The sequence below is a fragment of the Artemia franciscana genome, chromosome 6 (assembly GCF_032884065.1).
Source record: "Artemia franciscana chromosome 6, ASM3288406v1, whole genome shotgun sequence".
Classification (NCBI taxonomy): Eukaryota; Metazoa; Arthropoda; class Branchiopoda; order Anostraca; family Artemiidae; genus Artemia; species Artemia franciscana.
Window position 1 is genome coordinate 34,649,247 of NC_088868.1, and position 72,089 is coordinate 34,721,335.

The 72,089-nt window shown below is 34.8% G+C and overlaps 1 protein-coding gene across 1 annotated transcript; it reads right to left on the reverse strand.

The window, feature by feature from the left end:
- Positions 1-36,502: 36,502 nt before the first annotated feature.
- Positions 36,503-51,243, reverse strand: LOC136028349 (T-box protein H15-like). The gene is made up of 6 exons (XM_065706135.1): positions 51,068-51,243; positions 48,292-48,556; positions 46,155-46,434; positions 43,238-43,399; positions 39,723-39,799; positions 36,503-36,907 (listed from the first exon to the last, which is right to left on the reverse strand). The coding sequence occupies exons 1-6, from the start codon at positions 51,192-51,194 to the stop codon at positions 36,577-36,579; spliced, it is 1,242 nt and encodes a 413-aa protein (XP_065562207.1). The 5' UTR covers positions 51,195-51,243; the 3' UTR covers positions 36,503-36,576.
- Positions 51,244-72,089: the final 20,846 nt, after the last annotated feature.

A 72,089-nucleotide genomic window follows, 5' to 3' on the forward strand; every position in this document is an offset into this window, starting at 1 on the left:
TTTTAATTTAACTTCTGACCTATTTGGCAAATCATACAAGGAAATTCCCACCCTCCGTGTAAAGTCTCTCATAGAAAATTCACCTGGAAAACCTTCTTCTCTGCAGAAAATTTTCCCTAGAGAATCTCTTCTGCAGAAAATTCCGTATAAATCCCCTCAAAAAAATAAAAAAATCTGCATATTTCTCAATAGCAAATACTTGGCTATATGTGAATAATAGAGGAATTGCATTACGCACAGTCCTTTATCCAAGGACAATGGGGAGGGGGTAGTAGTTCATGTCATCCCCAAAGGCGTAATTATTTGACCTTTCCACTATGCTGAATCCAATAGCTATCTCAAACTCTGCATCAGGTATCTTTGAAGAAAATAGATGCTTGAGGAGGGGAACGAGTTGCCTCCCAATCCTTTTGGTCACTTAAAAAGGGCAATAAAACCTTTAACTTCCGTTCAAAGGAGCCTACCAACAAATAAACACGAATCTGTGATCTTTCTTTTGGCAAAAAATGCATAATTCCACATTTTTATAGATAGGAGCTAGAAATCTCCAAGTAATGTTCCCAAATATGCTGAACTTGACGGTATAATTTTCATTAAGATTCCTGACTATTTAGGGGACTTCCCCCATTTGTAAGAAAATAAAGCAAATTTGTTTCAGTCTTGTAGCTATTGATTGCCTGGGTATCCACTTTTAAGGAATTATCCCTATTATAGGTGAAAATCACTTCTTTTAGGGAAAATATTTTTAATCAAGGGATTCAGGAGAATGTAAGACAAAGTAAATGTTTTTAGGGATATTTAGATAAAGTTTAATGTTTTCTTAACGAAGATAAAACAATTCACCTAAATTTCCTATTGTTAGTTTTCTCCAACAAACTTATGTCTCAACACTGGTTTGTGTTGTTAAGATCAGCGCAGAATTTTCAAAAAAAAGAAGCTAAAGTATTGACTATTAATCAACCATCATCATTGACTAGTGATTTACTAATTAATATCGGATCCGGTGGTTAACCCGGTATTTAACTAAAGACCCGGTGGCCCGAGTCTTTAGGCCCGGGTCTTGACCCGGCCACGCGGTGGCCGGGTTAACTATTGAACCCCGGTGGTTAACCCAGTATTTAACTAAAGACCCGGTGGCTCGGGTCTTTAGTTTATTTTTAAGCAGTGCCTTTGATTGGTGTAGACTGCCGACACAACTGAAAATTGGTGAGGCTGTGCAGTAACTGCAAAAAAAGCGCATATGACCAACATATGTGCACTTGGGACTTTTCAATGTGCTGGTGACTTCTTTTTAAAGTGGTCATCTTCAAATCTGTAGGAGACGATCCAAACAGAGCTGCCCCTGTAAAAAAAACATCTTATTTGACATGTTCACTTGTGACCTGAATAGAGTCATCAGTGAAAACGTGTTAAGCTAGTACATCAGATTGTTTTTTTTTTTGTTGTTGTTTTTTTTTTGCAGATACAACTAATATTATGTTTGGATCTAACAGATCTACGTCAATGCTTATGAAGGCCTTGGAACCCACATTTTGAATGTGAAATGCTCTTACTATTGTAAACTTTTGAATGTAAGTCTTGGAACAGGAAACATGAAACCTATATTAATGCAATGTGGGTCAACTTCAACTTTGAAATTTATATTGGATTCTAGAAACCCTAAACAGAACATGAATTTACAGAATTTATGATGCTCTTGTCTTGTAGAAAAAGGAATCAGAAAAACTAGGTTTACAATACCAGAAAATAGAACTTGACAATTTTAATACAGTGGAACGTGTTTTTAAGAACTTTGGAAATCATTTTACATACGGATTTCTGAAGTGTTATCAGTAGTTACTCTCGTACAGTACATCTATAAAGTTCTCCTCTTGTGTTTGTTCACAAACTATGTATACAGACTTTGTGGAGTAAAAGAATAGTTTATAGCAAACACACTCTGCTTCTTTCTCCTCCCACGTGAATTTTTAGCTCAGATAAATTCAGCTACGCGGTTACCAGTACACGCATACCAATATTAGATGATTATACATATAAACCCAGACAAAACCAGAAGGGAGTAGTAAATGGTTTTTACCATCTTATTCACTTATGCTCACACTACGCATGTTTGTCCCTTCTCAAGACACTAGAAGACTTGAGTGAATTATTTTGCCCATTTTCCCAGAAGTGTTTCCAGAAAAGATAAATATGCCGACATTCAGAAGTTGTTTTGATGCAAAGTTCACTGAATTCTTGCGCCAAAACAGACCCGTTGTGTAAGCCCGCGTAAAGAGGCTTATCGAGCCATAGGTAGCTCTTATTCAGTATTTCATAGAAACCATGCTTGACGAACCAACTGTGAAAAATGACCTGATCTTATTGACATTAACAAGTTGAACAAGTCATACAATGAATCAATGGACCTCTTTACCTATAACGAAGCCAATACAGTTTTCGAATCCGAGCTCCCACTCCTTCACTTCCTAAATGGCAAGTTTCAGCAAACTTGTGAATGGTATTGCGTCTAATTTCATAAAACTGGGCTATTCTCGCAGTGTAACCGAACTGGACGTAACCGAAGTGTAACCGAACAGCACTAACCGAATTGGATCCTTACTTTCCAAATGAGTACCTGCCTTTAAACCAGACATATATGGGAACATCTGCAATCTAAGTCCATGCAAGAACAAGAAAAAGCTCAAGAGCCACGCGATAACCTTGATGTCTTCTCGAAAATGCTCTATTTGTCCCAATCAAGCTGGTCAAAGACCAGCCCAAGTTTTAAGACAAATTTATGACATTTTGGCTTTAATTAAATCAGGGAATGCAAGAAATTTGAAGCGAAAATCTCTAAGACACCTAATTTTGCGACCTCCTCCTCTGGCAGAAATGCGTTCCCGGCAGAAAATAGGTATAAAATGAAGGCTACATGCAATTACTGATGTAAGTGACTTTTATTTATGATATTTCTAAATTGAGGAAAGGTCGTTAGAGCAGTACTGGAAGAAGATTCTTGACCTGAAGACTCACAGTGGTGAAATCAAATACTCAGAAGCGTGGAAATGCATATCACTAATCTTCCAGTGATCTTTTAGCAATTTTCCAGCAGAGCGTTAGTTCAGCCTCCTGAAATTGACTGAAATAGACATCCGAAATAAAATGGAAACTATCACCCTCGTCTCCCTTATTCGTGTCAATTAATGGTTGGAAAACGGAGACAAAACTTCACCAACTCTCTGGATACAGACAGCTGGCGCTTGCTTCGAGACGCAACATGAGATGAAGTCCTGGAGATGGCATTTATTCGATATTTTTTGTTCAATAAATATTTTCGTTAGTGTAAAAGATATTATATTTTATTATTTGTAAAAAGTAACAATTAGATGTTGATCTGTGATTTTCATGTAAATTATATGGAAATCTGGGGGAAAATATCCTTTTATTTCTAGGGTAAAAATAAAGAGAAATCAGACCTTAACCAAAGACATCTTATACAAAATTAATATGGAAGTAAGGAGAATCGAAATAAAAGAGTAGAAGCCCTATTGATGTAATAGGAATTTTAGATAAGGGGAAACCTAAATTATATTTTTTTTTGAGGCATTTTTTTTTTTAATCTATCTGCCAGTTCTCTTTTTATTTCAATACTACCCAGCTTTCAGGTAGAGCGAGAGTAAAGGTTTGAATTAGAAGGTATATGCATATATAAACAAGTAAACACTTGATTTAAGAGGAAGAATTACTCTGGAGGTGCTACTTACGTAAGTGTGAATAACTTAACCCACAATTTTAGCTGATAATTACTTCGTAGGGGTGGAATAATGTAGGTAATCACTGTAAATTTTGCATACACCACAGAATTCACGCGGGAAAAAGACATATACAAGTTCTATCCCACTCATCCCTATAGTAGGGCCTACGCTATATACAAATGTTAGCTGTTTTTTTTCCAACTTGGTTAACTTGGCATTGTGAGCTTTCCTTCTTTATAATTTTTATACAGTTACTTAATATACTGGCTGGTTATAGATACCCGTATTTTGCCAATAGGTTTAACCATTTGGAACATGGAATGCTCTGAGTAAACGAGTGTTCGTTACTCAGTGACTGCTTGTACGCAGCCCTTCTATAAGTACCTCTCAAAGTCCCTTCGTCATGATACTGCTTAATCACTTGCACCTGAATCAGGATACAAGCTGGGCAGCAGTACTCCATGGTGAAAGGATGGTGTAGATAGTTGAAATCCATTTTACTCACTCGCGGGTTTGTCGGCTGATTATTCCTAGCCTGTGTAGGTACCAACAGCAGAAATGACGATAGAAATCTGTGATTGGCTCAATTTCAATCTTGACTGTTCATTCATCTCTTTATTCATCATGTCTTGATTCTCGTCATGTGGCGTTGAAAAGAAGTATTGTGGCCACCATAGTGCTACATTAGTGCCACCATAGTGCCACTATAGTGCTACAGCACTATGGTGGCCACCATAGTGCTACATTCAATCCTACTTAATTCCCACGTTTATACCTACTACCTCCCCCAGTCCAGAGTTAGTAATATAATTCCTGGTTAATAAACACCGCTTGCTTACCTTGCTCACCGTATGTGTAGGGTATGGGATACCAGGAAGCAACGATTCATCTTAGGCTGATCTTTCCTCAGGGCAGTTAGGCTCCTTTTCTAAAATGTCTGAAAATGCATTTCTTTTTACAGTAAGATTGCACTCCCCCGGAAAAGTTAAGCCACACATACGTCTATTAACTCGTAAATAAAAGATGTATATGAAAAAGCTTGACGTCATGCATTAATGCTTTAGGATATGCCTTAATTCAAATCGTAACTTTGTTTACGGGTGGTATTTCTTCCTTGTAATTTAAGTATTAAAAATATAGTATACAAGGCAGATAATTCACTTTTTTTGAAACTTGAGAATTTTAGTCTTGCAATTGAAAGTTACATTCAAAAGGGTTTTTACGAGTCAATTTCGCTTCCCGAAAATCAAAAACTCAAAAATATGATTTACAACCCCGTTGCTAGTATGAGCTGCACAACCGCTATTACATGTCAATCTTTCGTTAAGGCTAATTAGGTGTGGATGAAGTTTCCGACTTCATAAAGTTTTTGTCGTTTTTAATGACTGCTTTTAAATATACTACCGACAAAGAACTCAAGCTAAAAAGAAACGCAGTAAACACGATTGCGATTTAATAGTGATTCAAAATTGCTCTTTGAAAATTTTAATTCTTCCGCTGGTTTCGCCAAAGACTATTTCGCACGGTCAGCTGCTATTCGAAAGAACACTAATATATTTCAGAAGTGCAATGATAAGCACATGCACATTGATAAAATACTTTCTTTTTCTTTACTATATAAAAAAAGTTCTTTTTAACTGAAAGTAAGGAGCAGCATTAAAACTCAAAACGGACAGAGATTATTCCGTATATGAAAGGGACTGTCCTCTCCTTAACGCTCCGCTCTTTACGCTAAAGTTTGACTCTTTTTCACAGCTCTACCTTTTAAAACATTTAAAATGATCACCGCTGAGAAAAAACAGCAAACAATTAAACAGATAAACAAATATACACGCATCCGTGATCTTTCTTCTAGAAAAAAAACAAACAAAATTCCAAAATTTTGCAGAGAGGAGCTTGAAACCTCTACAGTAGGGTTCTCTGATACGCTGAATCTGGTTCTGTGATTTTCATTAAGATTTGATGACTTTTTTTTGGGGTGGGGACTTTGTACCTTTTTTTGAAAATAAAGCAAATTTTCTCAAGATCGTAACTTTTGACGGGCGAGGCTAAACTTGATGAAACTTGTATATTTAAAGTCAGCATAAGCATATAATTCTTTTGACGCATATATTGGTATCAAAATTTAGTTTTTTATAGTTTCGATTACTATTGAGCCGGGTCGCTTCTTACTACAGTTCGTTACCACGAACTGTAAAATTGGAAAATGATCATAAGAAATGATTATTATTCCTCCCACGCTTTTGACTTTATTCTTAAGGTGGATATCACCCAATTTTTTTTTCAGTAAGGCAAAAGAAAGACAGAAAACAGGACTACTAATTTACCAATCTTTAAAATTGCTTCTTGAAAATGATAACTGAATCTTTATTCTCTCCAAAGGGCTGGCTGATATTCAAAAGATCAATAACACATTCAATGAGTGTATTGACTATTTTAGACACATTGATAAAAAAAACAAGAGCTCTTATGGCACTTGTGACAAGGCCGGACGAGCCAAGAGCTCATATGGTATGAGCTCTAGCAAAATTCTAAGAATCAATAGATTGATTTAAAAGGAAAATCGGAGGCTTAATGCCGGTCGGGATTTAAAGTAAGAGCTCTGAGTCGCGAGGTCCTTCTAAATATCAAAATTCATTAAGATCCGAGCACCCACTCGAAAGTTTTAAACACCTCATTTTTTCTACATTTTCCTCTCCCTTCAGCCCCCCAGAAGGTCTAATCGGGGAAAACGACTTTATCAAGTCAATTTGTGCAGCTCCCGGACACGCCTACCAATTTCCATCGTCCTAGCACGTGCAGAAGCACCAAACTCGCCAAAGCACTGAACCCCACCCCCTGACTCCCCCAAAGAGAGTGGATACAGTACGGTTACGTCAATCATGTATTTACGACATTTGCTTATTCTACCCACCAAGTTTCATCCCGATTTCTCTACTCTAAGCGTTTTCCAAGATTTCCTGTCTCCCCCTCCAACTCCCCCCAATGTCAACAGATCTGGTCGGAATTTGAAGTAAGAGCTCTAAGATACGAGTTCCTTCTAAATATCGAATTTCATTAAGATCCGGTACCCGTTCTTAAGTTAAAAATTCCTCATTTTTTTTATTTTTCCAAATCAACACCCCCCGAGCTCCTCCAAAGTGAACAAATCGGTTTCAATTATGTCAATCCCTTACCTATAGCTTGTTCTTATTCTTCTCATCAAGTTTCACCCTGATCTCTCCACTCTATGCGTTTCCCAAGATTTCTTTTCCCCCCTCCAACCCCTTCTGTCCCCGGATCCAATTGAAATCGAAAATGGAGTATATGAAACATAAGATCCTTCTATATATCAAATTTCATTAAGATCCGATCACCCATTCGTAAGATAAAAATACCTCAATCGAAACATTTTCCAAGAATTCTGGTTTCTCCCTCCAACTCCCTCCAATGTTACCGGACCTGGTCAGGATTTAATATAAGAGCTCTAAAGCACAAGATCCTTCTAAATTTCAAATTTCATTAAGATCTGATCACCCGCTCATAAGTTACAAATAACTCATTTTTTCTAATTTTTCCGAAGTACTCCCTCCCCCCTCAACACCACCAAAGAGGGCGGATCCAGCCTGGTTATGTCAGTCATGTATCTTGGACATGTTTTTATTCCTCCCACCAAGTTTCATCCTAATCGCTCCACTTTAAGTGTTTTCCAAGATTTTCGGTCCCCCCCCCCTAATGACGCTGGATCCGGTGGGGATTTAAAATGATTAGATCTGAGTTACGAGGTCCTTCTAAATATGAAATTTCATTAAGATACGACCACTCCTTCGTAAGTTAAAATACCTATTTTTCTAATTTTTCAAAATTAACCCTCCCCCCCTCAACTCCCCCAAATAGAGCAGTTCCGTTCCGGTTATGTCAATCACGTATCTAGAGCTTCTGCTTATTTTTCGCACCAAGTTTCATCCCAATCCCTTTACTCTAAGTGTTTTCCAAGATTTTAGGCCCCCCCGACTCCCCCATATGTCACCGGATCCAGGGCGGATCCGTTCCGGTTATGTCAGTCACGTATCCTGGACTTGTTATTATTCTTCCCACCATGTTTCATCCTGATCTTTCCGCTTTAAGTGTTTTCCAAGATTTCCGGTTCCCCCCAACTCCTTCCCCCTTAATGACACCGGATTCGGTCGGGATTTAAAGTAAAATATCTGAGTGACGAGGTCCTTCTAAATATGAAATTCCTTTAAGATCCGACCACTCTTTTGTAAGTTAAAAATACCTCATTTTTCTAATTTTTCAGAATTAACCCTCCCCCTCCAACTCCTCCAAACGGAGCAGGTCCGTTCGGGTTATGTCAATCACGTATCTAGGACTTCTGCTTATTTTTCCCACCAGGTTTCATCCCGATCCCTCTACTCTAAGCGTTTTCCAAGATTTCATGTTCCCCCCTCCAACTCCCCCAATGTCACCGGATCTTGTCGGGATTTAACATAATAGCTCTGAGACACGATATCCTTCCAAACATCAAATTTCATTACGATCCCATCACCCTTTCGTAAGTTAAAAATACTTCTTTTTATCTTTTTTTTTCGAATTAACCAGCCCCCCACTCCCCACCCCAGAATGTCAAATCGGGAAAAAGACTATTTTAATTTATTTTTGTCCGGTCCCTGATACGCCTGCTAAATTTCATCGTCCTAGCTTACCTGGAAGTGCCTAAAGAAAGAAAACCGGGATAGACCGACAGACAGACAGACCGACAGAATTTGCGATCGCCATGTCACTTGGTTAATACCAAGTGCCACAAAAACGGTGTTAAAACAAATTCTTTTCCTTTAAAAGGGTCATATAAAACGATGTTACGCTCACATTTGTAAGGCTATCAAGGCAAACTGGGATGGTTCAAAATTGGGGAAAATTAAAATTTTCCCAAGGGCCCTAGTCTACTTAAAAATTCAAAATGATGGTTTCAAAGTCCACCGTTTGGGGTTATCAAAAACAACATCTTCTTCAACCCCATCCCACTGTCTGTCCAAGCTAGGTGTGAGTCAAGGGAATATGAAATTATAGTAGTAAACAATTATAAGTTCATTATGTTAACATTTCTCAACAAAGTTCTTTCTGATAAAGCCAGAAATTATACTAAAACGAAGAGAGAGAAAAAATTTCAAGATAATGATAAAAAAATGAGACTAGGGCCAGTAGAAGGAAAATACAAACTAAAACGACGCGGGTATTTCGCCTGTACTAGACGGGACGTCTTTAGCGCTAAGATCAAAGATAAAATATAAGATAATCTGTAAAATAAAGTCTAAAACTAACAAGTAAAAAAACAATATATATATATATATATATATATATATATATATATATATATATATATACAATTGAGCACCACAAAAGTTAGTTAGATTTACATCAATGGGTACAATGAAACGAATTGATGAAATAAAATAAAATGAAAGTAAATTATTTATTTGTTAGCAGTAATCCTTTCGTTAGATTACGCTAATATAATTCTCGTAGGTCTTACTCCCGTTTTTTTTTCTTTATTTTGAGATTTTTTCTCACTTTGTTTTTGTAGTGTCCATTTCGACTTTAGATTTTTAATTAGAAATTATGCTTTTAGTGATTATTTTCCTCATTTTAAAAGCCAAAAAGAGCATTAATACCTTAAAAGAGCGGAAACTTGGACTAGTGTCGATAAAAAAAAGATAAAAAAAATCCATCTATTGTATTGTATTTTCAGTGTAATACTGAGAAAAAATTTGTATAAATGGCAAAATTTTTGTATGAAGCTTGAAAAAAAAAATCAAACTTGAAAAAAAAATGTTAGGAACGTCAAACACTACATTATTTTTCCTTGTAATTTAACCATTCTCTGTTCGTCAAAGAGGCTCACTTGATATTTACATTTGAGTAAGCAAGGTTTGAGAAAACGGTTGATACTGAGTAAGGCTTAAGTTTAACATATTTTCAGCCATTAATGTTGACAGTAAGATGTTTGGGTTTTTATTGCTCTTTTTTGCCTAATACGCCCGGTGACAAATTATCTTTTGCTTGACCACACACAACATTTTACCATTTATTTTAAAACCAGACAATCCAATTGACGTGGCTAATATCTGACGATTTGATCCGATAAACCCTTTCTGTCTAAGCATCTTTGGAAAGATAAATAGTTCGCAGGCTAGGTCAATACCGGCAATAAAATGCGACTACGCGTTTATTGCTTTGGCTGGAATTTACAACTGAAATTCCTTATGTAGATATAGATGCTATTTGTGCATTACTTCTGCAATTCATATTTTTGTGGCCTTTCAATAAGCTTAGAAGGCGACATACAACTTGGTTTCAGACTGTAGCCTGTTTAAGTCACAATAGGTGTGCACCTGGCACGTAAGCAGGGGGGCTTTGGCCCCCCCCCCGACATTTTGTGAAATGTTTAATTTCCCCATGGCTCTTGGGATTTCTGGCAAAAAAGGACATTTATTAAGAATCTCGATACATATGTGAAGCCTTTTTTGGGGGATTTTAAAGCATGCAATTATCCGGTCAAGTCACTGCCTAATGTTTCTATTTTCAAAAGTATAGTAGGCATTGATGACGTATATATATATATGTACTAGCTGTTGGGGTGGCGCTTCGCGCCACCCCAACACCTAGTTGGTGGGGCGCTTCGCGCCCCCCAAGCCCCCCCGCGCGCGTAAGTCGTTACGCGCCATATTAGTTACGCGCCATTGTAGTTGTGTCCCACAACTACATATATGTGTTTCAAACTACGCAAAAATTGCGAATATACAACATTCTTGGCTTTCCCACTTCTGGGAGCTTTCCGTTTCCAATTGCCAGCAATTGATCTTAAAATGTTTGACCAGAGTCATCGTTACACAGACAGACAACTTATTTTTATATATATAGAAGATATATATATATATATATATATATATATATATATATATATATATATATAATATATATATATATATATATATATATATATATATATATATATATATATATATATATATATATATATAAATATATATATATATATATATATTCTTTTTAGTTTTTTTGTAGTTTTTACCTTTTTTAGTTTTTTTCTTCTTTTGTATTAATGCTAAAGCCAAGGTTCAAACCTGGAGCCTCTCGGACCTAGAACCTGAAACATAACGCTTTACCAACTCAGCTACTTCGGCTTGAATATATTCGTTTTGAGCAGCTTCCTTGGGTGTTGCCATTGTAGGTTCTTCAGTCATTTTACAATTAGAAATTTCTCTTTCAACGGTCTTCTTACAATTAAAAATTTTGTCTTTGAACGATATTCTTAAATACCTGTGTCCTGGTCGTCATTTATATTCCCTGTGTCCCGGTCGTCATTTGTGTCCCGGTATCCCAGTCTGTAATTTCTCTTTGAGTGTCCCGGTCGTTATTTATATTCCCTCTGTCCCGGTCGTCATTTGTGTCCCGGTCTGTAATTTCTCTTTGAGTGTTTTTTCTTTTTAGTATTTTTTAGTTTTTTACATTTTTTTCTTTTTTCAATTTTCTTTTTCTTCTTTATTTTTCAGCGTGTCCTGGTCGTCATTTATATTCCCTGTGTCCCGGTCGTCATGTTTTTTACATTTTTTCTTTTTTCAGTTTTCTTTTTCTTCTTTATTTTTCAGCTTCACTATGAAATACATATCGCCGAACCTTTGTTTTTTTACCTAAAATCTGGTAGGCATTGATGACCTTATCCAAGTCAAAATCCCAAACCCAATCATCATCGCTATCATTTTCAGTTTTGATATGTTTTGACTCTCGCTGTCCAGGTGGATCTTCATCTAACTGCGCGGTTTTGCGTTCTTTAGCCTCAAGCCTGTTTCCTTGCTGTTCTTTTGATTCCTCGGCACGCTTTCTTTTCTGACTTTCTCTATCAGCAGCAAGTTTTTTGGCATAGACTCTTTGAGCATCTTCATCGGCTTTTGCCATTGTAAGTTCCTCAGTCATTTTAAACTTAAACATTAATAGATTTCTACGTGAACATATATGTCTTAAATATCTTTAATGACGTCACCGTCATAGCAAAAATGACGACAACTAACTTCATGACGTCAGTCGACACAGAAACATGACGTCACCTGATCCACAGACAGACAACTTATTTTTATATATATTCTAGCTGTTGGGGTGGCGCTTCGCGCCACCCCAACACCTGGTTGGTGGGGCGCTTCGCGCCCCCCAAGCCCCCCCGCGCGCGTAAGTTGTTACGCGCCATATTAGTTACGCGCCATTTGTAGCTGTGTCTGTAATTTCTATTCAAACAATCCCTGTGTCTCAGTCGTCAATTATATATCCCGCCTGTGCCCCCGGCGTCCCCGTTGTAGTTGTGTCCCTGTGTCCCGGTCGTCATTTATATTCCCGGTCGTGATTTGTGTCCGGGTGTCCCAGTCTGTAATTTTTCTTTGAGGTTCCCGGTCGTCATTTATATTCCCTCTGTGTCGGTCGTCATTTGTGTCCCGGTCTGTAATTTATCTTTGAGTGTTTTTTCTTTTTAGTTTTTTTTAGTTTTTTACATTTTTTCAGTTTTTTTTCTTCTTTATTTTTCAGCGTCACTATGAAGTACATATCGACGAACCTTTGTTTTTTAACTTAAATCTGGTAGGCATTGATGACCTTATCCAAGTCAAAATCCCAAACCCAATCATCATCGCTATCATTTTCAGTTTTGATATGTTTTGACTCTCGCTTTCCAGATGGATTTTCATCTAGCTGCGCGGTTTTGCGTTCTTTAGCCGCAAACCTGTTTTCTTGCTGTTCATGTGATTCCTCGGCACGCTTTCTTTTCTTACTTTCTCTATCAGCTGCAAGCCTGTTTTCTTGCTGTTCTTGTGATTCCTCGGCACACTTTCTTTTCTTACTTTCTCTATCAGCAGCAAGTTTTTTGGCATAGACTCTTTGAGCAGCTTCCTCGGCTGTTGCCATTGTAGGTTCTTCAGTCATTTTACAATTAAACATTTTTCCGTGAACACATGTCTTAAATATCTTTAATGACGTCACCGTCATAGCAAAAATGACGACAACTAACTTCATGACGTCAGTCGACACAGAAACATGACGTCACCTGACAGACAGACAGACACACAGACAGACAACTTATTTTTATATATATATATATACATACATATATATATATATATATATATATATATATATATATATATATATATATATATATATATATATATATATATATATATATATATGTATATATACCGCCCAACCTTTGTTTCTATTAATTGTTCAAGTGGTGGGGACAATAACATCTTCTTTTGCCTCGGTTTGTCTTTTGTCATTATGAGAGACATATCGTCAAACCTTTGTTTCTTTTAATTGTTCAGGTGGTAGGACAAAAACTTCTTTTTATCTAGTCTATGTTTGTATTTTCAAAAGTGTAGTAGGCATTGATGACGCTATGCATGTCAAAATCAAAAATCCAATCATCATCGGTATAATTTTCAACTTGTTCGGTTCGTTTTTACCTCGAATTGTCTTAAGTCATTATGAAATACGTATCACTGAACCTTTTTTTTTTTTTTTTTTTTTTTTTTTTTTTTTTTTTTTTTTTTTTTTTTTTTTTAACAGGTATGGTAGGTATTGATGACCCTAGCAATGTCAAAATCCCAGACCGATTCATCATCGTTATCATTTTCAATTTCGACATGTTTCGATTCTCGCCGTTCAGGTTAGTTTTCATTGACTCCCTCACATGTTCGGTGTCACATGTCTTCTAACCACGCATGTCTTTTCTCTTCGTTTTCGTTTTTCACATGCCACCGCTTTTCTTCTAACCGTGTGTGTTTTGGCTCTTCATTTTCATTTTTGAAACGCTCAAATGCTCGGTGTCGCATGTCTTCTAACCGCGTGTCTGTGCTCTTCATTTTAATTTTTGACACGCTCTAATTGTCGGTTTTGCATATCATATTATAATGATTTTTTATAGATATAGAACCCTATATCAAAAATTTTTAGCTCCTATCTACAAAAATGTGGAATTTCGTATTTTTTGTCAGAAGACAGATCACGGGTGCGTGTTTATTTGTTTTTTTGTTTTTTTTTCTTTTTCCCAGCGGTCATCGTATCGACCAAGTGGTCCTAGAATGTCGCAAGAGGGCTCATTCTAATGGAAATGAAAAGTTCTAGTGCCCTTTTTAAGTGACCAACAAAATTGGAGGGCACCTAGGCCCCTTCCCACGCTCATTTTTTCCCAAAGTCAACAGATCAAAGATTTTGAGATAGCCATTTTGTTCCTCATAGTCGAAAACCATAGTAACGATGTCTTTGGGGATGACTTACTCCCCCACAGTCCCTGGGGGAGGGACTGTAAGTTATAAACTTTGACCAGTGTTTACATACAGTAATGGCTATTGGGAAGTGTACAGACGTTTTCAGGGGGATTCTTTTGGTTTGGGGGGTTGTGTTGAGGGGAGTGGGCTATGTGGGAGTATCTTTCCTTGGAGGAATATGTAATGGGGGAAGAGAAACTCAAGGAAAATAGCGGAGGATTTTCTAGCATCAATATAAAAATAAACAATGAAAAAATAAACATGAAAAAGTTTTTTCAATTGAAAATAAGGAGTAGCATTAAAACTTAAAACGAACAGAGATTATAAACCATATGAGGGGTTCTAAAAATACTTTAGCATAAAGAGCGAGGTATTTAGGAGGAGATAAATACATCGCTCTTTATGCTAAAGTATTTTTAGTAATTTCAACTACTTATTCTACGGCATTTCTGATTCAGGGGTCATTCTTAAAGAATTGGGACAAAACATAAGATTTAGTATAAAGAGCGAGGTATTAAAAAGGGGACAAACCCCCTCATATACATAATAAAAATATAAGAATATAAAAGTTTTTTACGTAAGTTAATTCTTAAGTTACGTATATTTATTACTAATAAAAACGTTCGTTAGAAATTAAAAGTTCTAGTTGCCTTTTTAAGTAACCGAAAAATTAGAGGGCAACTACACCTCCTTCCCAACTCCTTATTTCTCAAAATCGTCTGATTAAAATTAAGAGAAAGCTATTTAGCCAAAAAGAGAATTAGTATGCAAACTTCATTTTAATAATTTATGTGTGGAGAGCAAAAATCAAACATGCATTACTTCAAAAACGTTCAGAAATTAAATAAAAAAACCTAGTTTTTTTAACTGAAAGTAAGGAGCGACATTAAAACTTAAAACGAACAGAAATTACTCTGTATATGAAATGGGTTTTCCCCTCCGCAATCCCTCGCTCTTTACGCTAAAGTTTGACTCTTTGCCACAATTCTAATTTTTAAAACAGTTAAAAACTTTAGCGTAAAGAGTGAGGGATTGCGGAGGGGAAAACCCATTTCATATACAGAGTAATTTATGTTCGTTTTAAGTTTTAATGTCGCTCCTTACTTTCAGTTAAAAAAACTAGGTTTTCTTATTTAATTTGCAAAATGAAGCTTCTTTGTGTCGGTTTATTTGTTCTTTTATCAGACTGTTGTCTTAACACATCAAGCATCTTTTTATACCTTTGGTTTTTTTTTATGACTTTCCGTTTCGATATTTTTTTAAAGGATAAATATAAGTGACTCCCAAATGGAAATAAAAAAATATCGTAATGGATTTTTCTTTCTAAAACAATAAAATCCATTTATAATAGAGAAAATTGTCCTTTCTGTATTTCAAGGGTAACAGAGAACAGGACAACAGAGAAATATACTAAACTTCTCATCCCCCTCTTGGGCGCCCTTTTAAATTAAATGCAGTCATACACCTGGTCTTAGAACGCATAACCCCCCCCCCTCCATTATATTTTTCAGTTATTTTAGTAATGTGAAAGCAGGACACTATTTAAAACCATGCTAGAAACAGATCATTCTTTCGGTCAAACTACCTGCACATCCGGTTTAGTGCCAGGGTGTTCTCATTGGAATTTCTAATTTTCCTTAGAAAAACTTATTTTGAGAGCTTTGGTATTTTAAGATTCACGGAAGTCCATAAAACATTTTATGGTAGCACCTACTTTATGGTTGACATATCCTCCGGGTATAACCCCATAAAATAAATAGTCCTACCTACCGCACGTTTCATGACTTGGTTTCATCAAGCATTTAAGTGAAGGCTGTTAAGTGGCCTATTCAGATGCACCCTCTTGTATGGTCGACAGTAGGGACTATTTGCGACTAATGATACTATGGGGTGTAAATATTTGTGGGGGACAATGCGAATATTTTGCCAAGTGTCACTGTATTTGTAGGTAAACATATTCACCTGATTTTAGGTTTTATTGTTCCGTTCTTTAGGAGTGCCTTGCCGAAGCTTCAGCATTTTGACGGTGTCAGTAATGGTTAATTAAAATTTGGAATCTTTGCGTATTCTTATGTTTGTCACATTTGCTTTTCGCTCTTTCAGTTGAGCTTGATGTTAAATGGTTCTATTCAAAGGTGACAAAGCGGCTACATTAGTTAAAGGATTTAAGGTGAAACCTAGGCTTTCCTTCATAATGAGGAAAACACATTCATTTTGAACTTGCTTGCTAAAATAAAACAGTAGTTTTTTTTCAACTGAAAGAAGAAACTGGAGACCAATAGAAATTAATCTGCATATAAGGGGAGCTGCCCCTTCCTCAAGCCTTGCTCGTCCCTTTAAACTGTGTTAAAAGATTTTATTATTCCAAGTAAACGGCCCTTATGTTTCAGGAGTTACTCTTAAGGAGTTGGGCCAAAAAATAAAACTTTAGCCTAAAGGTTGAGGAAGGGGAAGCCTCCACTTTATATATGGAATAGTTTCTGTTCATTTAAAGCTTTGACCTTGCTCCTTACTTTCAGTTGAAAATGCTTTTTTCAATTCGTGATTGTTTTCCATATCTGCCTCTTTTCACCATGAAAAATGTTCTCTGAAAAATCCCTCCCCCATGGAAAATTCCTTCTGAAATTTTGCCCAATGAACAACTTACTCCTGTTTAATTTTTTTTCGAATTTTCTCCCTGGATCATTCCATCTTTGCTTAAATTTCTCCTGGACAATTCCCCCAGAAAATCCTCCTTGGTTTCATTATTTTTTTTATTTCTGAACATATTTCAAATTACGCTGGGAAGTCCACCCCAGCCCCTGGAGAGTTTTTCCCGGAAAATTCCCTTTCCCCATCCAATGAGAATTTAACCCTCGAAAAGTCGCCGTGAATTGCCAAATAACAAATAGTATATGCAAACAATGCAGAAATTGCATAACTTGTAATTCCTTCTCCCCCTTGGAAAACTTACCCGGGAAAATTCTACCTGGAAACTTCCCTTTCCACAATCCCCCCACAGAAAATTCTTCACCAATTTTTTGTGTATCTCCCAATAAGAAATAAGAAATGCAGTATTTGACCTTTCAATTATGCAGGATCAATTGGGTATCTCAAATTCTCCACCAAAATTTTTCTTGTGTTTCTCAATAAGAAATAATAAAGATAAATAATGGATAATTTGCAAAACTTACATCTCTTTGCCTAAGGGGTTCTGAGGGTCATGTCAAGCCCAGAGCTGAGATATTGGACTTTTGAACTATGCTGAATCAAATGGCTATCTAAAAATTTTGATCAGATGTCATTGGAGGAAAAGGGGGCGTGGGAGTGGGGCTAGCTGCTTTCCAATAGTTTTGGTACAAAAGGGCACTATGACTCTTAAGTTTTGTTCAAATGAGCCCTCTCCATATCCTCTAAGACCATTGGCTTGATGTGATCACCCCTGGGAAATAAAAAAAAAATAATATTATGCATCCATGATCTTTATTCTGGCAAAAAAAAAAAATGCAAATTCCACATTTGTGTAAAGAGAGATTTGACAACTTTACAATGGGGTTCTCTTACCTGTTGAATCTGACCTTGTGATTTTCATTAAGATCGCTTGACCTTTTGGAGATGCTTCCTCCCTTTTTTGAAATCCGGTACATTTTCTCGGACTCGTTGCCTTTGATGGGTAATGTTACACTTAATGAATTCTATGGATTTGGAGTCAAAAGCATGAAAAATCCAATTTTTATTCGGTTTTAGTTATTTCTAAATTCCATTTTTTATAGTTACAGTTACTATTGGGCAAAGTCTTTCCTTACATACAGTTTGTTACCATGAACTGTTTGTTTTTACAAAGAAAAAAAAATGTTAGGATTTGGCAGAGAATGTTAAAAACCATTTTTGGCATAAAAAATGCAAGGAATTGAAGAATAGGCAATATATTAGAAAATTTGTGGGAAGAACCTTTTTACCGCTTCTTGTTAAATTTCATTTTAGCAAGGTGCTGAAATGTAAATACTTTTTATGGGAAAATCTTAGACGAGGATCTAAGGAATAGAGGAATAAAGGATATCAGCACCCCTCAAATCAAATTAGGCATTGTTTTTGAAGGAATAAAACCATTCAAAAACTGACCATGACACGGATAATATTTTATGTTTTTGGTTGCGGATAAGCTTGTCAAATGTAAAATTTAGTAATACAAAAGAGGATTGAAAATGTTAGTTACATTCCTGATCCTGAATCTCCAAGCTTCTGGATTCATCTCCCTGCACCCCAAAAAACTTCACTCTGGGTATATATATATATATATATATATATATATATATATATATATATATATATATATATATATATATATATATATATATATATATATATATATATATATATATATATATATATATATATATATATAGGGGAGATACAGCCAAGACAGACCTACTTTATTTCTTTTGTAATCTGGCAAATGCAAAGTAGTTGTTTTTCATGGGGAGGGGGCATTTCGGGCGTGGGGGACTTTAAAAAAGGGGAATGATGCGAAAACTCTACGCAACAATTAGACGACTGTATAAATTGTGACATTTTGGATAAATTGCGATACTTATCATCTTCGGAAGAAACTTGAAGAGAACAACACATTTGGCATTTCTGTGATCTGTTGACTGACATATACTCCCCAAGTGAACTATAAAAGATGAACCGACCCTTCAAAATTGTCGGCACATCTATTGTTTCAAGTCGTTGCCGATTTTGCGCTGTCTTAGTAAACTAATTAACACCAAATCCAATGTTGAAAGCTACCAGAAACCCGACTGGTCAAATTAATTCTCTGGACAACAGAGGTTTTTCATTTATTCTCTTGGGGTTGTTCCAGATGTTATTACTAAAGGTTTTGGATTTCAAAGTGGGGTAGAAAAAAGAACCTCTGAACATTCTTTTATGATTTTATGAGCTTTGAAGTGGCAACTCTTAGGACCTTTGAGTGAATAATTATTATTATTATTTCACTAATTTGTTGAAGTAAAAAGAGAAGTTGCTTAAAAAGGAACTTTGGAATTGAGAAAATCTGAAGGCACTTATTTTTCTTATTCGGTCTTTGTATACCCTATAAAATGCTTCAGTAATATTTAGTTATAAACAGAAAGCATTTGCTGATGATATTTCAGTCAACGTTGCCGTATGCTGTAGGACAAAGTGAGTTTTCATTCATGTCTTGGCTATAAGATATACGCTATTATATTGTTTATATTATAGGCTTATAAATGATATATCATAATTCTAAGCATCAGTGAAGCTTAATCGACAGATTCTTTTTAGTCCAATTCACTCTCTATTCTGGTCAAAGTATATCTAAATTTAATAAAAAAAATAAGTTTTTTAACTGAAAGTAAGGAGCAACATTAAAACTTAAAACGAACAGGAATTACTCTGCATATGAAAGGGGCTGTTCCCTCCTCAACGCACCGCTTTTTACGCTAATATTATTTTTATCAATATTTCAATATTTATTAATTCAAATTAAAAATATACAAAAACAATATTATACCCCAACAGAGAGCAGAACTCGTAAGGCTGGGGCCTCACAAATGCATAAAAAAAACACGACGTCTCGTCATACTAATAATTCCAAAAGGAGAGAGAAAAAACTAAGACAGAAAAAAAAACATACGAGAGAAAAAAAAAACATACAAGGTAGGAGATCATAGAGGAGGCCACCCCAGCGCAAGAACACCAAAGCAAAATACATACTAAAATCTATTATTAATCAATGCCGACATCCAGGCAAAGAATTATTTTTGAAATATGTTTTTTCAAAGAAAATCGACTTGTGGAACTTCGGGACATTTCTTCTAAGTTAAGTTTATTTGCAATAAATTGCTAAAGTTTGACTCTTTTTCTCAACTCTAATTTTTAAAACAGAAAAAAACTTTAGCGTAAAGAGCGGGGTGTTGAGGAGGAAACAGTCCCATTCATATACGTTCTGTTCGTTTTGAGTTTTAATGTCGCTCCTTACTTTCAGTTAAAAAAAAACTTGTTTTTTTTTATTTAATTTCTGAACGTTTTTGAATTAATGCATGTTTTGATTTTGGCTCTCCGCGCTTGAATAATCAAAACGAAATTTGCATATTAATTTATTTTATTGGCTAAATGGCTTTCTCATAGTTTTTATCGGACGATTTTGAGAAAAAAGGAGCGAGGGAGTAGGCCTAGTTACCTGCCATTTTTTTAGTTACTTAAAAAGGCAACCAGAACTTTTAATTTTACGAAAGTTCTTATTAGTAAAAATACATTTAACTTACGAACTAGCTTACGTAACGAACTTCGAAATCCGTATCTTTTTATTACATATATGAGGAGGTTCGCCCCTTCGTCAATACCTCGCTCTTTACACTAAAGCTTAAATTTTGTCCCTATTTTTTAAGAATGACCCCTGAATCACAAAGGTCATAGAATAAATAGTAAATTACTTTAGCGTAAAGAGCAAGGTATTAGGAGGAGGTGAACCCTAATATGCGCAATAATTTCTGTTCGTTTTAAGTTTTAATGCTGCTCCTTACTTTCAGTTCAAGAAACTTTTTATAGTTTATTTTTTCATTGCTCTTTAAAAAAATGCTAGAAAAATCCTGCGCCTCCTTTACGGAAATTCTCTTCCCCCATGAAAAATTCCTCAATGGAAAGTTCCTCCCGCATATCCCCTCCCCTCAATCCCTCCTCAACCAGAAAATCCCCCTGAAAGTGTCTGTAAACTTCCCAATAACCATTACTATGTGTAAACACTGGTCAAAGTTTGTAACTTCAAGCCCCTCCCACGAGGACTGTGGGGGAGTAAGTCGTCCCCAAAGACATATTTTTTGTTTTTTTTTACTATGCTGAATAAAGTGGCTATCTCAGAATTTTAATCCTGTGACTTTGAGAAAAAACTGAGCGTGGGAGGGGGCCTATGTGCCCTCCAATTTCTTCGATCACTTAAAATGGGCATTAGAACTTTTAATTTCCGTTAGAATGAGCCCTCTTGTGACATTCTAGGACCACTGGGTCGATACGATCACCCCTGGGAAAAAAACAAACAAAACAACAAATAAACACGCATCTGTGATCTGTCTTGTGGCAAGAAATACAAAATTACACATTTTTGTAGATAGGAGCTTGAAACTTCTACTTTAGGGTTTTCTGAAACGCTGAATTTGATAGTGTGATTATCATAAGATTGTATGACTTTTGTTTGGAGCTTCCCCCTATTTTCTAAAATAAGGCAAATTTTCTCAGGCTCTTAACTTTTGATGGGTAAGACTAAACCTGATGAAACTTATATATTAAAAATTGGCATTAAAATGCAATTCTTTTGATGTAACTATTAGTATAGAAATTCCGTTTGTTAGAGTTTCGGTTACTATTCAGCCGGGTCGCTCCTTACTACAATTCGTTACCACGAACTGTTTGATATTTAAGCATAAACAAGATAGTTTGAGCAAGCTAATATTTTAAATAAGATATGGAATAAAAATAGCTACCTCAGATGTCGATTTGACATAAGGTTAAAGAAATTATGTATAGAAATTTACCTTATAATGACCCCAGATACTTTGAAGTTTACCCAGGGCGTCAGCTCACAAAAGTAGAGGGAGCAGGATCGTATCCACAATCTTTTTCGGGGAGGCGGGGGGTTTACAAAATGATTCCTTTCTGGGGTAGGGCACACAAAAACTTTAAAAAACGCATCAAAAATTTATTTATATTCATTTTGTTACGTCTTTACGAGTCGAAACAATATTTCGCGAGGGGGTTCAAACCCCTACACCCCCTGATTTGGCCTTGATAAAGGGGGAGGCAAAATGAATTTTTATTATATAGGGGGGAATTTTGTTCTTTTTCGATTTTTTTTCAATGGAAAATACCAAGAAAAGTTATTCTTCAATGAAAATACAAAAGAAGGTGTCTTAAACTCGGTGGTGGGGGTCGGTGGTGGTGGGGGTCAATTTCCCTCTTTTGCTTAAAAATCGCTCATTTACAAGAAAAATAACCTTGAAAGAGTGATTTGTATATTAAAAAAGTTTAAGAATATAAAAGGCATAGATTTCTAATGTTAAACCTTCGTATAAATTTCATTTAGTAATTTAAACTGACGGTAGCCTCTGAGAAGAAACAGAAAATAACGGATTTTATTCCGAAATTTAGCATGAAAGGACGAAAATTATGTGAAAAAGTGCATTTAGATTTCATAAAACCTACTTTATTAATTATCTCAACATTTGTTGTTGAAGTTTTTTAGGTACATTTTTATATGAAAGAAATTGGAATTGTCTTCGAGGTAAAATAAACAAGGTTTTTGGCTGAAAAATTGTGGTTTCCTTTTTGGTATACATTTCGTGCCATTTCAGGTAGCTTTTGAGAAAGGGAAAAGTAACTCCTTAGTTAGGAAAAAGACTATTCGGAAAAGACTCGGAAAAAGGAAAAGACTATTCGGGGCTGTTTCATCCCTTTTTCGAAAATCAGGCAAATCTTCTCAGGCTCGTAGCTTTTGATGGGTAACATTAAACTTAATGGATTTATATATTTGGAATCAAAATAAATTTCATTCTTTTGAAGTATCTATCGTTATCAAAATTCAGTTTTTTATAGTTTTGGTGACTATTGGGCCGAGTTCCTTATTGGTTACTGTTCAATACCCTGAACTGTTTAATAACAAAATGTGGAACCTTATCCTTGAAACAAATCTTTCTGCTACTGAGCCATTGCTTCTTTTGAAATTGCTTTACAATCTCTCAAGCACGTCTTTCGCTGCCATTCAACTACAGGACGTTTTCTTTGGGCACTCAGAACTAGTTTGTCTTGTCTCTGATCAATCTTGATATCATTTTCGTAATTTAGGCAACATTTCAACCCCATTGAGCCCTCCAGTCAGATTGGACTAAAGTTCCCTGACGAGAGTTCCAACTCAAAAAAGCTCCAGAATATTACCATGATTCTAAAGACAAAAACCTCAACACTCCGAGACAATACGCCTCTGCAAATGGCCAGAATGGAAAAAGGCTCCTTAGAATACTTTCAAAAGAGAACTACGTTTACTTTAACGTTTATAACGTTAAAACGTTAACGTTTAACGTTTACTTTCTACGTTTACTTTAAGAACAAAGTGTCAGTGCAGATACGCCCCTTCGGTTTTAGGCTAGATTATATGATCCAAAAGCCGAAATTTGGGGGATTAAACACAAAATTCGACCAAAGTTTGGCCATGACTCTGAATACAAAATCTGTAGTACTTCCATTGGGTGTTTCTTCACCATGAAGCAAGTATAACAAAAATAAGTAGCTAATTAAGCTATCTTGATGTAATACACCATAATTTTTGGATGTCTACCCATAGATGGATAGTCTATCTAGATTTTAACCGTGAAATAACAAGATTTGATGTAGTGTTAATGGTTGTGCTATAATACTTGTTAATTTACCGTTATTGTTTACACCTGGGTGGTAGAATTAAGCACAGATATAGTGATGATGATTTGAGAACTTCAGGATCAGGGTGGCAGGACAAAGAATTGTAACACATCTAGCTAGGAACTTTGAGTCCTTTACCATGAACTGTTTGATCAGGGGCCTCCAGACACTTTGACTGCAGCTGAATTGGGGTAAAAAAAAATTGGATCGTCAGTGATGCTGGCTCATGAAAATTTGGGGGAGCCGGGGGGATAAAATACATACTTCAAAATGTAGGAGGAGGGAATTTAGTTTTCTTCAGTTCTTCTTCGTTGAAAATACCAAAAAAAGGCAATTTTTGGAATTCAGAGGGGAGTTGAAAAATCTTGGGTATGGGGCCAAACGTCCCTACTGCTACCATCGACCTACTGCCACCATCAAGAGACCAGTAATAATAATAATACTATTTGTTATTATTAGAATAATAATAATAATAAGAAAAATAATAATAGCAATAATAATAATACTAATAATAACAGTAATAGTAATAACAATAATGATAATAAGGGCCGAGAATTTAGGGGAAGGGAACAAAGTTTTTCTTTTGGAAATTCGATCATTTTTCTATCGGACAAAATTATAGATAAATTTTCAACAAGGTCTTAACGAAGAATGTCATGGACTGCAAATTCTACCACCAGAGGAGGACTTTGGGTATCAAAGGGTTACAAGATATAGGAAAGAATCAATCGAACAGTCCGTAGTAACAAACTGTAAGTAAGAAGCGACTCAGCTCAATAGTAAACAAAACTCTAAGAAACAGAATTTTGATAGACATAGAAACATAAAAAAATGAATTCTATGCTGATTCAACATATGTAAGCTTCATTAAATTCAGTGTTATCCCTTAAAAGCAACGAGCCTGAGAAAAATGTACGGATTTTCGAAAAAGGGGAGAAAACCCCCAATAAAGTCAAGGAATTTTAATGAAAATTGCACCGTCAGATTTAGCCTATCAAAGAACACTACTGTAAATGTTTCAAGCTTACAAAATACTTACAAGCTTTTAAAATACTTGGGAATCTGATGTTTTTGCCAGAAAAGAATTATGGATGTTTTTTTATTTGTTGTTGTTTTTCTTTTAATTTTCCATATGCGTGATTGTATCAAATCAATAGCCCTGGAAGATGAAAAGAGGATACATTAAAAGGGAAATTAAAAGTTGTAATGCCCTTTTTAAGTGACCAAAACGATTAAAGAGCAACAAGCCTTCCTTTAATGCCCCCTTTTTACCCAAAACCATCCGATCATAATCTTAAGACGGCCATTTTATTCAGCATAATTGAAAGGTTCAATAAATATGCTTTTGGAGTAACAAGACCCCCCACAGCCTCTGGGGAAAGGGCTGTAAGTTATGAAGTTTTTCTGGTGGATATTTTCTGATGGGGGATATTCTGATGGGTAAGAAGGTTCCACGGGGAAAATTTTCCATGGGAAGGGAAATTTATGGGGGTAGAATTTCCAAGGGAAATTTTGCGCTGGGGGTATTGACAGAATTATTAAACGAAATTCTTTTCATTTGTTTTTCTCTTTGCCGACTCAATTTTGCATGAGCAAATGTTCTGGGGGAACTGTCCAGCAGAAATTTTAAGTGGGATTGGAATTGTCTGGAAAATTTTCCGAGTTAGGGGGGGGGGGTTTCCACAGGGAAAATTCGCCATCAGGGAAATTTTCAACGAGGCAAATTCTCCATGGGAGAATTTTCCATAGGAGCAACTTCCTACTTGGGGGAGGGGGTTATTTCCGGGAAAAATTATCCACAGAAGAAGAAATTTATCGACTGATTTGGAAAACGATTAAAAATTGAAAGTTTTTTTTTTCAAATGAAAGTATGCTAAGGGGAATTTTTCAGGTGGAACCATCCCAAAAATTCTCCATAGAGGTGATTATCTGAGGAGGGTGTCTTCCCGTGCATAGCCTTCTATCAGTAAAGTATACATAAGTTTACGTAAACTTTATTTGTAAGTTTAAGTAAATTTTACCTTAAGTAGTTTAAGTAAACTTAACAGTAAAGCTTGATTAGTGCACCATTGAAAGTATTTAATAACGAAGAAATTATTGTTAATTGGTGATTGCAAGTGTTTTATTTACTGATTATCTTTCAAAACATTCGAGCTATATACTTTATTCTTACAGGCAAGTACGACTAAATAAGGCTCCTAGGTTCTCGAGGAATAATTGTTGCAGTATCAAACAGTTCGTGGTAACGAACTGTAGTAAGGAGCAGCCCAGCATAATAGTAACCAAAACTCTAAAAAACAGACTTTTGATATCAATAGTTAAATCAAAAGAATTGTATTTTAATGGATTATAAATATATAAGTTTTATCAAGTTCAGTCTCATCCGTCAAAAGTTACGAGCCTGAGAAAATTTGCCTTATTTTAGAAAATAGAGGGGAAACACCCCCTAAAAGTCATAGAATCTTGATGAAAATATCACCATCAGATTCAGCGTATCAGAGATACCTACTGTAGAAGTTTCTTCTATCTAAAAAAAACGTGAAATTTTGTATTTTTTGCCAGAAGACAGATAACGGATGCGTGTTTATTTGTTTGTTTGTTTTTTTCCCCAGGGATGATCGTATCGACCCAGTGATCCTAGAATGTCGTGATAGGGCTCATTCTAACGGAAACTAAAAGCTCTAATGTCCTTTTTAAGTGACTAAAAATATTGTAGGGCCCCTAGGCCCCCTCCCACGCACATGTTTCCCCAAAGTTATAGGATTAAAATTTTGAAAAAGCCATTCTGTTCGGCTTAGTCGAAAACCTAATAACTATGTCTTTGAGGACGACTAAAGCCTCCACAGTACCCAGGGGAGGGGCTGCAAGTTACAAACTTTAATCATTGTTTACATGTAGTAATGGTTATTATAAAGTATACAGACGTTTCATGGGTACTTTACCACGCTGGGGCGGGGGTGGGTCAGATGGTGGGGGGCTACGTGGGAGGATCTTTCCATGGAGGAATTCATCATGAGGGAAAAAAATTTTCCTGAAGGGGGTGCAGGATTTCTAGCATTATATAAAAAAACAATGAGAAAATAAATACATTCTTTTTTTCAACTAGAAGTAATGAGCAGCATTAAAACTTAAAACGAACATAAAATATTACGTATATAAGGGGGATCATCTCCTCCACAATACCATGCTCTTTACGCTAAAGTACTTTTAGTAATTGCAACTTTTTAATCTACAGCCTTTGTGATTCGGGGGTCATTTTAAAGATTTGGGACAAAATTCAAGCTTTCAAACTGTAGTAAGGAGCGACCCGGCTCAATAGTAACCAAAACTCTAAAAAATGAAATTTTGATACCAATAGTTACATTAAAAGAATCGCATTTTAATCCAGTTTTTAATCGCATTTTAATACATAAGTTTCATCAAGTTTAGTCTTACCCATCAAAAATTACGAGCCTGAGAAAATTTATCCTGTTTTAGAAAATAGGGGGAAACACCCCCTAAAAGTCATAGAATCTTAACGAAAATCACACCATCAGATTCAGAGTATCAGAGAACTCTACTGTACAAGTTCCAAGCTCCTATCTACAAAAATGTAGAATTTTATATCTTTTGCCGGAAGGCAAATCACGGATGTGTCTTTATTTGTTTGTTTGTTGTTTTTTTTCCCAGAGGTGATGGGGAAGAAGATTTCCATGAAGGGGGCACAGTATTTTCTAACATTATTTAAAAAACCAATGAAAAAATAAACATGAATTTTTTTTTTCAACTGAAAGTAAGGAGTAGCATTAAAACTTAAAACGAACAGAAAATATTACGCATATAAGGGGTTCACCTCCTCCTAATACCTCACTCTTTACGCTAAAATATTTTTAGTAATTTCAACTATTTATTCTACGGCCTTTGTTATTCAGGGGGCAAAATTTAAGCTTTAGTGTAAAGAGCGAGGTATTGACGAGCGGGCAAACCCTCTCATATACGTAATAAAAACATACGAAAATAGAAGTTTGTTATATAAGCCAATACGTAAGTTACGTATATCTTTTACTAATGAAAACGTTCGTAAAAACTAAAAGTTCTAGTTGCCTTTTTAAGTACCCAGAAAATTGGAGGGCAACTGGGCCTCCTCCCCCTCTTGTTTCTCATAATAATTCGATCAAAACTATGGGAAAGCCATTTAGCCAAATAAATAAATATACAGATTTCGCTTTAATTATTCATCTGCGGAGAGCCGGAATCAAAACATGGATTAACTAAAAAACATTCAGAAATTAAATAAAAAAAACAAGTTTTTTTAACTGAAAGTAAGGAGCGACATTAAAACTTAAAACGAACAGAAATTACCCCGTATATGAAAGGGCTGTTCCCTCTTCAACGCCCTGCTCTTGACGCTAAAGTTTATACTGTTTTAAAAAGTAGAGCTGAGAGAAAGAGTCTAACTTTAGCGTAAAGAGCAGGGCGTTGAAGAGTAAATAATAGAGTAAAGGCCAAGGTACTGACGAAATTTAAATTTCGTTTTATTTATTCATGTGCGGTGCGCCAAAATCAAAACATGGATTAATTCAAAAACGTTCAGAAAATAATAAAAAAACAAGTTTTTTTTTAGCTACAAGTAAGGAGCAACATTAAAACTTAAAACAAACAGAAATTTCGCATATGAAATTCGCAGAAATTTCGCAAATCCGCATATGAAAGGGATTTTCCCTTCCTCAACGCCTCGCTCTTTACGCTAAAGTGTTGTTAATTGTTTTATAAAAGTAGAGTTGTGACAAAGAGTCAAACTTTAGCGTAAAGAGGGGGGCGGTGAGGAGGGGACAATCCTTTTCATATATGGAATAATTTCTGTTGGTTTCAAGTTTTAATGTTGCTACTTACTTGCAGTTAAAACTTGTATTTTTGTTTAATCAGAGTAAAGAACACACTCTAGCTCATAGGAATCGAAAATTTAAAAATTCTTATGTGGTAATTCTTAATACAACAATGTTGCACAAAAAAAAGAACGTAAGAAATTTGTTGCAAATATTGTCAGCAAAATTCTGTTTTATAGAGTTTTGGTTACTATTGGTACTGGTAACTCTTTAAGAATCGAAGCAGTTACCAAATCGTTGCGGGTAAAACATGAAAACGATTATTTAAGGTATTAAAATTAAAGCGAATAATAAACTGCTACAAATAAAAAAAATATTCCTAAAACGAACATAGATGTATTGGAAAATTATGTCAAACTTCAAATGAAGAGAAATTGTCATAGATAAGCTGGGTTTCGCCTCCTCCTCCTAACATCCAAAGGCAAAAATGTCCTTTGTATTTTAAAAACTATAGTAACAACTAAATAGATTGCCTAGTTTAATGGGTTTTTTTTATTGAATTTCTTTTCAGAAAAAAATAGGCTGCAATAATCTCTTGAATCTGAAATGAGATTTCATTAACATTTAATAACCCTGACTTCAAAAAATCCAGTTCAAAATTTTGCAACTTGAAATATCCATTTAATAATTTTTAAGACTCTCTGGCCGGTTGAAAATTCCGTAAGGAATGCCTATCAAATAGTACCCCTAGTCTTAAGACCTGTTATGAGCATGTTAAAATTCAATTTTATATAGCTGATTTACGTTTTGTATACAAAAAAGTGTACTCGGTTTATTAGGACTAACTTATTAAAAATATTTTATACCATCCCTTTGTTAACCCGATAGACCTCAAATTCCTTCATGGGTGGCAATTTCTCGCTTATACAAAAAAAAAAAAAATCTACAGATATTATTAATACCAGGTATTGCAACGTATATTAATGCAATTACTATAAAAGGATTAAAAAATCGAAATAGTTAAGAATATTAATAATATTGTTATTATCATCCCCACTGTGATTGTTGTCATCATCGTTAGCTGAGACTCACAGAAAATAATTTCAGGGGGTCTCAAAACTAATTCAGGGACCGAAATCCGATTGATTAGCGAAAATTAAGGATTTTCAATAAAAATTACAGGGAACTATAGGGGAAGCCGTATTTTGGGAACAAAAGAGTTGTATCCAGCCTCCAAAGTTCTCCCCTACTTCTTTGCCTGATTATCATGGTCATCATCACAATAATCATCGCTAGTACCTTCTTCGTCATCATCAAGAACAGCAACACTCAACTCCCAAGCCTCTAAGCATGGCCACCCCGACAGACCTCAAAGTTGCTCCAATTTCTGCATGGGTGGTCATTTCTCACCTATGTAAAATAACGTAATATGTTATTAGGAAAAAGTGCCGCAGCGTCTATTAAGGCGATTGTTTCGAGATGATTAAATGGCGCCTCAAATTAGCCAAAGCCCTTTGGGTACCCGTTGGTGAATGTTAGCACTATATAGAATTTAGTCAAAAGTGACGTAATTACAAAGATTACGATTGTTAAATTAGAAGCGGAAACGTAAAACAAAAATAAAAATTACTATTAGTTGAACTGCTCAAATGGCTTAGCAGATTTATTAGTTTTGCCGCAGAAATAGCGCTTGAAAACTTAAAACCCTGAATAAGTTGTTATTTAGCGGCTTTTCACAAGCTGTCTATGGACAACTAATTCTATGTGGTTAAATTTTTTCTCTTGGATTCTTTTTTATAAAAGGCGCATATAGAGCATCACCATTTTGCATAAGGTTTTTTAATTTTCTCTTAGGGTGATTTAAAAAATAAAAAAGAAAAAAAAACTGAAGAGAAACAACCTCCCACAGTAATCGCAGCTCACCTACTTAAAAAACTTATATTAGTAGATTTTGTAAGCACAATGGGAAATTTTCAATTATAATGTGAATTGTGCAAGTATGTTTATATCTACTTTACTCGTTTGTGCTCACTTAGGCACACTTCTTGCATACTAATTCTGTTTGGTTTGAAACTCTGATAAAGCCTAGAAAGTAACTGTTTTTGCAGAATGGCAGATTTTGAGGTTAGGATATGCTATACGTACCGTATATAAGAACTGGTCTATAGGCAGTTCTCTGTTAATCTTTTCTTAAATCCAAATGTGCACAAGCAAATAGGCACATACAGATTTTATCCTTAAGAAAAGAAGCTTTTAAGTGAAGGGGTTCTGATAATTATAAGTTTTATTTTTTTTAAATAAATAGTTTTATTATAAAGTTGTACGCATATAAAGTGTTATTTTAAATACAATTTACTCTGGAGATTCTATTGGTTGATTTTCGTGAGAGTTTACTCATACAGCCCCAACCCCTCTGTGTACACTTAGCCTACACGATATGTCACATGACATATATATTTAAAAATTCAAATAACACTAATCTAAAAAATCCTAAAAAAATAAAATTTTCTTGTTTTTTTTGGTTGTTTCCGAATTATGAAGTTCTTAGGATAGTATCACATTTTCGTAAGTATAGCCTCTTTGAAATGTCAAAATAAATAAACGGAGCTAATTAGTTAAACTTAACAAGGCTATTACTCCACAAAAAAAGACTACACCTTGGAAGGAAAACTTCAGCTTCTTAGACTATTTAGTGCTATATATTTAAGCTTTTCTTATTGATTTTTCACTCACATTTCTTTTTTTTTTAATTTGACGCTAACTGCTACCAAAAGCTACACATAAAACCCTTTCAAACAGTTTGTGGTAACGAACTGTAGTAAGGAGCGACCCGGCTCAATAGTAACCAATACTCTAAAAAACGGAACCTTGATACCAATAGTTACATTGAAAGAATCGCGTTTTAATGCTGATTTCAAATATATAAGTTTTATCAACTTTGGTCCTAGCCATCAGAAGTTACGAGCCTGAGAAAATTTGCCCAATTTTAGTAAATAGGGGGAAACACCCCCTAAAAGTCAGAGAATCTTAACAAAAACCACACCATCAGATTCAACGTATCAGAGAACCCTACTGTACAAGTTCCAAGCTCCTATCTAAAAAAATGTGGAAGTTTATATTTTTCGCCAGAAGACAAATCACGGATGCGTGTTTATTTGTTTGTTTTGCTTTTTTTCCAGGGGTGATCGTATCGACCCAGTGGTCCTAGAATTTTGCGAGAGGGCTCATTCAAACGGAAATGAAAAGTTCTAGTGCCCCTTTTAAGTGACCAAAAAATTGGAGGGCACCTGGGCCCCCTCCCTCTATCATTTTTTCCCCAAAGTCGTCGGATCAAAATTCTGAGATAGCCATTTTGTTCAGCATAGTCAAAAAAGCTTATAACTATGTCTTTGGGGACGACTTACTCCCCCACAGTCCCCGTGGGAGGGGCTGCAAGTTACAAATTTTGACCAGTGTCATGATATAGTAATGGTTTTTGGGGAGTATACAGAGGTTTTCAGGGGTATTTTTTGGTTGGGAGGGGGGTTGAGAAGAGGGGGTTATGTGGGGGATACTTTCCATGGAGGAATTTGTCATGGGGGAAGAAGATTTCCATAAAGGGGGCGCAGCATTTTCAAGCATTATTTAAAAAAAACAATGAAAAAATGAATATGCAATAGTTTTTTTAACTGAAAGTAAGGAGTGGCATTAAAAATTAAAACGAACAGAAAATATTACAAATGTAAGGGGTTCACCTCCTCCTATTACCTCAGTCTTTACGCTAAAGCATTTTTAGTAATTTCAACTATTTATTCTACGGCCTTTGTGATTCAGGGGACAAAATTTAAGCTTTATTGTAAAGAGCGAGGTATTGATGAGCGAGTGAACCCTCTCATATACATAATAAAAACTTAAGAATATAGAAGTTTGTTACGTAATCTAATTCGTAAGTTACATATATCTTTTATTAATGAAAATATTCGTAAAAAACAAAAAGTTCTAGTTGCCTTTTTAAGAACCTAAAAAATTGGAGGGCAATTGGGCCTCCTCCCCCTCATTTTTTCTCAAAATCATTCGATAAAAACTATGGGAAAGCCATTTAGCCAAATAAATAAATATACAAATTTCGCTTTAATTATTCATCTGCGGAGAGTCGAAATCAAAACATGGATTAACTAAAAAAACGTTCAGAAATTAAATAAAAAAAAACAAGTTTCTTTAACTGAAACTAAGGAGCAACATTAAAACTTAAAACGAGCAGAAATTACCCTGTATATGAAAGGGGCTGTTCCCTCTTCAACGCCCTGCTCTTTACGCTAAAGTTTTTACTGTTTTATAAATTAGAGTTGAGAGAAAGAGTCAAACTTTAGCGCAAAGAGCAGGGCGTTGAAGAGGGATAAGCCCCTTTTTTTGCCGTTGCAAAAAACAGCAAATTTGCAGTCTCCGGTATTCGTCGTCATTACCTCTAGGATTCGAATTGGCCAGAGGGGATAGCCCGTGAATCTGGCTAGGAATAAATCACCGATTTTAATGTTCGCAGGATTCATGCCTAGTAAATGAAAGATTATAAAGTGAAAGAAACTTAGAGTCTTTCTCTTAACTCTACCTCTTAAAACAGTAAAAACCTTTAGCGTAAAGAGCGGGGCGTTGAAGAGGAATGCCACTTTCATATACGGAGTAATTTTATATAAGGAAGTATGCGCATATTGCCTTTTCGTCAGTTGTACATCCCCCTCATCACGCCCTGAAAGTTTCCACTTAATATTCTTAAGCAATTCATAAAATCAAAAATCTTTATTTCGATCTGAATGTTTCTATTTCTCATAATATCAGAAAAAAAATGTTTTAACCGATATTACCGAAAAAAATAAATTTCATTCAAAGAAGATGCCTGCAGCATACTGATATGCTGCAGTATTGAACTAGCTCTTAAAGGGATTACACCTGTTTTAACTTTTGAATTGTTTGAACTTGATTCCTTAGCCATGAATTAATTCAGTGACTACAGAAATTGTGCAATCTGATACTTGAATTTATCACAAAATCAGATTTTTGGCGTTTTGAATTGAGAAAATTAGATACGATAGCTAAATGCGGTGTGTAGAGAAAATTGGATATAATTTGCCAACGCATTAATTACACTTTTTAGTGTAGAGAAGGATTAGCAGTTGGGCCGACCTCGCACAGTTTAGACTGATTGTTCGCTTGGATAAATTAGTGAGGCTTGGCCCTCACAGAAAAATAAGTTTCTTTCACTTTATAATCTTTCATTTACAAGGCATGAATCCTACGAACATTAAAATCGGTGATTTATTCCTAGCCAAATTCGCGGGCTATCTTCTCTGGCCAATTCGAATCCTAGAGGTAATGACGACGAATACCGGAGACTGCAAATTTGCTGTTTTTTTGCTACCGCAAAAACATGTTTTTTTGCTACGGCAAAAAAGGGGTTGTTCCCTCTTCAAAGCCCTGCTCTATACGCTAAAGTTTGAATCTTTCTCTTAACTCTAATTTTTAAAACAGTAAAAAATTTAGCGTAAAGAGCAGGGCGTTGAAGAGGGAACAGCCCCTTTCATATACGGGGTAATTTCTGTTCGTTTTAAGTTTTAATGATGCTCCTTACTTTCAGTTAAAAAAAACTTGTTTTTTACTTAATTGATTAAAAATTGAGTTCCCGATTTTCTTAATTCTTTCCACTAAGCCAATTCATCAGAGTCATTTTTAATGTCCTTGGTCAGATACAAACTACTGACTGACCATCTGACTTGACTATTCATTTTAAAAAGAAAATTTTGGCTATTTCGTAAAACAGCTTTGAATACTTGTACCCCAGCTGCCGGCTTAGTACTGGTGATAGTAGGGGTAGTCAGAGAGGGCAATGGTGAATTGTATATCGTGTACATTGTGGTGAATTTTGTAAAACAGCTTTGAATACTTATACAAGACTCTTTTCTTAATACATAGAATCGAATATATAATTGAGAAGCACCTTGTCTGGTATAGTCCTCGTTAACAGGGTATATTGATTTTCATCAAGGAGCAAAACCTTACTATGAAATAGAAATAGACAATGTTTAACAAAATAAGTAAATTTGTAAAATAAGTAAATTTATAATAAATAAATAAGTAAATAAATAAATGAGTAAATAAGTAAAATAAGTAAATATAATAAGTAAACAATAAGCTAAAAGTGAAAACATTTTCTTAAGTGAGTTTATTCCTCCAAGCAATATTTGAGGCTGCACTTGGTGTTTTGCACCAGTAGTAAACGAAAAAGTATCTTCTGTTATTGATGCTTAGGATAAAATAAAAATATTCAGGAGCTTGTTTCTTATTGAGCCCTTCTCACACTTTTTCCATTCATTTTATTGTAAACCTCGATTGCGAAAATAGTAGCTATGTTTACGTTCAAAAACCTAGATAATTTCATTTAAATTTAGGTACCCCAGCTACCAGCTTAGTACTGGTGATAGTAGGGGTAGTAAGAGAGGGCAATGGTGAATTACATATCCCAAAAGCAAGTGTAAAAAAAAATTATGAGGAAGATCGACAGATTTTTCATTTCTCAGGGATTCTCAGGTATTTAATAACCGAAAACCGACATTCTGTATTAGTTGAAATGCAAGTTCGCCAGAATTCGCTTCTCTTTCTAACTAATCAAAAAGTTTAAAAAGATATATGTGAAACTGACTCTTTCGACATTACCAATGCGTTGAAATTGTACCGTTTTGGTATAATGTGGTACAGTTGGAGATTTTTTTTGTGCAATACAAATTTTCAGGTTGTACTTGTTCTTTTCTGACTCAGATATCTGTTCAAGTTTTAGTTTATCGAAAATTTTCTTCTGATTGCCGCGAATTTTTAACATGCTAATCAGATTAATTTCTTGTGGTACAGTTTTAGTAAGAAGACCGGTACAGTTTATTTCAAAAAGTTGGCAACGCTGCACTCATTCCATTTAATGTCACGGACAACCTGATGCCGACAATAAACGCCAAAAAAAACATCCATTTATATTTAAGTAAAATAAAAGGATCCACGCTTATGTGTCCTAAAAGTGCTTGATTCTGCCGTCACCTTCCGATGCATTAAGCTCTATACTTAACAAAGGAGAATTCCTAATTTGTTTCACCTTCATCAATGTAATTAAGCATTGTCTTTTGTTACTTAAAAATACTAAACACAGAGATTAACTGTCAAATGAGCTCTGAAACACCTCTCTATGATGTTTCAGTGCCCCACTAGCGGCAAAAGAAAAAAAAAAGGGAGACACGTGCCTACTTCTTGTTATAAAAAGTTATTTTTCTTGTGGCTCAGGATGGGAGACTGTGACTCTCCTATAAGGGGTTTTTCGGCCATGGTGATTCCAATGGTGCATCGTTTTTAATCTGACACCACTTTCGAGCGCTTTCAGGCCTTTATCCGAAATTTAAAAAAGAAAAAAAAATCATTTTTTCTTTAAGTTTTTACGACTAAGATTAATCGAAATAGTAGCTACCGTTCCTGAATCAGCTTCAAATTTTTGTTCTTTCTCACTTAACAGTTTGTTTTAACGTGTTTGCATGTTTCAGTGCAGTTATTTCATTTTAGTACTGTTAAGACAACGCTTTAAAAAATACTTACATATGAGTATTAGCTTTCCAATGAGCCCTTAAAAAGGTCTCTCCATGCTTCAGTGCCCCACTAGCGATGGAAAAAATAAATAAATAAATGACAAACATCAGTGACACACAGCCTAAAACATGATTTTCTCAGGTTTTTAAAATCGGGGACTGAAAACCTGCAGAGTAGGGTTTTCAGCCATAGTGATTCCAGTTGTACGCTTTTCATTTCAATAATGTGTGATTTTCGACGAGTCTCAATCTCTTTTTCGAAATTCCCATAAATTCGTTTTAAGATGAGCCCAAATAATAGTAACTATTCATGAATCAGCATCAAACAGCAAATTTTTATCTCAACGCAGTTAAAAAAAAAACAAACATTTTTTAACTTTTGGTTACCTTGGCTAAACTTCTGGTAGCCTTGATTCACTCTCTACTAGGTATTTCCTAGTAATGTAGTACTCTCTACTACAGCCATTTCAAGTAATTTAATATAGTGTTTTAGAATAGCTCTTCTCGGGCAATTCCTTTCTCGCATTTTCTTCGAAAAACATATTTAGACAAACAGCTTTCAGTAGACTTTCTAATTCATAATTTTCCTAATTCTAAACAGCTTTCAGTAGTCTCTCTAATTCTAGATTCCTATAAATATCCTACATTCAGCTAAATTTTCATAAAACGTGATTTAATCGTATTCATATTCCGTGATAAAAAACAAACAAACAAAAAAACAAATAAACAATCAAATTTTTGGCTTTGAATCTACATACATGCTTGGATTTGTACCCATTACAATACTTAAGAGGCGAGGATCATACTGAGGCCTTAAGACGGGATTCGTCATTGAATTCGAAAACGATGACAGGCCTTGAATTGCAGACCACTGAGCCAAAATCTGCTGATTCCTTATGGCTAGCAGTTGTGCAGCATGAGCTTCAGGCCTTCCTTGAAAAAACATAGTGCTTAGACTAGCAGCTCTTGCTCGTTCTGTTAAAATAGCATCAATTTCTGGATCAGGGTGCAGGCGTAGCGCAGGGTTCCGCAGATAATGAGAATCTATTTCAATGGCATCCCTAAGAGAAATAAACTAATTAATGTACACAATTGACCACTTCAATAAACTGAACATGAAAGATAAATACAATTCCACACAAAGCTGCAATGGAAACCACCCCTTTGGGACACCCTTAAACCCTAATCAAGGTTCAGGTGAACTCGGTTTAAACTTCAGATGAGGATTAAAGGAGTTTTAGTTTTCCGTGGGGAGGCAGAGAGTCTCGCTTTCTTTTACTGGCTGAAGATTTCACATGGAATAACCAGTCGAGTTGAATTTAGTCTTCGTGGAAACTGTTAAGCCCAAAAATACATTTTTACATTTGCTTTGATATTACTAAGTTTCAAAGAATTTACAGGGGGCGGAGGGTCTCTATCTCTTTTGAGACCAAGCTCTCTATCCCCATTGTCGTCAGGCAAATCTGTAGATCCTCTGGTCCATCCCAGATAACAAGATGAAGAGCCTATGAGGTCGCCCACTTCCACAAGTTGTGTACACCAGGTGATGGGGTGATTGAAGTGAATTATACGTGGTGAGAAGCATTATGCGTAAAACGATTTGTAGAGTGATCAGATTTTGTAGAGTGGGAGATCCTCGGATAAATAATTAATTCTTAAAGACCAAGGAGAGTGAGAATGAAATTATTTGAGTTTGTTAACTGGAAAGTTACAAAGTCATGTGCACATTAAAAAAAACTGTTTTCAAAAATGAATATACCTAAACTGGGTCCAGGGGGAGGGGCAAAATAGATCTTTATGTCCTTAGTGCTCTAAGTAAGCTTGGAATTTGGAAATAATGCCAATTTTATGCATGTTCAAACAGTTTAAGCGATTTATGGAACTTGAAATGAATGTCAAACACGATGAAGATATTACACAACTGCAAAAAAGGTTTAAACTCCCTTGTCAGATATACTTCCCATAAAATATCAAAGAAGGCAAATTGAATAATACACTTAAAAGGAATTTTGTCAAATTCTGGCCATTCGTGTCAACAAAGCCCCTAACTTGGACAATAAAACAAGTTTTATGAACCGCTTGAACATCCACGTACGATCTATCGAGACATCAGTAAATGTTTTCAAATAAATACGTCGTATTTAATGGCTTTTACATCCCTTTTCGTCCAGGATATTTACAGGCTTGTTATCATAAAACAGAGACAATGATCAGCTGAAGACAATTGTGAAAAATTGTCTTTGCAGCCCACACGTACTGTCACAGGTAACTACCTAAGGGTGTAACAAAAAACAAGCTTGAAGTGTGTTGGCAATTAGTTCAGGAGATAAAAATTGGAGTAAATCTGTTATAAAATTTATCGTTATTTTGAAACTGCATTAGGATATTGGATTCAAAAATAAATAATCAGATCTCTAAAAAAAATTATCACTCCTCTCAACGAAATAGAAACAGTTCAAAACCGAAATAATAAAAAATACTGCATTTTTCATGCCTCAAGGAACATTATTTTAAAACCTTGATTTCACAAAAAAAATAACTACAGCAAGCATATACTTGAAACACTAATAATATTTCTTATCCAATAAAAATAAGCAGTAAATTTTTCTTATCTATTAAAACACAATAGTTTTATCTATTTATTTTTTTCAATAACAATCGAACAGTCGTTAGTGACATTTTTAAACATTAATCAAACAGTTTGTGGTAACAAACTGTAGTAGGCCTAAGGAGCGACCCGGCTCAATAGTAACCGAAACTCTAAAAACAAAAATTTGATACTAACAGTTACAATAAAAGAATCGCATTCTAATGCTGTTTTTAAATATATAAGTTTCATCAAGTTTAGTCTTACCCATCAAATCAAACAAGCACATAAGCCTCCCTTTTCACTCTCTCCCAAGAGGTTCCCATTTCCCTTAAATCTTTCCTTACGAAATCTTCCATTCTCATCCGGGGACGAAGCGATTTTTTGTTTGGCCCTAGACGGTTGGCCGACAAGGACAATCTTAGGGAGTGTTTCATCCTTCATCCACAGAACGCATCCTAGCCATCTCAACCTTTCTCTCATTATAGCTATAGAAAGTTGGACTGATCCACATATTTCGTGCAGTTTGCTATTTAAGATACTGTCAGTCATACAAAAGTTTTTATTCAAAACTTCGATATTTAGAGAATTTGACAAGTATAAAAGGCACAAAAAATCGTTATATTTAATTTTTTACCACAATTAATTCGAAATGTAGAGGTAAAGTTAATAATATAGATCATAAAATTAAACTATAAAATTTCAATGCGATTAGACATACTTTGGTTCAACTGTATAAACAAAAATGTGTCCCTTACTACTTCTAGTATTATTCTTAAGAAATCTACTGAAAATAGAAACCTAATTGAACTTAATTGAACTTAAATTGAACTTTAATGAACTTTAATTTTCAGTAGAAATCTACTTTATTTTTTTATTTTCAGTAGAAATCTACTGAAAATAGAAACTTAATTGAACTTTAATGAACTTAAATTGAACTTAAATGAACTTTAATTGAACTTAAGAAATCTACTGAAAAAGCTCAGAAATCAGGAGCTTCCGTTATAGGCTACCCAAGATTTAATTTTTAAAAGTTTACCAGGGAACAAGACCAAACACCTGACGACAACGAACGTTATCAATTATCAAACTGGTCTAAAGTGCCGGTTGCTATAACACCATTCCCTCTTCTATCATATTACATGATACCGAAAACCGTCACAAAAAGTCTGAGAAAGTAAAGAGCCTCCATTATTGAAAAGGTCAAAAGCACCTTGTATTCATCAGTGCCTTTAAGTGGGCTCTCAAAATGGAAAGGCACTCAAAATAAAGAAGCTTGGAAGTCTTACCTGTCATATTCCGAGAGTCGGGTGGAGTCTCTAAAGCCCTTAGCGAACGGATTGCTGTCTATCTTGAGTTTTGTGATCTAGAATATAAAAAAAGTATTATTTATTGTTGACTTTTGTTAAATATAAAGAGTGAAATAAGGGACTAACAAGGGAAGAGGGGAGACTAGGCTCGACCTAGTCTAACAAGGAAGAATTTTTGCTCTTTTAAAATAATAAAAACAATAGTTGAGTTTCCTTCACCTATTATTTGTGCAGACCCTACCGGACCCCGGGGTGCTTCCACTTCTTATATCTAACTATCATTTGTTTTTACTATTGTCGCCCCCCAATAGAAAAAATTGCGTCACATCGTTTCATTTTATTTAGTTCTTAAAAAACGTTCCCAAATTTCTGTTCATAGTGCATTACATCCAGGGTGCCGATTGAGGAAAGGGGCATTCGTCCCCCAGGTTTTTTGCCTTCTAGAACCCTGCCCCTGCAAAATATTTATCTGACTCGTAAAAAAGTAACAAAAATGGGTATAAACAAATGTGTGCGTTTTTTAGCTTTTCGTGTGTACCCCCTGAAAATTCTTGTGTAAAACACCCCCCAAACAAAGTCATCGATGCGGCCCAGGGCCCTTTTATTTTTGAATTGATGATATAATGCAAGGCAATTTCGAATATTCAAACTGCTTTAAAGACAGAAACAAAGCTAGAACTTTCTCTATGAGCCATAAAAATCTAATGTAGACAAAAGGTGTGAAATACCGCAGCCGAAATGTATACCTCAAGATACTCAAGAAAAGAAATTAAATCCTTTATCCTTATCTGCAGATAAAGCTTATTAGAGTAATTTTGAGAACATTCACTTATTTATGAAACAAAATATATGACAAGTGTAAATATTTTTGGACGATTGCCATATAAGTTTTTGGCTTGGGAAATAGTGATATCACGTAAGGCAACATATTGTAATCTTAGGCCTGAAAATATTTTCGATTCTGACTGCTTTGAAGCAAGACAAAAATCATATTTTTGCCATATTCTCAATGCAAATTTAAAATACTTCGAAAACCCTTCACCCCAACTTATACCCATTGTTAAACAGCTGTATCAATGATTACTAGGCAGACGCATTTGTAATTATCTATAACACTATATGTTTGCCTAATTTTGGACGAGAAAACACAACAGAGAGCATAACATAATATAACAGAAAAATTTCTTTAAATGGTACACAAAAGATGTTTTTTTCTCCACCCCTCACCTTAAAAAAATTTGATTATAACCACGCCAACAAAGGCTACCAAGTTAGGAGGCTAGCTCCTCCTTATTTATTTAAAAGGCTTCTTACTGGATCTTAAAAATTCGGGGCCTAAAAACGCACATTTTGAGTTTTCCAACTGGCTGACAAAGATACAGCGCCTCATTTTCGCTTTATCATCCATACAAATTTGACACTATCCAAAAATCCTCCACCCCCCGCTGGTACCCATTGTTAAACATCTATATCCATGATTACTAGAGAGAAACACTCCTAATAATTTATGACACTATGCCTAATTTATGGGCGAGAAACATAACAGAATGATGTATATAAGAAGTCACGAATGTGACACAAAAATAAGGTAAATAGCTCATATATCAAACTGTATCTCGCCAAATGCCATGATTTTTTTTTTATGACGATGACAGGATTTAAAATCAAAATCAAAACTAAATTTAAATACAGTTATGAACATCAGGATGAGTTGTGTTAATTACATTAGAGAATTCACATAATATACCTGATGAAATTGGTTTCCCGTATTTTACACATAAACGAATAAAAATTAATGATATAATAAATAAAATAGTGGAATAAAAAGGTAAATAGTGCTTGTATGAACCTGCTTGTTTTATGCCAATCTTTTTGTTGATATTTCACAATGAAAAGAATTAAATGAAAACCCAAAGCTATGTTTTAATTCAAAATGTGTAATTGGCCTCTGATATTAGAAAAAAAAAAAATATTCAGACAGTTATTTTCGAACACGAGAATTGCAAAATGATAATTAAACTATTAAACGATTAAAAACATAGCGAATGATAGGCTACCCTTAAATAAAAAGAAAGTTCGCTGCAAAGTCGAATCATAAGTTAGAAAAAAAAATTCAGACGCTACCCATGTATTGCAACTAGAAATTACGCATGGAATTCAAAATATAAAAATCTATACGTGTCTTGCACTCTATACCGTATACTGTCCTTCTCATGGCCCAAGGTCGAATCTAGGACTTTGTACCCCCTCCCCCAAAAAAACAAAAATCCGAATCGAAAAAATTAACAAAATGCATATAAAAAAATTTAAGATGCGCTTTTAAGTTTTTTTGCAAACACCCCTCATCCTAAAAAAAAATAATTGTGGAATAACAGTTTTTATAAATAGAGATGTATCATTGGAAAGGGGCTGTTTTTATATAAGGTTAAGCTATTTACGTATACCAGCTAATAGTCATCACACCATTCAGGGTTAAAAAACCTTTAGAGACGATGAAAGCTCTCAAATTATCCCTAAACTTCCAGTAAACGCGTCCTGAGATCGCATGGGTTATAGACGACGTTCGACAAAAGTGAAGAAAACAAAAACCAAATTAAAAAGCATGCGAGGGTGATCTTCAGCAAGTAAAAAGGAAAAGGAAAAGCAGTTATTTTAGATGCCAAGGCATCTTCAGCACTTGAAAAGGAGGGGGAAAAGTTATATAAATAGCTCCTATAGCAATAAATAGGTCCTATCTTTAAGGGTATCGTCTTTGCTAAAATACCTGCTTTATTTTTCCATTTTTTTCCAACAGCTGAAAACAGCCCCTTTGCCTTGCTTAATTATTTTAATCGTTTTGCAATGATTTTACAAAACCTTCAAGCTACTACAAGGCAGAGTAGGTCTCTAACAATTCCCTCACGAGTCGGAAAGACTTGAGATGGTAACTTAGCCTATGAAAAGGTAGCAAGGAAGTAATCTAGGAATGTCAGCCTACCTATATGGAATTTTTGCGCTGAATGGGCAAAACTTAATTTGACAAACTGTATTGTATCACCAAAAAATTTTATTTTAGAGTTTTACGCCTATGGTAAGCAAGTTGTTTTCTTTTAAGAAAGATACCCTGCTTTTTTCAAGCAAGACAACTAGCTGCCTTTTTTTATAAGTAATATGGTAAAAATAAGTACTAGGCTACGAAAATGAAGTTTGATACCACATTCTTCGGCTATAATGAAAGAAAATGGATAGCTTAGTCGACTTTTCAAAATGAAGGATGGCAGAATTCCAAAAAATGTTGCTTCTGGTCATACGCCTAGGACCCAACGAAAACCAGGTAGTCCCAGTAGGAAAAAGTCATGAGAAATGATTTAACGAGAGTTAGAACTTCATAGGAGCGGATAAAGAATGAAGATTTGAACAGATTAGGTGGAGGAGGAGCGTATGCAGTAGTGTTGGCTTCAGAGAGATTGGTGTTGCTGCATATTGTGTGTTGTAATTGTAAAATAAAAACTTACAAGCTGGTTCTGATAGGCAGTGACAGCGGTAAAAGTTGTCTCGGGAAAAAGGTAGGTTCGATAATCTTCCCCTTCTAGTGCAGTTGGTGGATGCGTCTGACCGTGTTTCAGCTTGACCAGATGCACACGAGGCTGATATCGATGCATTGAATTTAAAACAATCTATAAAAGAAATGAGTTCGAGAAAAATGATAAGTCCTATTGAACATATGAAACATATTATTCAACATATCAAACATACTGCCCACATATTTTTTTACGGAGAGAAAGATTTTCCAACAAAAATGTTTAAATTGCATCTTATTGACACTATTATTGGAACCTATTACACATACGTTGCAAGGAAGAGATATCTTTCAACACAAAGACTTACTTAAAGATAAAAGAAAATACAAGAAGTTCGAAAGGCCCAATCCTGGATGTATGATATATGTTCAGTATGATTTGAGTGTTCATGTATGATTTCAGTGTGGCTATAATATATTATTAATTAGTTTAAATCAACCAATTTACTTTTGGTTCTATTATCTGAATTCTTCTGATTGGATCGACACAAATGTAGTTAAGCATACTCTGTGCAAAAAAAAAAAACATTAGAAAAAATGGGTTGTATACTGTTATACAATATATTATGGAATTACTTTAATTATATGTTTATACTAAAATTGATATTTTTAATTTAGCCGAAATATACTATTGATCGTCGACAACAATTTAGTTAAGTTAAGTATGGGCTTGATCGCCAAAACAAGTGTCTAAAAATTAGTTTTAGAGGGGGTAGTGAGAGGGGGTGTGAATTAGCCATTTTTTAATTTCATCATTGAAAATAATATAGAAAGTATTTTTCAGTGAAACACCCCTCAAAACCGTCGGTCTACTTTTCCGAATTGAACATGACCTCCTTCCTCTTCAATTTAGTGCCATTGAACAACTAGCCTTTTCGGTAATGAAAAAATATGGAAAGAAGGAATTCCCTGACTATTTCCTACACACAGGCATAGTAAGTATACGGCAAACTCTACAAGGTCAAATCAAAGCATATTTAGTAATATTTAACATCAATTCTTAACAAAAACTTAAAATAAATACATTCCCTCCAAATGACACAGCATGGTATAGAGAAGGGATAACCGAACAAACCCCAAAAATATTAACATTAGGATCAGAAGAGGGTTTAAAAAACACAAATACAACATCATGTAGTCTGCTACCACTGACTTAACACTCAACTCCTAAACACACGTCAATCAAAATAAAGCACTAAATTTAATGATTTATTACCAATTCAATCTATCAACTATGCATCTTATTACATTAGTCATTAAAATCAATATGAGTCAATCTCGATCAGGATATTCAAACGGTAGATTTCATTTTATCATCATAATCATCATCTACAAACAAGGTAAATCATTATTTCAAAAATATTTAAAGCAAGTATCAATTCGAGCTGGTTTGAGCCCACGGGTGGATATTGCAAGGTTCAGTGGAAGCATAAAAGTTTTTAAAATTCATTAAAATTTTGAGTAAAATATTGATTGTTAGAAGCAGTTTAAGACCCCACCAGTAGATTTCCACTTCTATTTGTATTCAACTGTGATGCTACTTTAGTACAATTGTTAAAAGCCGATGCTTTGACAAAGGACCAGTTTGACAGTTTATGATAAACGCTACAAACGTTTCGTTTTGACAGCACTAAGACCGCGTTCACACACAGGGTTTCGATTGACGCGAATACTTTGCATAGTGTCTTGGTGGGTTGATGTCAAATACTTGATGGATGATTATGCGGTCGATGTCACGCAAATTCGACATGGATGATTGAGTACCATCCACTTCCCCTAAATTAGTAAATTCACAGTGAAACTGCTACTGCTAAATTCACTGTAATTATAAAAGGCTCTGAATGTTCATGAACTTAAAAAGAATTATGAATCTAAGGTACCTTTGTATATTATAAATTTTTACTTTTAAGATGAAATACTAATTCTTCAAGCAGATTTATAAGTTGAAAGAAGGAGCACAAGACAACGAAGGGCAAATATTCTTTAGAAACATTTTTATTTAGAAATAGTGAAGAATATATAATCAGTTATAATGGTTACTAGAATTTAAGAATGAATCAAAATTATTTGAAATTTTAAAAACTTTACAAACGTTTTTAGAGAGGATCCAAAAGTCAGAAGATTAGAAACAAAACAAATTAATTTTTCTTTTTTTAAAGTACAATATTTGTTATTCTATCGTCCATCATATGTGGAACAAGACCTAACAATCTTGAAACTTTATTATAATCCTAGAAAGGAATTCGACCACATTTTTCATACAACATATTGCTTGACTTATGGTTATCCAAACTCAAAACTAACCTTAAAAAATCTATAATATCTTCTTCACCCTTGTTTTAAACTCCTAGGGAATGAAAGTTGAAAGTGGCCATCATCCCAAATCCTTGAATTTCGCCCCCATGATTACAAGAGAGAATGATAATACCATTAACAACATTAAAAACAGCCGAAAAACTAGGTATCCTAATGAGTGCAAATAGCTGAAAAGAGTAAGCTAATACTGAATAAAATAAAAACGAAGTGAGCAATTGCGTTTTGAGCTTGATGGATTGTATAGGAACTAAAATCCTTTATTGAGTTTTGAAACAATAATAAATAAATCAAAAGGAAGCCAGGTAACTTCTGGAAACTCACCAATCGGCATATTGTTTACCTAACTGACAATAATTTTCTTTGCATGAAATTCGTCTTTTGACATCAAGGGGCAACTACCAACCCTTACAATTTGAAAAATATTGTTTCATTAAAGAGAAATCGAACCCTCCTCCTAAATTTCAATGAATTGGCATCACTGATAAAAGGCTTAACCGAAGTTTTACATATAAGAGAAAAGAAATAAATTTACTTACATGGCCGACTTTATCGAGATCATTGTTAGTCAGTTTAACTTTCTCAAATGATATAATCTGCTTTCTCAGCTGATCTCCTGTCATCGGACAATCGGGGTGAGAGTATAGTTTTTGTCGCACCGGAGGATCGGCCTTTCCAGCAATGAGCCATGAAGATCTATGGTAGGCGTACCTGTATCTTTTATTATCTGACGGTGCAACGTCTAGTAACACAGCATATCTTTCACTGGATTTCATGCCTGGGCCGGTAAAAGCTACCCGAACGGTGGGGAACATCCTCCTAGAAATTTGTAATATTAATAATGGCTGCAAATGCATGGATAATAAAGGATAGAGTCGACTGGGGGGATGATAGAAATAAATGGGTAAAGTTTATCTTAAGAAGCAAAAATTCATTGGAAAGTGTTGAACTCTAAGTCTTCTAGACAGACTTGCACGTAGAAAAGACTTTTTCTGCTCATGATTCTTTCTGCTAGCCCTATCCAGGTAAGCGTCATAATATTCACTTATTTTCTAGCCCCCTCCCTAAACATTGAAGTAAAAACAAATAACGATATAAAATCATATTTTTGTTTTCTATAATAGATGCTCGAAAAGATCTTTATCATGATATAACATATCAACATGGGAAAGGAAGAGGCCGTTTGGCCTCTTCCCAAACGGGTAGAAAGAGGCTGTAAGGGGTTCAGAGTTTTATTATTAATGTCATATTTACAGAACATATAAAATTCACGGCAGAGAAAATTCAATATGGTCAGGAAACACTTAACGCATAAATTAGATTAATAATACCTGAACTAATATTTCACATATATATATTTAAACCCAAATCTTTAATTTTCTATTTCAAACTACCCTCAAAAATAAAATAAAAACAATAAGTAACTCACCTTTCCAGGCTCCTTAACCCACAAAAAAATCCAAATGTTATACATTTTATTCAGATCATCGACAGTATTTAAATACTAAGAAAATATCTGAAGAAGACTAGAACTTCTTGGGGGAGGATAAAGAGGAAAATTTTTATAAAATTGGGATGGCGGAGGATCATACACAATTGTGCTGGCCTCATCTGGCTTGGTACTGCCTTGAGTTGTTAGTATTAACAGGGGTAGTAACAAATCAATATAACTAAGCTTTCTATTTGTGGGTAGCTAGAGACACTAGACGAGACAAATGCCTTTTTTTGCGCTCATCCTGCTAAGAGAACGACACGATTTATTTGGATTATGTTAAAACTGACAGAATGATGATACGAAAGAGCAATTTTTCTTCACCTTTTAGACTAGGTATTTTGGTAACTTTCTAAATATTAATAATAAAACAATAGTAGATAAACAATACACAACAATTTTTAAAATAAGTCCTTAGATCAGTTTTTCATTATAACTCGTTTTTATTTTATTTCCGCATAATAAATTCCGTGTTGTATGTCAGGGCCCCTACGGCATGGTCAATATTATACATTTCTAAACCGTCAAATTAAACTTTTCACTTGATACTTAAGCAGAAATTCATTTTCATCGGGAGGGGGCTCAATTAACTAAATAAGAGCCAAAAAATATAAGTAGTATAGCCAATTGTGGAACAAATCCAAACATAACTCGATATCTAAAAGAAGGGGGCCTGAATTCCTTTCTGCATACGAGCCACTGCTACTAAAGGTAGGAACAAGAATGCTTTGACGTGTTAACCCTGTCAGTTTTGTACACGTGGTGAATATTATCTCTATAAGAGTTGAGATTTTGTTCTTTTGAATACATTCACTATGAATATTCAGGCAGCAATATTTATCCAAAAATGTCTAGAGGATCAGTTAAATTGTGGAAAAACTTCAGAAGGGAGGTTATCCCTTGAGAGTCATGAAGAAATTCATTTCAGAAATTTGAACCACTTATAACAAAAGTTTAAGATTTCTAAGATCACCAGGATTTTATCAAGCCAGGCCCGTACGTAGAAATCGTCTAAGGAGAAAAAGAGGCGGGATTCATATCATAAAAAATATTATTTGATAATTTGAAAGTCAAGAGAGAAAGCCAAGAAATTTTGAAACATTTGGGGTTTCAGGGCCTCCCCTGGTGTGTTCTGAGTCAAACAGATAATAACATTCCAAATACTGCTACGAAAAATGACATACCTTCCGGTCTTGGTAATGATCATTTCTGTTCCAAGCTCATTAAATTTTTCCCATAGTTCATGAGTTTCCAAGTGGCATTCAACTGAGTTCAAGTCCTCGCACGTACATTCTCCGACCAGTAGGGATTTGACTGGTGTTTTTGATTTGTTTTCATCTTCCGACGGTACTGGAGATATTGTGCGTTCACTCAGGGAGCTTGGGGTTACAGATCGTGAACTCCTGGGGCTAGGTGGAGGGCTTGACTTTAGGCGCTTTGATTTATGCTCTAGAATAAAAAAAAAAATATTTGAAAGAAAATAAACAGAGTAGGTTCTCCGTTCACATGGGACAAGGATACATGGTATTGAGAGCCCCTGATACTCGTCCCTAGAATAATTGAAAGATAGCGGACTGAAAAATTCCCTTTTTTGTGTTTTGGCCGTCAACCAAATAAAAAAATTTCCCTTTTATCACCAAATCCCCCTAAGGGGGAAACATCTGTATACGTATATATTATTCCAAGAAATCAAGCAGTGGCATTGGCACTCTACAAATCTCATCTCTATTCTTAGGAAAACGTATTAAAATGGAGTGTTTCCCACATATTTTGAAAATACATCAGAAGTTATCCCCCAGAACAAAACAATTGAATCTCATCCTAGTGCTAGCAAGAGGCATACGAAAAGACACACAAGATACATGGAGACAGGGTTATTTTTCGTGTTTTTTTTTTGGGGGGGGGATTCTAGGAATGTGCAAATAAACACACATTCTTAGAAATATAAAATAAAACACATTGCATAAATATCAGTGACATCAGTCGGGGAGTAGGGACTCCCCAGTAGGGACATCAGTCAGTCGGGGCTTTTGTTTCCCATCTTAGATTTTGAAAAATGCTTTTTTTATATTTTCATCGAAAAACGGTTTTTTTTATATATTATTGAACAAAACTAACCCCTAAATTCATGATAAATACGATTACTGTGAATTGCCTCCACTGATTAATACCGAAAGAGTTCATTCGCTTTGCAGCCATTTTGGGTATACATTTGCGCATTTTACCCCTTTTCCTGAAAGACCACCAGTGACATTTCCAGTGCAAGCAAAAATGAATATAAATAATATACAATACATAAGAAACAAATAAATTTTCAAATGGGGATAAATCCACTTATTTGGACAGTGATAAAAATGGATTAAATGGATTTATTCACAATTGAAAATTTATATATTCGTCATAGAACGGCAGTAATGTCTAAAAAAAGAATACCTAATTGGCTTCGAAAATACATAACATTAATAAAATTATCAAGTTTTAATTATATAGAGAGAAAATATATTTTAACGCTTTACAAATTGGATCCGACGGTAACCAAATGATTCACAGAATTTTCTTCTGAAACGGCAAAGTACAAGATTAAATTTCAGGATGGGGGGGGCATCCAAACTCTAAACGAGATAGATCTCAGGATAAGTGTACGGTAATTTGGAGCAAAACCGTGCAAATTCAGACCTTAGGGTGAATCACTCTATTCGTTAACTGGTATCATATTTTCGTCGTTAACTGGTATCATATTTTTGGAATCGAATACATAGCAAAACTACCATATATCCGGTCTCTATTCTTTTTGCTGGATAATCAAGTTTGCTAAGCCGAAGTACCGACAAAATTGGACTTTGATTATCGAAAAGAAGAAGTAGCCATTCGCAAAAATACTTTGTGCAAATTACATGAAATTTAATATTTGCAGTAATGAAAGAAATATTTGCGAATAGATAATACGTAAAAGGAAAGCATGCATTTTATGAAATATACTAAGGGAGGGGGATGTATATATTTCAGCTGCTTTTTTTGCCGTTAGAATAATAAAAAGAAAAGAGTTGGTCTAAAGCAAATTCATTCAAATTGGGCTATTTATTCGTCTTTCCCGGATAAAACAAATCCTGGATACGGCACTGCTTGACTGGCAATTTTAGCATAAAATAATAATATACTACATTACAGTTGAATCATCAAATCAATAAAGCATCATTAACCTATTTTAATTGATTAATATATGCCTACGCTCATTCATTTATCTGATTGAAACTGATTGATTGATATAAATTGCTCTTTGGTAAAAAATACTAACTCTTGGATTCATGACTCAATCGCTGATAAGCAAAGGGGAAACGCACGTCCCTGCCTCTACTATCCAGCATATGCTAGAAAAGGCCTGGGATTTTACAGCCCAACAAAAGTATTTCTCTGATGACTATCTGACACACGAATTGTAGCAAGTCTGACCAATTAAATATCTGTTACATCGATAATCATTACTGAGTAAAGCCCAATTAACTTATTATTAATTGTAATATGCTGGTTCTTTTATCTAATTGAAATCAATTAATTAATATGAAAGACCCTTTCATAAGTCTGAAACCAGAGTTTCTTCCTGATTATCTACTTCCCTTGGGGTCACCACTTATTTTCTATAGTAAACATGCGTTTTTTTTAGGGGACTGGGATGAGCAGTAGAAAATATCTGATACTTTGCATAAGAAATGTCCAGATATTCAAAAGTTTGAGGGGAGGGCAGCCGAAGCCATACATACCTGCATTTATTATACCTGACGAATCCTGGATTGTAATGCCGACTAGATAATTTTGCCTGTTTGTCTCACACTGATTTTTAACGAAAAAAGGTCAAGCTAAAAAATAATTTGTATTTATTTTAAAACAAAAACGGAGTAAGCCATAAGCTTGTCTCTTGAATAAAAGCCATAATATTCATACTTGAGTAAAAGAAGGACTTACCGTTTAGATCATATGCTTCAGGTTTTCTCTTTTCAGCTGGTACATCATTTCCAATAATTGCAGCAATAGAAAAGTCAGTTTTCAATTTTTCTGACATATTTGATAAAGTCCTCAACTGACACAACATAACCCAGGTAAATACAGAATTAACAACCTTTTCACACAAAGCCTGAAAATAGAATGCTAACAGTTTTTGTCTCGTAATGGCGAAGAAGGTGGCAATACTGTAGAAGGCGGAGCTAAAATAAACCAATCAGAACGGTTAAATTTTAAGCATCTGGTTTGTATTATGTACGATGGTGGTATCTTCTTGTGTGGCGGAAAATAATTATTGCTAAGTGTGGAGTTGTGAAATTGCCATGAGAATCTGTTATGTTCTGAGCGGAAATACTTTTAAAATTGCCATTAGTTTCTTATTTCCATTGTATTTTGAAACATTAAATAGGGATGTATCATGAACAAAGAATTTTGGAAGAAAATATAAGCCTCTCTGCATCACTGAAACATAGAAAGGACCCCCTTGTCAACCATATATGCTTGAAATATATTTTGCTGGGGAGTAAAATTCAGGATATTTAGCAAGAGTTTGAAAATAAGCGTTATATTTTCTGATTAACTCACAAATAAAACAGTCGAATAAAGACATAACTTTAGTATCAGAATTCTATCCTGAATCCAAACAATACATTCATTTGTGCTGGAAATTATTTAGCTCACCCCACCCCCTAATATACAAATATAAATCGAGAGCTCCATATATGCAATGAATTATATGTAACTCACTCTTTTTTTTTTAAACTGAAATAGCAGTTTGCTGAAATAACGAAAAATTATTGCAAATAACTCAGGGATTATATTTGCATATTAAGGAGGGGGGATTTCATTTGGAGAACTATGGTTTTCAACACTGAACAAAAGCTAATCTTCATGTGTGAAAAATGGGGAAGGATAATTGTCCTTTCCTGGAATTAAGAAAAAACATGTTTGGTATATTTTTTTAAAATACTCTGGATAGGCTACCCTCCTGTATTTCATTGAATTGGTGCCAATACCTAGCTCTACCTTCTCAAAACCCACAAAAATTACTACCAGGTGAGGTTTACTCAATCTCTATTGGGATTTGAGACTATTGCAGGCATTTGCAAAATATCCAAGGATATTTTGCCATAAGCTAAACTAACCAAAAATATAAAGCTTTGAAACAAAATGTGATATTGCTTGGAAAATTATAGGAATTAGTGTACTTGTTTCAACTGAAAACCAAGTATAAAGCAAGGTTTTGATCTTCGCCTCCGGGGGATGGAACATTCCCCCTAGAAGGTCGAAAATCTTATTAATTTAAGGGTCGGAGGGGCAAATAATACTGATTGAGAGCAAAATTTTTATTGTTTCCCTCCCTCCTAAACATTAAATCCGTATCTAACCTTCCTCTACATCCATTAAAATCCTCAAAAGCAAGTGTAAAGCAAAGTTTTGATGCTTTGTCTAGCTTGTCCCCCCGTATGACATGTATCTTGCTAATTATAATTATAAGCACGACGACCTTCGTTAATGAAAGTAGGGGGAGGGGGAACATGTATTTCAAAAAATTTAGAGAGGGCCAATTTTTTCATTTTTTGTAAAAGTACCAAAAATGAAGTGCACTAGCCAACAGAAAGGATCTTTTCGAGATATAGGGGATAATCTCCTTTCCAATCGATGATACTATACAGTATTTTTGTTCAGATTGGCAGTGTAAACAGTTTTCAAATTTAAGTAAACATGAGGTACAAAGCGCTGCTTTAAAACATATTGGATAATTGAAACAAAACTGAAATATAAGTGTTTCTACGGCATTATTGCAGCCTTTTGGCACCAAATTTGACGTTCGTAGCAATCTCGTTAGTTCTATTTAGCAATTCTTGAATTCGCAGTATGTATTTTTCGTAAAATATGCAGAGGAGCTTGGAGCATTTTTTTGAATATTTCATCCGTGAATGAAATGGAGTATCTGGGAAAATTTTAGTGTGTTCCTATTTTCCCTGGGGGTGATGGTAGGGGAAAAGAGGAATTGCCCTTGAATTCTGTAAGAATAGATTATTTGGCATTTTCATTAGAAAAAACAACAAATTGCCCCCTCCCAGATTTAAAAAATAGCTTTGTGTTCTCACTCCTACCTTCTTATGAACTGACAACTCGTTTCCCCTTAGTTAAAAAAAATAAATACAAAAAATCTAGTGCTATTATGTTGGTAATTGCCCATAGCTACAATCTCAAACTTAACTATCCCTTCTTTTTGTTTGTTTTGCTCCATTTTTTTTCAAAATTGACTAATTGGTGCATATCAGTCTTGTGCTGATCGTTATTTTTTTTAGCAATTAAATAAAAAAACTAATTTTTTTAGCTGAAAGTAAGGAGCGACATTAAAACTTAAAACGAACAGAAATTACTCTGTATATGAAATGAGTTGTCCCCTCCGCAATTCCTCGCTCTTTACGCTAAAGCTTTTAATTGTTTTAAAAAGCAGAATTGTGGCAAAGAGTCAAACTTTAGCGTAAAGAGCGAGGGATTGCGGAGGGGACAACTCATTTGATATACGGAGTAATTTCTGTTCGTTTTAAGTTTTAATGTCGCTCCTTACTTTCAGCTAAAAAAATTAGTTTTTTTTATTTAATTTCTGAACGTTTTTGAATTAATGCATGTTTGGTTTTGGCTCTCCGCACATAAATTATTAAAATAAAATTTGTATATTAATTCTATTTTTGGTTAAATGGCTTTCTCTTAGTTTTGATCAGACGATTTTGAGAAATAAGGGGTGGAGAAGGAGGCCTAGTTGCCCTCCAATTTTTCGGTTACTTAAAAAGGCAACTAGAGCTTTTAATTTTTAACGAACGTTTTTATTAGTAAAAAATATACGTAACTTAGAATTAACTTACGTAACAAACTTTCATAACCTTATATTTTTATTATGTATACGAGGGGGTTTGTACCCTCGTTAATACCTCGCTCTTTACACTAAATCGTAAGTTTTGTCCCAATTCTTTAAGAATGACCCCTGAATCAGAAAGGCCGTAGAATAAATAGTTGAAATTACTAAAAATACTTTAGCATAAAGAGCAAGGTATTTATCTCCTCCTAAATACCTCGCTCTTTATGCTAAAGTATTTTTAGAACCCCTCATATGCGTAATAATCTCTGTCCGTTTTAAGTTTCAATGCTACTTCTTCCTTTCATTTGAAAAACGTTTTCATGTTTATTTTTCATTGTTTTCTTATAGTAATGCTAGAGAATCCTGCGACCTTGTCATTGAATTTTTCTTCCCCAATGACAGATTCCTCCAAGGAAAGATCCTCCAACATAGCCCCGTCTCCTCAGCCCCACCCCTAAACAAAATAAAATCCCCCTGAAAACGTCTGTACACTTCCCAATAACCATTACCACATGTAAACACTGGTCAAAGTTTGTAACTTGCAGCCCCTCCCCCAGGGATTGTGGGGGAGTAAGTCATTCTCAAAGACATAGTTATTATGGTTTTTGACTATGCTGAACAAAATGGCTATCTCAAAATTTTGATCCGTTGACTTTGGGAAAAAAATGACCGTGGGAGGGGGCCTAGATCCCTCCAATTTTTTTGGTCACTTAAAAAGGGCACTAGAACTTTTCATTTCCGTTAGAATGAGCCCTCTTGCGACATTCTAGAACCACTTGGTCGATACGATGACCCCTGGGAAAAAAAACAAAAAAACAAATAAACACGCACCCATGATTTGTCTTCTGGCAAAAAATACAAAATTCCACATTTTTGTAGATAGGAGCTTGAAACTTCTACAGTAGGGTTCTCTGATACGCTGAATCTGATGGTGTCATTTTCGTTAAGATCCTACGACTTTTAGGGGGTGTTTCCCCCTATTTTCCTAAATAAGGCAAATTTTCTCTGGCTCGTAACTTTTGATGGGTAAGACTAAACTTGATGAAACTTATATATTTAAAATCAGCATTAAAATGCGATTCTTTTGATGTAGCTATTGATATCAAAATTCAATTTTTTAGAGTTTTGGTTACTATTGAGCCGGGTCGCTCCTTACTACAGTTCGTTACCACGAACTGTTTGATATTTAAGCAAAAACAAGATAGTTTGAGCAGTGATGCCAGTTCTCGAAAATGTAGCGGGTACGTTTGATCGACTGTTTTACTGGAGATGAAAGCCGTATCCGGATTTTTTTTTGGATGGTGGTGGTTTTACAAAATATTCTTTTTTTGGGGGGGGGGATACAATTTTTAAAAATACTTCAAAATGTGCTTATATTCATTTTTGTTACAATTTTTACGAGTCGGACAAACATTCCTGAAGGGGGGGATTAAAATACCCCCTCCTGGATACGGCCTTGCTGGAGATACAAAAAAGCTATTATTATAATCTAGAAGGGGGTAACTTTTTTCCTAATTAAAATTCAAAAATTATTTTTTTTAATCTAAAGGGAGTAGCCCCTACGTGCCTTTTAAAGGGAGTTACTCTATCCCAGTAAACTTCTACCAGAAACCGTAAAAATTGAGAAATAACTCACGGCGTATTTGGAAAATAATACATTTTAAAATTCCACAGCTTCGGATAAACTGTAGCAACGAAAGGAGAAAGTAAGGTAAAAACATATTCAAAATTAAGAAGAAACGTTATAGAAGTGAGCAAGAAGAGAATAGTCATAAGCCCCTTAATTTTGGGAAAAATACTAAAACACCCACTTTTGATAATGTAATAGGCGTATAAATTATCATCTGGGATTAAGTTAGTAATACTTCTTCTCTTAACAATAGCTCATTGCAGCCCCAGCCACTTGGGACCAACACATCTGCTCCCACTCAGTGGTATCAACTGACAAAATGTAGGGAGTGGGGGTATCACTAATTTTTCAAAATCAAGAAGGGGGGAATATAAACGTTTTACCAGTATTTCAATATTATTACTCAAAAAAGCATTTTCAATGGAAATACCAAAAAAAAAAAAAATATTTTTCAAAATCAATGAGAGGGCAAGTCCTCTCCTCCTGCTCCAATATAGACGCTGCTGACCAACATTCTTCCCTACCTTGGTATATGAATAGCTTAACTCTTTACCCCTTTTTATTTCCAGTCCCCCTCAAATCACCTTAAGTTATGTAAACTAGACCCTTCACAGAACAAAACTTGGAGTAATATAACGTTCGGGCTCAATTATTCCACACTTAAACAAGCTATAGTAACAGTAAAAGTGAAATACTATTCGATTCCCCTTTCACCCCTCTTTCCAAACATAATATATCGGACAGTGGCAATTGCAGAAATGGTCCTCCGTGAAAACAGATGTATGTAGGAAAAGGGGGGACGGCTCAGAGGCTGTTCCCCGTGAAATCTTGTATTTTTACAGAATTTCATAAAACTTACGCAGTATTCTTATTATCGACCCCCCGTCCCCTTTTTAATCATTCCAAACTCACACCGTAGCCGTAGCCCTTCCATACTGAACATTGCCCTTCAAGCCCCTGCAGAACCACTTGACACACACATATATATATAGGCCCCAGTTATTTACTTTAAGGGGTAAAGTTAAAGTGGAAGCATTGATAGATCATTCAAATTATCGAATAAAAACGGCAATAAATACATAAGGACAAATTGCATTAGTTCCAGTAACGACCGGAGGACCAAGAAACTGTCAGAATGCAGAGAAAGATGGCCAAGAGATAAAATGCCTTCTTAACGAGTCTTCTGTCTGAAGCGCATAACAAGCAGCACGAGACAAAGCCTGACAGGTCTTAAGAATGAAAGATACATAAAGTGGGAAGAGAAGGGACTCCAGATGCTTAATTGCGTCGTGGGTCTGCTCACGGCAAATTTTCAAGTGAACACCTCTTAATAACCGTGGATCTAATTAAGGGCACATCTGAAAATTGCTTGGTCGGAATTTAGGCTTCGGAAATATGCATTGTTATCGGTCAATTGAAATCAGTATGTGCAAAAAGTAAGGGGCCATATCAACGATTTCATTTTTTAGGGTGGGGGGGTATTTATAAAAAATTTAAGAAGTGCATAATTTTTTTTATATTCAGATTCGTTACATTTTTACGTGTCAGTTTTTTTTTGGGGGGAGCTAGGGGGTTTGAACCATATCAGGGGCGTATCCACGATTTCAGTTTTTAAAGGGGAGGGCTTTACAAAAAACTTAAGAAGCGAATGAAAATTTGTTTATATTCGTATTCGTTACATTTTTTTTGTCTCGCATTTTTTTTCTATTTTATTTTTTTGGGGGAGTGGGGGGGTCAAACCCCCTTATCGCCCCCCTCCCCCTGGATAGGCCTTCGTATATATTAAAAGATGACTTAAATACATTTGTCACAAATATGTTTGTTACAATCTTTTTAGTGTTTGTCAGATCTTTAGGATGCAAAAATAAATCTGTAAATACTTCATCCAGCAAACAAGACTTAACACCAATAAATTGCGGTTGTAAAGCTCAATTCCGAGGCTACACCTTCCTCTCCTTCAGAAAACCAAATTCAAGTTCAGTATGGAATAAACGCCTACTGACCTTGACTCCAAAACTTATTTTGTAATATTTGGTCGAAAATTTTGACTGGAAGGAACATTATTCTGCTCTTGACCGCAGCAACCAACAACCAGGCCGGATTGAAAGCTTTGATGATTCTAGGCCCAAAGCTTTTGTCACTCCCTTTTTTGTGACATTTTTGGGAAAATCCCCGAGAACTTGGGGATAGTGGAAGCATTGAACAGGACGCAGCTGATGAACCAAAAGTAATGAAAGATAGAGGTGATACTGAACTCTCAGCTGTCATTCTTGGGAGACACCTGATAGTTTAAAAGTGGCCACAGAATCCCCGTGTTATTCTAAAATCACTTTCCGGTGAATAGGCAGCGTGGCGGCGGAGTGCACGTGTCACTATGACGATGAATCGCATCAGTGAGGTTTTTGTTAAGAGAAACATCAATAAGGGATATCTTTTGCGCCCCCTGGCATTGTGCACCCTAGGCCCGGGCCCGTTGGTAAATCCTGGCTTGCCAACACCAGCTTTTCAAGCGAATGTGTTTAAACACCAGGTCTTTAGAACAGAAAATTGACTAGACAAAGATTGGCAAGATTCCAAGCTAAGATTGCTAATCAAATACAATTTTGAAACTATAATTTCTCAGGCTTTTAAATCATAATTTACCATATCTGGACTTGGTACAATTAACATCTGGTCTGATGTCTATTCAGTCCTTAGAAGCCTACCAGGCTATGACACAGATTTTGATTGGTCTTTGATACTCTTGATTGGAAGTGCCCAGGAATTCGGGAAACAATTCAGAATTTCAAGGACGCTCTAACTAAAAGCCCCCCCCCTCCTGCATACGCTCCTGCAGCTAGATGTGGGTGTTCATACACTGTTTTCTGATGAAAAAGGTAACAAAAAACCTCAAATAAAAAAAAGACTTCGGAATGACCTATATAGAGTTCATCTAGCTTAACATCACAATAGATCATCAAGTTATAATGTAATTTTTCACTCCTGTTGTCGGGATTCCAGTAAGTGCGATGGACTTAAAAACAACACTTTTCTTTTCTATTTTATTATGATCGTCTTTAGTTTTTATTTTTGTTCATACCGTTATTAACATCAAAAGTTTGAATAAAATTAAATTGTTGTTAAATATTTTATTGATGCTATAAACGTCAATTAAAAATTTGTAACACTACATTCTCAAAGAATAGATAAAAGTGGACATAATCAATTTGACTTGGAGATTACTCATATATGGGCTATATCAGTCAATACAACGAGGAATTCCCGCACTATATTTGACAAAATATACTCTTAACCAAAAAGAAGTAAATAAAACAAAATACTTTTATTAAATAATTGTCTTAATCTTTATCATTTTCTAAGGTGTATCCTGCTTTTTAGCTATTAATAATATTAATAATATTAATAATAAGCTATGAGTCAAGACACTTACATTATAAGTAATGAAAATGTAGACATAATCAATTGGACGTCGGAGCGACTCATATAGGGTGATATAACTCAAGACTGTGGTGTAATTGCATACTCTATTTTTGTTTTGCATTTTGAAACTCTGCAACTACAAAGGATGTAACCAACAACATCAACTTTCTTTTAGAAGAACTGAGGCTTAATAAGATTTCAAATTGACTTTTCCCACCTATCATAAGAAATTCAATCTTCTTAAAAACCTATTCCCGTAGGATGGAACTAAATTATTAAAAGAGAATCCTTCCCTATATTGACTTCTGCTAATAGCATCGCCTTAGAAGCATCGAATAGGTTAATAGGTCTCCCTTGCAATAAGATAATATATTATTCAAAGGGAGAGACATTAGGGATCGCTAAATGAGCAAATATGTTTATTAGCATACTTGAGTACCCGGAAAAGCTTCGGGAGAGGGTAGGGCAGCAAAGATTTTTCATATGTGGCAATAGTGGCGTCAATTCATAGAAACTCAGGGTGCTGGACAAAATGTATTTTTAGAAATATACGGGAGGGGACAATTTTATTGTTTTGCGGATTTTTTAATGATTACCCCAAACCAGCCTTTTTCAGTGGATAAGCCAAAAAAGGTATTTTTCTATTTTGGGTGGGGGCGAATATATTAACCTCAAACTTGTAACCGGCAACATCAGGGATCCTTAAATACTAATATTGTTGAGAATCAAACATAAAATGTGGAATCAGTTCACAGAGAGCCTTGGTTTTGGACGTCTGAGATTAATAAATCCTCATAAATCCGTAATAACCAGCACAGATGAGAATAAAACAGTGCCTGTTAAATACATACTTACTATTTTTATTTGATTTTATGCATTTTATCGGTTTTGAAATTATACTTCTACATAGCCTACTGCGATAATAGCGACGAACTTGTAATCAACAAGCTCCTAGTGTAGGCATATTTAAAGTCCAAACTTCGTGCGTTTTGATTTAAAAAATCTTAATGTATTTCAGTATTTAACGACTAAATGCTTAAGGCTGCTCCCTATATAGTCCTTGAATGATTATAATGGGGAGAGAAGAGGGAATGCGGGACCAAAGCTTTCGAATCGAACAAATTTATGATTGTTTCTTTGCACTTATTTGAACCAAGCGTAACATATCCCCTTTTATACTAAGCGTAACATATCCCCTTTTATACTAAAAGTTACCAATGAAACCTTTGGTTTGAAAATAGTCTATTTGTATAATTTGGCGCCCATACCCAAGGGGCAGTTAGCATGCATAGCATCAGTGGTGACTTCAAAAAGCTTAATACCTTAGCTTTAATGGAAATCAAGCATGTCTGTGGGGAATTAAGGTACTCGGGCCCGGGACCTGGCAATATTTCAACTTAAAATCTTCGCGTAAATACTGATTTTAGCAATATTTACCTAAGTCATTCTTTTACTGAAGTGTAACTATGAACGCCTAAATCCAATAGGATATTTACATAATTTGGACTCCTTTCATTGTGGGCTATATGGAACATATTTCCATTTGAGGCCTGTTTTCTGAACTTTTTGACAACTTTGAAAAAAATACTAACTTCGAAATTAGGATTCGACGCCATTTGGGGACACAAGGGCCAATGAAAGGATGATAATCGCTCTTAGATTGTTTTTGGGTGCTTTTTAAAAGAGTACAGAAACTTTTAATTTACTATTCATTAAGCCCTTATTCAAACTTTTTGATCACCCTTTCTTATTACCTAGGCCAAGTAAAAAAAAATATTGGGAAGACATTGTCATTACTCCTCCAATACCTCCTCCATATCATTACTCCTCCAATACGTCCTTCATAGCATGCTGTGGTATTCCCTATTTGAAGATATACACCCCTCCTCAATACCTTGCTCTTCGTCTTAAGGGTTTACACTACTTTAAAAAAGCTTCGTATTTTATCTAAACAGTCCCCGTATTTCAGGAGTAGTTCTGAAAGAATTGGGATGAAAAGACAAACTTTAGCGTAAGGAGCGAAATATTGACGAGGGAACAGCTCCCCTCATATACGGAATAGTTTCTATTCGTTTTAAGTTTTAGTATTGCTCTGTACTTTTTTGAGAAAACTTTTTTTTTTCAATTTAGTTTCTGATAGCTTTTCAAATAATGCCATAAAAAACCCTCCTACCCCTCCATAGAAATTCCCTGCGATGAAAAATTCATCTATGGAGGTACTCTTAAAATACTCCCCTCAGGCAATTCCACACTCACAGAAAATTTCCCCGGGAAATTTCCTGCGGACAATTCTGCCTCGAAAAGTATCCTTAGCCTACTTTCTTTCGAAAAAAGACTTTTTTACTTTCATTTCTGATTATTTTCAAATCATTCCGGAGACCCCATCCGTGAAAATTGTTCACAGGATCCCCCCTTCCCGTCTCCCTCAAAGATCTCAAGCTTGATTTGCATATTTAATTTCAGTTTGACTTGTTTTAAGCTTTATTTATTCATTTATATTAGTACCTATTGTATGTTTGTTAAGCTTTACCTGTTTTAGGATTACTTATTCATTTATATTAGTAGCTGTTGTATGTTTTTTTCTATGATAGTTTATTCGTTTTAGGTTTCATTTCTTAACTATCATAAACTATCATAGAAAAAACCTATCATAAAACTTTTATATAAACCTTCTATATAAAAACTTCTATATAAACTGTAAATGATAAACTGTAAAAGTATGTAAATGAATAGTTAAATGAATAAGAGCCTGAGAAAATTTGGCGTGATTTTTCGAAAAAGACAAGACCCCTCCCAAAAAAGTCAAGGAATCTTCAATGAAATCCAAATCATCAAACTAAACGCACAAGAGGATCCTACTTTAGAAAATTTTAATAGGGTGGTGGGGGGGGGGGTACAGTAAACGTTTTATTGGGGTTAGGCTTTCAGAGGAAACTTCACATGGAGGCAATTTGCCAGGATTCTTATACGAAATTCTTTTATTCGTCTTACTTACTCTTTGGTGACTCAATTTTACACATGGAGATATTCCGAGTGAATTACCCGGGGAAAGTTTAAGCGGACCTTGATTGTCTGGGGGATTTATCCGTGGGAGGAGGGAGGTTCTGTGGGAAAATTTTTCGATTCTTTCTGACAACTCTACTTTAAAAAAAAATTAGCATAAAGAGCGAGGCATTGAGGAGGTGACAACCCCTTTCATAAACGGAATAATTTCTGTTCGTTTCAAGTTTTAATGTCGCTCCTTACTTGCAGTTAAAAAACTTGTTTTTTTCATTTAATTTCTGAATGTTTTTGAATTAATGGATATTTTGATTTTGGCTCACCGCACATGAATAATTAAAACGAAATTTTTATATTAATTTTTTTTTTGGCTAAATGGCTTTCTCATAGTTTTGACCGGACGATTTTGATAAGAAAAAGGTGGCGGAGGAGGCCTAGTTGCACTCCAATTTTTGGCTACTTAAAAAGGAAACTAGAACTTTTTATTTTTTACGAAAGTTTTTATTATTAATGTTAAACGAATTAATTTACGTAACGAAATTCTATATTTGTATATTTTTATTACGTATATGAGGGGGTTCTCCCCCTCGTCAATACCTCGCTCTTTACACTAAAGCTTCAACTTGGTCCCAATTCTTTAAGAATGACCCCTGAATCACAAACGCCGTAGAATAAATAGTTGAAATTACTAAAAATACTTTAGCGTAAAAGAGTGAGTAATGTGGAGGAGACGAACCCCCTTATATACGTAATAATTTATGTTCGTTTTAGGTTCTAATGCTGCTCCATATTTCCATCAGAAAAAAAAAATTAGTTTTATTTATTTTCTCATTTTTCTTTCAAATAATACTAGAAAATTTTCTTTCCTCATGATAAATTCTTCTATAGAACAATCCTCCCACGGAACCGCCTCCCCTGACCCCCCTTTGACGCGAGAAAGTCCCCCTGAAATCGTCTGTACACGTCCCAATAACCATTACTTTATGTAAACAATGATCAAAGTTTGTAACTTGCATCCGCTCCCCTGGGGACTGTGGTGGAGTCAGTCGTACCCAAAGACATAACTATTAGGTTTTTCGACCATGCTGAATAAAATAGCTATCTCAAAATTTTGATACAGTAGCTCTGGGAAAAAATGAGCGTGGGAGGGGCCTAGGTGCCCTCCAATTTTTTTGGTTACTTAAAAGGGCACTAAACTTTTCATTTCCATTAGAATGAGCCCTCTCGCACATTCTAGGACCACTCAGTCGATACGATCACCCCTGGCGAAAAGAAAAAACAAAAAAACAAATAAATGCGCATCCGTGATCTGTCTTCTGGCAAAAAATACAAAATTCCACATTTTTGTAGATAGTAGCTTGAAACTTCTACAGTAGGGTTCTTTGATACGCTGAATTTCATGGTGTGATTTTCGTTAAGATTCTTTGACTTTTACGGGGTGTTCCTCTATTTTCTAAAATAAGGCAAATTTTCTCAGGCTCGTAACTTTTGATGGGTAAAAATAAACTTGATGAAACTTATATATTTAGAATCAGCGTAAAAATAAAACTCTTTTGATGTAACTACTGGTATCAAAACTCTATTTTTTAGGGTTTCGGTTACTATTGAGCCGGGTCGCTCCTTTCTACAGTTCGTTACCACGAACTGTTTGATTACAACGAACTGTTTGATAAAATTACAGTGAAATAAAACCTTGAACTGATTCTTTCAAAAATTAACAACATTATATATCAAACATTCAGTTTGATTTTAGTTCTACTTTTCAAAGACGGGTCAAGTCAAGGCACATATAGCTTTCAGATTCGCATATTGCTGAAAGCTCATCAGTTTAAAACTTAATTTTACTGTAATTTTTGTGTTTTTTTAATGTTGTAATAAGTGCAAAAGAAACAATTTGTAACATAATTTGTTTTCAGTAAAGCATCAATGACGCAGTAGGCTTTAGACTTTTACAGTGAAAGAAGGAGGCAAAACCCAAACTCTTTTTGTTGGGATTTTTCTTTGTTTCAAGCTTGATTCGCATATCCGATTTGAGTGTCACTCGTTTTAACGATGTATTTATTCATTTTTATCAGTACCTGTTGTATATTTGTTTGCTATAATCGTTTATTTAATTTCTGTTCGTTTTGGGTTACTTTTATGTTTCAATAGCAAAATATTTTTGTTCGTTTTAAGCTTGATTTGCGTATTCAACTTAAACTTTACTCGTTATAAGATTCATTTATATTATTACCTGTTGTATGTTTTTTTTTCCCTATGATTCTTTATTTAATTTTTGTTCGTTTTAGGTTTCATTTCTCTTTAATAGTAATTTCTGGCTGTTCTGAGTTTGAGTTATTGTAGGTTTCTGTTCCTTTTGATCTTAAGTTTAATATAGCCTTTACTTTTCTACAAAAAACTTTTTTTTCGGAATTTTTTTTTTAATTTATCCACATTTAAAGGCAATTCTTTTGATGTATCTATCAAAATTCTGTTTTTCATACTTTCGGTTACTCTTGGGCTGAGTCGCTCCTTACGGTCGCTCGTCACCGCAAACTGTTCGACCAAGTTGACTGCAAGTTAAGCTATTTACGATGACAATAAGTTGTAAGCTTCATAGAGTTAGGTTGATTCATCCGAGAGCTCATCCGTTTATGCGATGTCACAACCTAAGATTTAAGTGCAAGACTGAACAATCTTTGTGTGGATGAAGGAGATGCCGAAACTTTTAAAAGTTTTCGCCAATTCAAGAAATGGAAGGCGGAGGGAAAGCATTTTTTGATTTTTTTAAAAAAATAAAGACACAAAAAGTATTTTCCAATATCAAAGGGGGGTATTTTTGTTCTTTTTGGATTTTAATGAAAACGTTCAGAAGTTTTTTTCTAGATTGTAAAATGGGTATTGCCCCCTAACCTCCCCAATTCTAACCCCTAGATGGGAATTTGCCTCCTGATGTATTTCCATTTGAAGGAGCACATTTAGAGCAAGCATTAAAACTGAATTTTGAGGGAATGGTAGCCCTCTTTTTTGCAGATATCCTTATCTTCTGCCCCATATTTTGAACCATACCTTTTTCTAATCTCTAATTAAAGAATAAAGAAAATCCCTGTCCCGGACAATCTTTGCGTGAAAAAAGGAGATGAAAAAAGTCGTAAAAGTCAGTTTTAGAATCAAATGTCTTAGGGGTTCCTTGGACTGATTTTAGATCGCCAATATAAGAAACGTAGAACGGAGGGAAATGACTGAGGTATAAGGGAATGAACAAAATAGGTACTTTTCAAAATCAAAGGGGAGGGTTTTTTTTATTCTTTTCTGTCTTTGATAAATGTAACCAAAACGTTTTTTGCATAATTTAAAATGGCTATTTCCCCCCTTCTCTCTCCCAATTGCACCCCTGGAGGAGGATTCACCTCCAGATATACTTTCATTCGAAGGGTCATAAGAAGACCAAGCACTAAAATTGAATTTTGATACCCTTGTCTCCTCCCTGTTATTTAGAAGCATAATTTTTTTAAATATCTAGTTTGAAAATATAAAATAAATTCCTATTCCCACCCAACATTCACATAAATTAACAACACTAATCGAAGTTGGGTCTAATTCAATCAGGACTTTGAGGGAACGGCCGCTCCCTCTCATGCAAGCCTTTACCTCCCCTTAAAATTTTGAAGTATATCTTTTTCGAATATCTAATTAAAAATGTAAAATCCTTGTCTTTAACCAAAATTTTCTTAAATTGGCACGACAGTTTGAACCTGATTTGAAACTGATTTGAAAACTGTTTGAAACCATGTACCTGAAGAAATTGGTAAACTGTGACTTAAAAATTGACATTTCTGGCGTTTCCAACCCCTTCCTAATTCGATTACACTAATTAAAATGATTTTTTTTTGGGAGAGGAGAGAGTAAAGTGCGTTTTGCGAGCGGAGAAAGAGATCGTGTATCAATTAACTGTTTTTTCCTGCTATTTTGTGCCAAAAAGCAATATTTGTCTAAGGATAACGTAGCCATTTTTTTTTGAAGGTACCAAGAAGCCTTATAAAATATAACTGTCCCAAATGATTTCAATGATCTCAAACACCTGATGAAACGGCAATACGCCTGTTTGACGGTGCTATTAAGACAATAATTTATAGAAAGGGCACCTAGATGCTTGCATTAGCTCCTAAAAAAGTCCTTTATCATCTCTTTACGATGTTCCAGTAGCCTGGTAGCATTGGTGAAAAATAAAAAAGACTAAGAAACAAAGAGACATCAGCCCTTGATCTTCTTGATATTGATAATCCTCCTGAGCCATTGCTGGCGCGTAGGGTGTCGAGTCTACGTTTCAGTTGCTAAGTGTGTTTTTTTTGTTTTTTTTTTTACAGGGACAAGTAGCAAGCTTGTTGCCCAACCTTGCTGCAGCGGGGATTGAACCCGGGTGCTCCGTATTGCCAAGCAGAGCATCAGTTCACTGTACAACAACAGGTTTATAGAACTTTTATATCAAATTCCTACGGACGTCAGCACTATCCATGTAAAAATATGGTTTTCTGTTGCACATAGAAACATGGGATGACATAGAAACATGTTAGTAAAGAAAAAGTAGTAACCTACCAATAGATTTCTCATTGTATGCTCTTTCCAAATATCATAGTCTCTTTTCTGAAAATGTTCCCCCACACTCACATATGGTCAAATATATCTAAACTTTTTTTTAAAACTCCTGATACGTCATTCGTTGTTGCAAAAAACGGATTCGGTACAATCTTGACTCAATGAAATCTAGTTTCGACTGAATAATAATAGTTATGGATAAAAATGTTATGTAAAATGATGTAAAAACTTGGATATCATATAAAAGGAAACATGATCACTAATCTGATAGATAGATATATACTAGATATTATAAAGTAAGAATTTTGTTTTTTTAATGTTTTAGTATAATTTGGTATATAGCAGCTATGTAATGAACTATCAGAAGAGAGGGCGGAATGAATCATCAGAGAAGCGCTATTATATTTGGAAATAGTACAAGGGACGTAATGGTTAGCTAGTACTTTTATTTATTAACATACTTCTTTTTAAAGTGTTCAACCATTGAAGTGATTCCTAACTATGTAGTCTGTAATTTACTTATTATAAACATGCATTAAATTTAAAAAGAAATGTGTACATGTCAAAGGGCAATATGATGGTTCCTATGTCATGGAAGCTTACGGCTATGCATGGGGGCTCTTACGTCATATGATATTATATCCGAATCTTTCTTTTGGAAAAAAGATTCTTCTGAATTTTTATAGAAAAATTTCATGGAAAGCTTGTTTAAAAGAAGATGCAGAAGGATTTTAGGATTCATTGTATCATGCTGTTTCCCGAGTATACAGGATTTAAGGTGATTTAAGCAAAACAAAAGAACAAATTTGGATGAAGATACTGTAATATTACTAGCCCGAATATGAAACACTTTTATTAGTAGCTTGTATAATCATGGCTTTCATTTACGGGAAACATATTATCACAGCCACACTTGAGGAAGAGATCTTCGATCAAAAATTTGGCGAAATACTTAATGACTACGAGGCTTCAAAACATTTATGTAATACCAAAATTCTTACAAAAAAACAGCAACAAAAGATCGAGCTTGATATTGGACGTTTAAAAGAAGCAATTGAAGAACAGAAAACTAATAGAAAAAAATGGCTTACTTCAATTAGTATCTTTGAGATTGATTGGGACTCAGTGATTGAAAACGTGAAGAACAAATTAATAGTAATGAAGCTTGATCATTTAGGAAAGTATGATTGGCAGCAAATTTGGCTGTCCTACTGCGAAGACTACACAAATTGCCAAGCCTGATGAATTGCTGACCTCCATTTTATTTATAAAAGGACAAATACTCCACTTTCAGTTTTTATATTTTTCTCTTCCAGAAACTTTGCCAAAACATTACTGCAAATAACAATTACTGCAAATAACAAGTGATACTATAATGATCTATTTATTGAATAGCTAAGGCACATGATGTTTTTATCACAGTTGAAAAAAAGTTTGGAAGAGTGTAAAGAGGGCTTTGTGAACTAAGATTAGAATATTGGAAGCGACACTGATGCTAGGGGTCAAGCATGGGCACTCCGAAAAGCAGATGAAGATTTGCTAGATGTTTTTGAGTGGTCGATGATGATGCTAGTTTTCAAGTGGTAGATGCTAGATGATGCCAATTGTCAAGTATGGTCTTTTAAACATGGGCCCTCCAAAAGATGGAGAAGAATTTGTCAGATATTTTAAAGTCTAACTGGACTGAACGTATTTTAAACTGTAAGCTGTAAAAAAATATATAATTCTATCCCGCTCTCTAGGAATACAGTGAGAGAAGGGTTGGAGTTGCTAGGACATGTTCTTTGGATAAGGGGTGAAATATTGTCAAAGATAGCCATGTTGGGTAGGTAGGTAGGTAGGTATGCTGTATGCGTCTATTTCATAAAAAAATTACTAAAATTGCACTTACAATCAATAATATGCTGCTCAATTTAGGGACCTAAAATGTCCTTGTTCAGCAGCAAAACTACAACAAATAAATGACAAATATTCATTCAAAATCAAAGAGATATGCAAAGAAAAAAAACAGACGATGTTGGCGTAACCATTTAAGGCCAAACAAAAAGCAGGTAGTCATCGAAAGGGGTCAGATGAGATCCTAAGGAAGGATTCAACGGGAAATAGATTGTTTTGGGATGTTACAAAGAAAGGAAAGTATTTTGAGGTTGCAACCATAACAGTGGTTTACTTCTTTTCCATTGGCTTATTTTTATGAACTGATTTTGCAGTTTCTTCAATCACATTACTGGTTCTCAAAAAAAGAAAAAATAATACCACTTTGAAAAAAAAATGAGTTAAAGGTCCCAATGCTTTGAGTTAAAGGTTCACGAAAAAAAAAAAATAGACAGGCTAGATGCTGCGATTTCAGGAGAGAAAAATAATTGTACTTTTAAAATCCTTATTGATTCTCTTATGAGGTTTATTTGACAAGTAAACGAAAGTAATTGCTTCAGGAGTTTCATGCAGCCTCTGTCCCATCCTCCCATAAAAAAATATTTATCAGACATGCACTTGCCAAAAGGTTATTTTACATCTAAAAATTTACCAACAGCAACATGGTTATGGTATCTAATACCTGGCAATTCTTTCCATTATAAGGTTATTGCCGTGGGATCCGTTTCTTCTGTCCATGCTTGTTCAAGAATCAGCACCTTCCTGTGCATCAACTCAAATCAGAAAGGGTGAGATTTTCGTTAATGTTTGTCATTTAAACTTTAATTTAAGAATCCACTATTTTGCAAATAAATTTAATCCGCCTGAAATAGTTCAGAGAATCTTTCATCAATGAAGCAATGTGTTATGAAGATTACTCCTTGTTGGGATGTAAGGAATTACAAATGATTGATTCATTTTTAGTTTTGTTGTTTTTTTATTCACGTTGGGATGGTCTCTACACTTTGGCCTCTGCTCTTTCTTATTTTTTCTTTTTTCCCTTTTGCTACTTGTTTTCTTGATTTCTTCGTAAATTAATTTCGTGTCTGAAGATGTATTACTTTGAAGTACTAATTTTATCTTAACTGCTCTTTGTTTGCAAATTATATATATATATATATATATATATATATGTATATATATATATATACATATATATATATATATATATATATATATATATATATATATATATATATATTATATATATATAATATAAATTATATATATAAATTATATATATATATATAATAATAAATTATATATATAAATATATATATAATATAAATTATATATATAAATTATATATATATATATATATATATATATATATATATATATATATATATATATATATATATGCTATTGAAGAGATATATTGCCTTTACCTTACCTTAATGATTGCGTTACGACCTTCTCGCAAATACCATTCGATTCAACTTGTCTTTTTTATTAAATTAATGATCGGTTTTTTTTAAGAAAGCGCTAAGAATTGGATTAATCATGGTTGCAGCGATAACTGCAACCTTAGAAAAGAACTAACCATAGGCCAAACCAAAACTAAAAAGACACTTTTTGAAAAAAGACTGGGGGAAAATGCCACTAGGAACTTTTTTAGGAGTGGTGACTATGATTTCGATAGATTTTGATGTTAAAAGTTTATTGTGAGAATGAATTCATAGGAACTTCAAAATATAGCCTGAAAACCTCACAAAAATGCTGTCAGATTGAAATGAAAATTGGACCACAAGAATCACCATTGCCTAAAACCTCCTACAGGAGGAAAGTGTTTACATCCCTTTTTGTATGCGTAGTATTTATGTATTTTTTTTTTCTTTCTTCACGGCTAGTGGGAACTGGATCATCGTAGAGTGGTATATAAGGGTTCATTTGAAAGGAGATTGATGTATCTATGTTTATTTTGCAAGTAGTAGAATTCAGTTTTAAAAATAAAATACAATTTTTGACCACTACGTGAAGGACGCTCCGCTGTTCACTAAGTACCACCAAAAGGAGGTACTCTAACATTAAGCAGGTAATAAGACCGAGAAGTTTTTGAGTCACAATATCATTCTTTCTACTCATACTTTATACTTTCTGTCATTTAAAGGTAGTTCTAAAGGATAACTCTTAAATAGGTTGACATTAATATTAATTTTTTTTGAGAAAACAGATTTTTGAGAATCTAAAAAAAAAGAATGTTTGGATCATTTTGTTTGTTTGTTCTTGCTGCTGCTTTCAAGTAAAGGTTCAACAGTTGCATACAACCAAGTGATTATATCCACCATACAACACAATCAAGTGATTAGAATGAAGAACAAGGAAACATTTCGAGGAAGTGCCTCCGAAACTTCAGGCTCTTCTGCGATTGCTCGTATAATTTCCTATGTTTTCAGTATTTTTTGCCTATTTTGGTACCTTTTTTAAACAATTTTGAAATTCCGATAATTATTTGACTAACTTGTATTATTTGAAGGAATTAAATATAGAATTACCGAATGATTTTTACAAGGGGGAGGATATGAACCCCTGGCCTGTTTCCAAAAAGCTCAAGATTTTTAAGAATATTCTGCCAATTTCTTATTTTCTCCAACAACCCCCCCTCCCCACTAAAAAATAATAATAAAATTACTTACCCGGCACAAATTAAGGTACTTGTTAATTATTCAAAGCACACTCAATAAATTCGCTGTGTAGCCTAAGATCTGACAAAACCGTTTTACCTCTCTGCAATGGGTTACAAATTACTTATTTTGAGTGAGGAAAACTACGATGTAGGTATATTTTAATTAAATATTTAATATAAATATAGGCGGTCAGGGGTTAGGTATTCGATATAAAGCTTTCTGTGTGGATAATTTCCATAATTTTTTGCTGTATTTCCCGCAATTTTTTAAATAAAGTATTATATTTTCATCATGTTTTTGTACATTTCATTAAGATCAACCTAACTTCGATTCTTGGGTGTGTTTTAAATAGTTAACAAGTACCCAAATTAAATTGAAATCCGGACTCAAGTTAAATCAACATTCAATGCTTCACCCTTTGGCAAACGTTGAAAATATTTTAACTGCTAATATAAATTAAGCAAAAGTATACACGACAACCTATCAAAACAGCTTGTATTATAAAGTTAGTACATCCACAATCATTCATAAAGGCCATAAAGCGTCGCGATTCTATCACCATCACCAAGATTTGCAAAACAAATTCTTGACAATGACAAAGTAGCCTGAATATATTTAAATGAGACACGATCAGGACAATACAAAGACCACTTTTTGAATTTTAACGCCAAGTTTAAGATGGCTGGTGATAAAATAGACAAATTCCTTCTTAACCGATATCACGGACAAATTTGGGCAAATGACATTGATCATTTTGGTATTAGGCTCCTTCGTCACTTACGGCAAGATTTTGGAATGTTTAACTTGATGAAAAACAGAATGATTGTCTTAAGGTTCCTATATGAGGTTTTCTTGGGGGTGGGGGGCATACGTTCGAAGAAAACGTCAACAGCAAACGAACGTAAAACAAACTACATGAAATAATAGAGACAATACTGAGAGAAGATC

What these genes read in the sequence shown, in the direction of transcription:
- LOC136028349 (XM_065706135.1), bottom strand. Translation starts at nt 51,194, where the DNA reads ATGTTGTGTCAGTTGAGGACTTTATCAAATATGTCAGAAAAATTGAAA. An exon ending in TGAAGCATATGATCTAAACG is followed by an intron (nt 48,557 to 51,067) that starts GTAAGTCCTTCT and finishes TTTTTATTCTAG; the next exon opens with AGCATAAATCAAAGCGCCTA. An exon ending in ATCATTACCAAGACCGGAAG is followed by an intron (nt 46,435 to 48,291) that starts GTATGTCATTTT and finishes ACAAATTTCTAG; the next exon opens with GAGGATGTTCCCCACCGTTC.